General features: G+C 36.1%; 8 protein-coding genes across 8 annotated transcripts; 6 read left to right on the top strand and 2 right to left on the bottom strand.

The window, feature by feature from the left end:
- The first annotated feature begins 1,504 nt into the window (after positions 1–1,504).
- Positions 1,505–2,452, top strand: LOC100482459 (olfactory receptor 8J2). The gene has a single exon (XM_002926855.2). It carries the CDS (start codon positions 1,505–1,507, stop codon positions 2,450–2,452), a length of 948 nt encoding a protein of 315 aa, XP_002926901.2.
- Positions 2,453–11,475: 9,023 nt separating this feature from the next.
- On the top strand, positions 11,476–12,418 carry LOC100468276 (olfactory receptor 8K3). Its single transcript, XM_002926877.4, is given in 2 exon segments — positions 11,476–11,550; positions 11,552–12,418. Coding segments are annotated over 2 exon segments (942 nt in total).
- A 7,455-nt stretch (positions 12,419–19,873) lies between these two features.
- LOC100468525 (olfactory receptor 8K3-like) lies at positions 19,874–22,831 on the top strand. The gene is made up of 2 exons (XM_002926878.3): positions 19,874–20,831; positions 22,695–22,831. The coding sequence occupies exons 1-2, from the start codon at positions 19,874–19,876 to the stop codon at positions 22,829–22,831; spliced, it is 1,095 nt and encodes a 364-aa protein (XP_002926924.1).
- Positions 22,832–28,092: 5,261 nt separating this feature from the next.
- LOC100482711 (olfactory receptor 8K3) lies at positions 28,093–29,034 on the top strand. The gene has a single exon (XM_002926856.4). It carries the CDS (start codon positions 28,093–28,095, stop codon positions 29,032–29,034), a length of 942 nt encoding a protein of 313 aa, XP_002926902.2.
- A 9,914-nt stretch (positions 29,035–38,948) lies between these two features.
- On the top strand, positions 38,949–39,890 carry LOC100482962 (olfactory receptor 8K3-like). Its single transcript, XM_002926857.2, has one exon. The coding sequence runs from the start codon at positions 38,949–38,951 to the stop codon at positions 39,888–39,890; it is 942 nt and encodes a 313-aa protein (XP_002926903.2).
- A 9,207-nt stretch (positions 39,891–49,097) lies between these two features.
- LOC100468776 (olfactory receptor 5J2) lies at positions 49,098–50,045 on the bottom strand. The gene is given in 1 exon segment (XM_002926879.4): positions 49,098–50,045. A coding segment is annotated over 1 exon segment (939 nt). The 5' UTR covers positions 50,037–50,045.
- Positions 50,046–56,636: 6,591 nt separating this feature from the next.
- Positions 56,637–57,581, bottom strand: LOC100469028 (olfactory receptor 1052-like). Its single transcript, XM_002926880.2, has one exon. The coding sequence runs from the start codon at positions 57,570–57,572 to the stop codon at positions 56,637–56,639; it is 936 nt and encodes a 311-aa protein (XP_002926926.1). The 5' UTR covers positions 57,573–57,581.
- Positions 57,582–68,233: 10,652 nt separating this feature from the next.
- On the top strand, positions 68,234–69,175 carry LOC100469276 (olfactory receptor 8K5). Its single transcript, XM_002926881.3, has one exon. It carries the CDS (start codon positions 68,234–68,236, stop codon positions 69,173–69,175), a length of 942 nt encoding a protein of 313 aa, XP_002926927.1.
- The last annotated feature ends 2,914 nt before the right edge of the window (positions 69,176–72,089 follow it).

Genomic DNA, 72,089 nt, shown 5'->3' on the forward strand with positions numbered 1-72,089 from the left:
AAATATCTTATTGTTAACAGCCTCTGTACTAACCCGTGTTTGTGTAGTATCTCACCACACTCACACAAGACAAGAATTTAAATACTTGATAAAAATCCCATAGCTAGTAATTGGTGGCCTAACATCCAACCAACCAAGTGACCAAACAAACAAGCAAACAAAACACATAAAGCAAAACCATAAAACCATAGCATTAATCAATATTGTACACAGACTCTTTGCATGACTTAATCTCATTGAGTCCCAATGTCTCATCAGACATAGAAAAAATTCCGTATGTCTTCTTGGAAATTTCTACAGAATAATGAGATCATTATTTTAAAATGGCTAACATTGTTCTCGGCCTAGAGTATAGTACATAATGAATAATGTTAGTGCTCCTCTCCATTCATTTCTCTGTAAAGGAAAACAAAGCAATCAAATCTGAGCAAATTAAAACTCAAGTAAGATTTTTTTAAAACATCCAAACATGCTTTAAACAATTTAAAGGAAAGAAGTATACGACAGGAGAAAAAGACAAAACAACAACAACAAATGGCTGCCAGAACATAATAATAGAGACATGTCTGAGTAGGTAAAGATTAGAGTGATAGAAAGGACTCGTTTATTTGGCCAAAAAAATGTGATTATGTTAAAAAAACAGTTTCTGACTAACACAAAGCAGGAAGACTACTGAGATATAGTCTGTCAGTGGGCAGCTGAATCACCGTGGTGTGGTAGAAACTGATAAGAAAAAACCAGCATACTCAAAGTATTTCACACAGAAATAAAGAATTCCCAAGGTTGGTGACAAGGTATGGGCTGGAGAGAAAGCCAGTGGTGCCTAAGGAAAAAATAACTGAAAGTCACTGGAATTCACTCTGGCTCAACAACTTCTTATACATAACTATCTTTTATCATTGGAAATATACACAGAAACGTGTGCATATGCAAATATGTATTCATGCAATAGTATAATCAATGTATTAAGATATGCAAATAAATACCAAAACATATAATCTATTTTGTATATATAACTAATATAAGTTATATCTAACACAACTGAAAAATTAATAGCTTTATGCAACACTTCTTTTTTTTTCTTTAAAGATTTATTTATTTATTTATTAGACAGAGAGAGACAGCCAGCGAGAGAGGGAACACAAATAGGAGGAGTGGGAGAGGAAGAAGTAGGCTCCTAGCGGAGGAGCCTGATGTGGGCCTGATCCCATAACGCCGGGATCACACCCTGAGCCGAAGGCAGACGCTTATCAACTGCGCCACCCAGGCGCCCCTTGTGCAACACTTCTAACAACATGATATTGGTCTCTAGAAAGTATGTATTTTTGAATTTTGTTAAAAGACTATGAGAAATAAAATTAAAATCTGACACTTTTAGCTGTGAACAGAAATTATCTAATTTAAATGAAACAGTCTAAAACCTAGCATCTACCAGAAAAATCAACTTGACCATCTATTAATCTCCTCTCATTTTCCCCATTAGAGGATGAAAGCAACAAAATAAATGGCCTCAGGAAATCTCACCCGGGTGACTGAGTTCATTCTCATGGGAGTCTCAGATCGCCCAGACCTCCAGATTCCTCTCTTCTTTGTTTTCCTGCTGATCTATGGGCTGACCATGGCAGGGAACCTGGGCATCATCACCCTCACCAGTGTTGACTCTCAGCTTCAAACGCCCATGTACTTCTTCCTCCGGCACTTGGCTATCATCAATCTCGGCGACTCTACTGCCATTGCCCCCAAAATGCTGGTAAATTTCTTGGTTTCAAAGAAAGCCATATCCTACTATGGATGTGCAGCCCAGCTGGGTGGGTTCTTAGTATTCATTGTGGCTAAGACTTTCATGCTGTGTGTAATGGCCTATGACCGCTATGTGGCTATTTGCAGCCCCCTGCTCTACATGGCGGTGGTCTCTCCACGGGTCTGCATACTGCTGGTGTCCCTCACGTACCTCTACAGTCTGACCACAGCACTGACTGTCTCCTCCTGTGTGTTCTCCATGTCATACTGCTCTTCCAATGTAATCAACCATTTTTACTGTGATACTGTCCCTTTGTTGGCATTGTCCTGCTCTGATACTTACATTCCAGAAACAGCGGTGTTTATCTCTGCAGGGACCAATTTGTTCTTCTCAATGATCATTGTTCTAACATCCTACTTCCACATTGTCCTTGCCCTTTTGAGGATACGCTCCTCAGAGGGCCGACGAAAAGCCTTTTCCACCTGTGCCTCTCACATGACGGCTGTCACTGTGTTCTACGGGACCCTTCTCTTCATGTATTTGCAGCCAAGGACCAACCACTCATTGGATACTGATAAAATGGCCTCTGTCTTCTATACCCTGGTGATACCAATGCTGAATCCCCTCATTTACAGCCTGAGGAACAAGGATGTGAAGGATGCATTCAAGAGATTCCTAAGTAACCCTTGTCAGTCTTTCAAATTAATGTAAATTTAAAACTACAATAGTCTTCATAAAAGGGTTTTCATTTGCTCCTAAAAAACTAATCTCTGTTAAATGCAGAGATAATAAATAGTTAAAAATTCCATGGGTGTGCCTGGGTGGCTCAGTTGGTTAAGCATCTGCCTTTGGCTCAGATCAGGATCGTAGGTCCCGAGTGGGGTTCCCTGAGCCTGCTTCTTCCTGGGCACCTGGGCACCTGGGTGGCTCAGTTGGTTAGTTGACTGCCTTCAGCTCAGGTCATGATCCCAGAGTCCCAGGATCAAGTCCCACATCAGGCTTCCTGCTCAGCAGGGAATCTGCTTCTCCCTCCCCTCTCATGCTCTCTCTCAAATAAAAAATTAAAATCTTTTTTAAAAAATTCAATGGATTTCAATGGGAAAATCTTAACCCTTTCTATTCTCACCTCAAATACCCAACTTTTGCTAATACAAAGATGTATTAGTTGACCAAAGAAAGTACACTTATTTAGGTAGGGAACAATAATTTCAGAGTTACCACATTTTACAATGACATGCAACTTGTTACTGGGTTTTTATAATTTCTAATCAAAGAAGAGAATGAGCGCTGGAGAAATTATGTGAGAACCAATTCTTGGAAGGTGGTCAAGAGTCACGTCATCTTCCTTGCCATAGATCTGTTTTAAATAAGCAGAATAGCTGGCTGAAAACAGAAGAGTCACACTGTATAGTGAATATTCCTGGTCTCCACAGACAAAATTGGCCATAACCTGATAGCATTAGCCTTTAAGATTTTTAAGTTTCATTCTTTATAAATATATAAAAGTATATAATATAGAGAATTTATTTTCTGTCTGTCCATTTGTTTAACCTTTCAATGGCTGTATTTGTCTACAACAGCCTACATACATACAATTGGGGAAGTATATTCCCAGCAGAAAGCCTTTGTCTTTGAGTCTAGTTTGGTGAACAGAATTAGAGTAACAGGGCTAAACTCACACTTGTACATCTACCAATCTTATGTATTTTATTAAATGGATTAAAGTCAAGAATGAAAGCTGTAGTGTTTTCTACCTTTTAACTTGATTTACATATACGCGTTTTCTAAACATAATTACGTTGTCGCTTGTATTAGTTTCCTAGTGCTACTGTAACAAATCACCACTGAGTCAGTGGCTTGAAACAACAGAAGCTTATTATCCCACAGTTCTGGGGGTCAGAAGCTCAAAATGAGTCTCACTGGGCTACAATCGAGATGTCCGCAGGCTGAGTTCCTTCCTGGACGGCCATGGAAGAGTCTGTTTCTTTTCCTCTTCCAGCTTCTAGAGGCAGCCCTCATCCCTTGCTTGGCAACCCCTCCCAAACAGTGATCCCATTACTCTGACCTCTGCTTGCACTGCCACATCTCCTTCTGACTTGGACTCTCCTGCTTTCCTCTCCTTCGTGGGATTACATCAGTCCCACCCATATAGTCCAGGATAGCCTCCCCTTCTGGAAATCCTCAATTTAATCACATCATCAAATATCTTTGTGTGAAGGGCACCATGTTCATAGTTCTTGTCATCTTTGTCAGGGTGTGGAACCTATTTCTGCCTAAAATATCTATATCTATATGGTGCACTTTGTGAAACTGGGCAATCTAAAATCTTGCATGTCTCATTCACTAGTAATCAATGGGCTAGTCTCATAAACTTTCCACTATTTAACCTTTCTACATTACTTAGCTACAAAATTTGCCCTTTGCAAGCTATACACAAAGCCATCTTTGAATGAAGGATAAGCAGAAAGTACTTGGTTCTAAGGTTCCTAAGTGTATGCACGCATACACATGCGCTCACATAGCCCTTGTACACATTTATCAGAAATGATGAAGCAACACAATCAACCAACCAGACAGGCACATCAGCCCGGTACCGGTTTTCCACGAAGTAAGGTATGGAAAATAATTTATATGGCGGCTTTGATCTCCAATTGATCAAAGCTTACCCTGTCAGATGCTCAGTCACCTGTACTTCCAGCTTATCCCTAACTAACTGCTCTGGAGTCTCCATGACATTTGTGTCTGAACAGTAACAACAAAATCCCCCTCGTGGTGAGGGGAGAGAAAAGATGCAAGACACAGCCATAAAGCAAGGTCTGACAACAGCTGTGAAAGTTAGGACACACACAGCACCACAGGGCCCCTCCTTCTGCACCTGCCACAGATGCAGTAGTTTTGACCTGGGGATGCTCTAGGCAGAAAGCATTGCAAGTGTGTAAATCTTGTGTGGCACACGCTGAATCCTTTCAAAATCATAAAAATGAGAAAAACATCAAACTTTCCCAAATTCAGCATAGTAAATACTACTTCATAAATTAAAACCCAAAAATTTACTGAAGGACTATTTTCGCAGCAGCTCATTTTGTTCTGAAGCACCGTGATCCTATATCCCAGTATTTTACTTACATCCCAAGAAATATGTCTAGTATTAAATGCTTCCTACTATATTGATAATCTAAAAGACAACAGAAATTGGCATGATTCTGATTTTGTTTAATTAAAAGTTAAATTGAGGGGACCATCTGGGTGGCTTAGTGAGCTATGCATCAGAATCCTAATTTCAGCTCAGGTTATGATCTCAGGGTCTTGTGATCAAGCCCCCCATCAGACTCAGCACCTAGCATGGAGTCTGCTTGAGATTCTCTCCCTCTCCTTCCACTCCTCCCCTGGTTCACCCATGAAGTCTCTCTCAGACAAATACATAAATAAATCCTTTTAAAAAGGTAAACTGAGGAATTGTAAGGGTTCTAATGCAGATTTTCTTGTTCCTTAAGGTCTACAGAACTTTGGTTTGAGCTGCTAATGCCATCTTCCTGCAAGTTCATAAGCCTTCACCAGACTGTCTACTTGCCACGGGTCACATCTGTGTCTCTGCTTTCCAAATGGCTCTTTCCACAAGCCACCTCCATGGAAATGAAAAAAAAAAATACTTTCAAGGAAACCACTCAAAAAAGAACTACAAACTCTGAAACAGAAGGGAGTGTGGGAGGCTCTCAGGACCAGCGCACAGCAAGGATGGAGATTGGCTGCACACAGGGAGGGGCTGTGCCTCCATAGGGAGTCAGGCTAGGCCTCAGCCACTTCTCTACACCTGCCAGGAGGATGAGAAATCAGCTGGCCAGGTGCCCAGGAGGAAAGCAGGATTTGGAGGTCACCTCCCCCAATTTGCTATGAGGTGTGTGTCAGTGTTTTGTCACTTCGACAACTACTTCATCAACATTATAACGTTATGGACATTCAAATAGGAACATTATATCAAAATTAAATTGTATCTGTCTCTGCTACAATTTCTGAACTTCTTTGTTGACATGAATCATAGTGAGTACACTTTTCCATTTCAAATCTTGACAAATATTTGGATTTTTAAAAAAATAATGTATTAAATCAAGGAAAACAATATTAGCTCCATAAAGTATGTCTGATTTAATTATTTGCTGCAACCTTTACCATTTGTTCAAGAGATACATATTCATAAATTGGACGTCCACAGTATGAAATGCTGTGTACTGATGGTGGAACATATGCAGATAAAAAAAGTCTTGGAATAGATCCATCCTTATGTAAGTAAATTAAATGTCCTCTGTTTACCCCCAAACAGGGTCTCAGGTGATATTTCCGACATGTTCATTCATGGATAGTGGGGACCACACACACAAAATAGTTAATTGTGGTGATGCATGTTAGAAGTCACAGGTTGGGAACTAACTAAATGCTTGTTACTATGGCAGCAAATCTATAGTAAATGGGGGTAGAGACAGAGTGTAGCAATTTTATGAAACAGAGACCAGAAAGATACTGTTGTGTACATACAAAATGAATAAAATTCAAAGCCATATAGCTGAGTGAGAACCTTAAAGTATCAAAATAAGTTATATAACAACCTGTATGTGTTCTTTATTTTTTTATAATAATTTTTTATTATGCTATGTTAGTCACCATATGGTATATCCTTAGTTTTTGATGTAGTGTTCCACGATTCATTATTTGTATATAACACCCGGTGCACCATGCAATACGTGCCCTCCTTAATACCCATCACTGGCCTATCCCAGTCCCCCACCCCCCCTCCCCTCTGAAGCCCTCAGTTTGTTTCCCAGAGTCCATAGCTCACATGGTTCATTCCCCCTTCTGTTTACCCCTCCTTCATTCTCCCCTTCCTTCTCCTACCGATCTTGCTATTTCTTATGTTCCATAAATGAGTGAAACCATATGATAATTGTCTTTCTCTGCTTGACTTATTTCACACACATTATAATCACTTTATAAGGGTGCATTTCTTTTTTTTTTTAATTTATTTATTTAATTTAGAGTTTGAGAGACAGAGTGTGAGCAGAGGGAGGGACAGAGGGAGAGAATTTGGCGGACTGCCCACTCAGTGTAGAGCCCAATGCGGGGCTCAATCTCTCCACCCTGAGATCATCACCTGAACTGAAACTAAGAGTCGGGCACTTAACTGACTGAGCCACCCAGGCGCCTCATAAAGCTGAATTTCTTATTAAGAACATATATCAACTTTTGTGGAGGAGATACTTGTGTCAGGAAAGGAAACTGATGTAGGAGCGGGATCAGAACGAGAATACACGTGGGATGTGGAATTACATATCATTAACTCAGTTTAGTCCCTTAGGTTGAAAAACTAAATGTAAATAACTTTACACACATATTCATAAATTTTTATTCTTTCTGAGCTTTTAACACACTATAGGTGTTATATAAATAGCTTTGTCTTTATCCTCAGATATAAAACATGGAAGAAATCATTGTGGGAAATGCTGAAAGTTTATGTAATTGATAGATGATTAAAGCATGTATCTGAGAAATACTCTACTTAAATCCAGACATTTGAGTGAATACAATAAGAATAACAACTAAGGAAATCTGGTGAATTGTATATATAAAAAAACAGGAGTGCTTGGGTGGCTCCGTTAGTTAAGTGTCTGCCAAAGGTCATGATCTCAGGGTCCCTGCTTCTCCCTCTTCCTCTGCCCCTCCACTCAACTCCTTCTCTCTCTCATACAAATAAAGAAATTCTTTAAAAAAGATTTCCTCAATAGGGAAATCAAAATTACTCTGAATAATTAGCAAAGACCGGTGGCATCATTTCATGCTCTCAGATGCTTTGGGAATAACCAAGAATCGCATTCAAGCTCTCAGGGGAGTTTCTCAAAGGGAGGAGATGCTCATAAATTCTTCTGACAGTAGTCGGTCTAGTAATCACACGGACAGCAAGAAGATAGTCTTCATTTAAGGTGAATAGATGGCATTGATTATATTGGTTACTAGATTAGCTGCAGGGATGATTTTGGATCCCTGTCTTCCATTTAAATGACAGTTACGAGCATAGTCACCAAAGCCAGACTCAGTACATTACATCATGCATATTAATCATCTCTTTTCATAACTAAGTTTTCTGGAGCAATGGTATATGTTTACCACTGTGAGTATGTTCTTTGAAGGTGGTAAGGGACCTCATTTCTATTCTTGTTATTTCTACATTTATATTGAGATTGCAGACAATAAAAAATCGTGAAGGGGGAGTTAGCATTTTTGCAAGCTCTACTTACAATCCTTCTCTCTCCTTCCCTCCCTCTCTCTCCCCCCCCCACCTTTCAATAAGTGTGCAATGTTCTCAATATGACCAACCCGTTTATCTCATGTGAGGCTATTTACAAAATTTTATAGAATATTTAGTTGAGACTGAGTTTTTGCATTTGCACAAGAGGATATCCTTGGGTTCTGTGCCCATCCCCCAGGTCCTGGTGCAGCTCTGGAATTTCTGCTCCCATCTGAAAAGAGTCAGGTTTGAGGCTCAATTTCCTTGTTTCTTTCCAGGTAGTGCTTGGGTAGAATTGGTGGGAGGACGACCACACAAATATTCACCCAACTGAGTTTCAGAAGAACTCCAGGGATTTGTAACATCACAATAAAATAAAGGTTGGGATGAAGAGGTTTGCCAAACTGTAAAAACTGCTATGGAACAGTCCTTTCTTTGGACTTAAGACATTAGACTTTGTTATTTGTTGATTGTTGCTAATGAATGTTTGGTATTGCTTTGCTTTAAACATCTTGAATAGATTTTTGGGTAGAGCAAGTTTTGTTAAGTGATTTTATCTGCCAAATAATATTGAATTTTTGTTATATTTTTTTGGAAATTCTCAAAAAATAGAACAAAAATTCAATATTACTTTGGCAGATAAAACCTGTTTATTTAAGGGCATAAAATTCTGTTTATTTAAGGGCATCCAGAGGTTCTAGATTTTAAGCTTATAAAAGTTCAGAGGCACTTGGGTGGCTCAGTTGGTTAGACCTCCAACTTCGGCTCAGTTCATGACCTCCGGAGTCATGAGATTGAGAGCCACCTTGGGCTCTGCACTGGGCATGGAGGCTGCTTAAAATTCTCTCTCTCCCTTTGCCACACCCCTCACCCTCCTGCATGTACAGCCCCTCTCTCTCCCAAGAAAATAAAAATAATTTTAACTTTCTATGACATTAAGTCCTTGACCAGTCTAGGGTTGATTTTTATGTGGATCACCTAAGCATCCAATTTCATCATCCACTATGTACATAATTACTATCTCTAGATACATTGAATAGGCCATTTTTGCATGCCTGTCCTAGCATGCCATTTCTGTCATACACTATGTTCTATACATTCATGGGTCTTTTCTTGAGGTCCCTATTCCATTCCATTGGTGTACACCATATTGCCTCAATAACTCCAGCTTTCTAAGTTTCATTATCTGGTAGCATTATTCTTTTCAAAAGTGTCTATGTTATTCTTTATAATTTGCATTTTTGTTTATTTTTTATTTATTTTGGGGGGATAGGATAATTTTATTTTATAAATATACATTACTTTATTGCTTTAAATACTGTGATCAGGAAAGTCATTGAAACAAAAATTCTAAAAGCTTAAATGTTTTAAAGAGATGTACACATGAAGTCACTGCTTTAGAAATATACTGAAAGTAAATTTTATGTAGAAGCAAATTTAACAAATTTTTCTGAAAACAGGTATTTATGTGTGATTATTTATCTGAGTCTGTTTCTATGGTAGAAATTTATCAGTGAATCTCTGCGTGTGTGTGTGTGTGTGTGTGTGTGTGTGTGTGTTTCTATGTCTTTTTTTATAATATCTTTTATTATATTGTTAGTCACCATACAGTACATCCCTAGTTTTTGATGTAAAGTTCCATGATTCAATACTTGCGTATAACACCCAGTGCACCAAGTGTCTTAACTTTTCACCTTTTAAGAATAGGCACATTGTAATTTTTATTACATATTCTATCATTATGGCATTTCCCTTTTATTCTTAATTTTTTATAGCTTTTGTCCATTTTAAATGGTATTAATTCTTCATCTGTTAAAATGCTCCATTTTTTTTCTAATTCAGTTGGATAATGTGATAAATTCTAATTACAGAATTTCCAAAATTAAACCATCCAGCCAAACATGGGATCAATGCAGCTTGGGCAACTGTCCTGTAATTCTTACACACTTTTTAAATTGATATCAGTGACATATTAATATTTTTAGGGGATATATTAAGCCTGAATATATTGTGGGTTTCTTTTATTATTATATCTTTCTTTTTTAAATCATGATTTTGTCTCCTAGGATGAGTTACAGTGGGGTTCTCAATTTTTCACTCTGAAATAGTTAGTAAAAAATATGGACAATTTCTTTTTCCATGAAATTTTGGGACACCTGCCTTTAAAAACAATCTGAAGGAGAAAGGAGTTGGAAAAGTAAAGATCGACAAAGTGAAATCTTTAAATAAAATGTGTTAACAGAAAACATTTCATGTATACTTGATGGAAGATGAAATAAAGGTGTAAGAATAGTATTCAAGTTAAAATATGGTAAATGTACTCCATTTCTCTCAATACCATGTCGAGTTTGTCTTATCTGGATCAAATAAGTATTTGTCCTGTCCATGAACATTTAAAAAGATAAAATTTAAGTACTTTAAATCATGTTGCATCACTTTTCCCTTGTTCCCTATTACTCTGTCTTTCGTTCTTGCACTTCATGCAATATTATTTGCCAACCTTTAAGACATTTGAGATAGTATCCCCTACTTTGGAGTGATATTTCCTTTTTTGGATAAGTGTATTTATGGCAGTATGCTGGATGATTTTAGATAATACATTAACAAATACAGTCTAATTTTTACTTGTCTTAGAATGTGGCAGAAAGTATAACTACAACATTAAACACAGCATTTCAGAGAATTAGTACTAAGGTCAAAGCAAATGTGAGAATGTAGCGAATTCCTTTTTATATTGAATAACTTGTAGATGCAGGCCTTACTTGGTGTGCAACAAATCAAAAATCATAAACTGAAAAAATCCACATATAGGAGCTAAATATTCAGGTACAGTATTCTGGAGAAAATAAAATTTATTTATGTGCATTAGAGTAGGCATGTTGGGGATGTCTGCAAGATTGCGAAATTATTATCTATCAACATAAAAAAAATTAAACAATATTTAAAACTCATAAAAGCATTGTGAAATGATAACAAAATTTAATAAATCAAATGGGTAATGGAATGGGAATACCATTAGATATGGAGAGTTCTAATGAAAAATGCAAATCAAAGTCTATTCAATGAGTGAATCATGGTTTACATGGAGATTGGAAGTAAAGTTGCAAGGGCAAGAAGGAGAGGGTTATTACTTTTATTATAATTCCTTCTAAAGTATGATGTATTTAAGCAATTATATGTATTTTAAGGGAACAGCATTTTAAAAAATATCAAAATTCCAAGCCAGCATTTGGCACAAAAAATAAAATGGCTACCATATACCTAAAGTTGTAACACTTTTTAAATTTGGTTCGAGGTTCAGTGATGGAGATGAGACTTATTTTAAATTAACCCGTCTAAAACATTAGATTTATCTTATCCATAATGGCTTTGCCTCCTGAAATGTCAGCAGATGTTGTCTCCTGAAACCCAATGACTCTTGTGATGGTTGTTCCCACAGTAATTTTCCTTAATGGCCTGGATGAACAAACAAAATCTAACAGTGCTAACAGAGTTCATCCTAATGGGACTCGCAGACCGTCCTGAGCTGCAGGCCTCCCTTCTTCGGGCTCTTCCTCATCATCTACACAGTGTCAGTGGTGGGCAACCTGGGCATGATCATCCTCACCAAGGTGGACCCCAGGCTCCAAACACCCATGTACTTCTTCCTCAGACACCTGGCTTTCACTGATCTTGGTTATTCAACAGCCGTGGGACCCAAAATGCTGGTAAATTTAGTAACTAACCAAAATACAATCCCCTATAACTGGTGTGCTACACAGCTGGCTTTCTTCATCTTGTTCATCATCAGTGAGCTTTTCATTCTGTCGGCAATGGCCTATGACCGCTATGTGGCCATCTGTAACCCTCTGCTCTACACAATTGTTATGTCACAAAGGGTGTGCTGGGTGCTGGTAGCAGTCCCCTATCTCTACAGTGCCTTTCTTTCTCTGACAACCACCATAAAGATTTTTATGTCATCCTTCTGTGACCATAATGTCATTAGACATTTTTACTGTGACAGTCTTCCCTTGTTAACTTTGCTGTGCTCAAGTTCACGTGACATTGAGTTGATCATACTGATCTTTTCAGCATTCAATTTGGTTTCCTCCCTTGTGATAGTGCTTGTGTCCTACATCCTGATCTTAATGGCCATCCTCAGGATGAATTCTACAGAGGGCAGGCACAAGGCCTTCTCCACCTGTGGATCCCACCTGACAGTGGTCATTGTGTTATACGCAACACTATTCTTCATGTACGTGCAGCCCAAATCCAGTCATTCCTTGGATACTGATAAAATTGCCTCTGCATTTTACACTTTGATTATACCCATGCTGAATCCCATGATCTACAGCTTGAGGAACAAAGAGGTAAAAGGTGCCCTGCATAGAATATGGGAAAACCTACACAAACTGCCTATGTAGAATTCAATATAGACTATGTATACAATAAATTAGGTTATAGACTACTTTTTATTATATGACATAGGCCTTTGAGAGGAGTAATGTGTAAAAGTCATGGGCAACTAGAAATGTCTTTCCTGTTTTCAATTTATAGGTATTCCAGTAGTGATCATCTTCCTGGTAGCAATTTTTATTTGTCTTTAAGTGTAACTGTAAGGTACTGGAGTCCAGACTTCTTTTCTCACATTTCCAATACTTATGTTACAATTTAAGTGAAGTCTGCTTTAATACATCTGCCATTAAATAATTTTTAAAGTTTTCCTAGTATCTTTTATTGAATATATTTTGTGGACTAGACACCATTTTGAGACTAGTGCCCATCACGTTGGCACACTGACATAAGATGGCATATTGGGTTTTTTTGTGTGTGCTGGGCATATATACATCAATAAGTAATCAACAATATCTGTGTTAATGACACTTTAAGTGTATCCCCTTTGGTGGGTAGCATTTCAGATTTGTTACATTATGATATATGAACATGTATATGCATGGGAAAACAGAGAACAAAGTTTGATTATTTTCAAGTGTCATAAATATGTACACTAAAAATTCAAAAGACTTTGCACTGAAACATTAGAAATAATAAGTGAATTTTGCAAGATTAGTGGACATGGTATCAGCATATTAAAGATCAGTTATTTTGCTATCCACCAACAAAAATAGGTAACATTGAAATTTTAAACTATCAATTATACTAGATAATATCTATATAATACTTAGGGAAAAATCTAATGAACAATTTGAGTGATTTCATTGCTAGACACAACAACAAACATTACTGAGTTACTGAAGGAGAGATCAATGTTAATATACCGTATCACTGGTTGGAAGATACAAACATGATGAGGCCAGTTCTCCCTAAATTTTCCTGTAGACTTAATGCAGTAACAATCAAAATTCCAATAGTATTTTTTAATTTTTTGTTTGTTTTTTATCATTTTTAAATTTTTTTATTATGTTATGTTAGTCACCATACAGTACATCCTTAGTTTTTGATGTAGTGTTCCATGATTCATTGTTTGTGAGTATTTTTTAATTCTTAAGTTGATTTCAAAAGTTATGTGGAAATGCAAAGGATCTGCTATAGCAAGGGCAATATCTTAGAGGAAGAAAGATTTCAGAGGACTTCCAATAACAGATATCAATTCCTTCAATGAAGTGAGATTATTTTTTTAAAATACGTCATTAGGGCACATATTTACAGAGATCAAGAATATAAAAATGAAGTCCAAAATAGACCCACATGTGTAATTCCACTTGTTTTAAAACAAAAACCCTACTGCAATATAGTGGGGGAAATCAGTTTTCTCAGTAAATCAACTTCATTCAATTAGGTTCCTATATAACACATGAATCTTGGCCATTTATACACTACATGTAAATATTAATTGAGATGTGTTATGAATGAGAATGTGAAAGCTGAAACCAAAAGGTTTGTTAAAGTAAAGTGAAATATTTTCATGACTTGGGATCAACAAAGATTCCTTAAGCACAGTGCAAAATAATAATAATAATAATAATAATAAAGAAATAATACTCTCTACAATGAAAATTTGTATTAATGAAAAAACACCACAAGAACTCAAAAAAATCCAGAGGGACCACATTTGAAATACACACACCCTTCCAAAGTAATTTGTAAAACAAAATGGAAGAAAACAAAACAACAAATTGCCTAAATCCTAGAATGAAGATGATCAAGACAGTCAATTTATTGGGAGGGAAAAAATAAGGTGGGGGCAGGGGCAGAACACCTCAAGGAACACTTCACAAAAGAGGATATCAAAACAGCCAAAAGTACCTAAGTGTGTTCCAAAAATTGAACAATTTTTTAGATAAATGTAAGTGAAGACTATATACTGTGGTATCATTACATACTCACCAGAATAGCTAAAATTCAAAGTTTGTTTGAACAATAATTCAAAGTGTTGGTAAGAATGTGGAACACTTTTTTTCTTTTACTTGTATCAGGGGGAGTACATTGCTATAAAAACTTAGGAAAAATAAGGGAATAATTACTAAAGTTTAATATGTGTATATTCTATGATGCAGTGATTCCATTCCTGTGTAATTATGTCCACTGGAGAATAAGTAATAGCCTGTTTGTGGCAGATGTAATCATCATAGGTGTTAAAGGCTTATCAAGGGTAGAATGGTTGAATATATGATAACATATTCAAAATATATATTCTACACAGCCATTTTTATTTTTCGATGAATGTTATAATTTAATACATAGGCAAAATATATAACTTATTAGAAATAATAAGTGAATTTAGCAAATTTGCTGGATACAAAATAAATTTAGAAAAATCAACTTTATTTTCACATGCCACCCAAATGACTAGAAAATAAAATTGAAGGAAAGGTAACATTTATGAAACCACTAAAAAAAGAAATTTAATTTAGGAATAAATCTAATAAAAAATTCCTAAGGTCTCAGTAATGATACGTACAAAACTTTAATAAGACATTTATAAAAGATAAATCAATAAAAATGTATACCAAACATGTCCATGGAATGGAAGACTTACTATTGTAACAATGTGCAATATCTTTCAATATTCAATATTTCAATACAATCTCAACAGGAATCCTTTCTTCTTCTGCCCTCCCCCTCCCTCCTTCCTTCCTCCTTCCACCTTTACCCCTTCCTTTTAGAACTTCAGAAGCTGATTGTAAAATTTTGTTTGTTTGGTTGGTTTTCTCTTTTAGTGGGTATCTCCTTTGCCTGGTATTTTACTTTTCAACTTTAAATCATATTCATTTTATACCCATCAGGTAGGTAGCCATTCAGCATCCTTTTTTTTAAAAAAATTTAAATTCGATTTAATTAGCATATAGTGTATTATTAGTTTCAGGGGTAGAGTTTAGTGATTCATCAGTTGCGTGTAACACCCAGTGCTCATTCCAGCAATTGCCCTCCTTGATGCCCATCACCCAGTTCAACCCTTGCTTTATTTCCAATAGTTAAGAGTCTCTTACAGTTTGTCTCCCTCTCCTTCCCTTCTCCTATGTTCATCTGTTTTGTTTCTTAAATTCCCCATATGAGTGAAATCATGCAATATTTGTCTTTCTCTGACTGACTTATTTCACTTAGCATAATACCTTCTAGTTCCATCCACGTCATTGCCAATGGCAAGATTTCATTCTTTTTGATGGCTGAGTAATATATATATATTATCTTCTTTATCCACTCATCTGTCGATGGACATCTGGGCTCTTACCATATTTTAGCAATTGTGGACATTGCTGCTACAAACATTGGGGTGCAGGTGCCCCTTCAGATCACTATGTTTGTATCCTTTGGGTAAATGCCTGATAGTCCAATTGCTGGGTCATAGGGTAGCTCTATTTTTAACTTTTTGAGGAACCTCCATACTGTTTCCCAGAGTGGCTGCACCAGTTTGCATTCCCACCAACAGTGTAAGAGGGTTCCCCTTTTTCCATATCCTCCTCAACATCTGTTGTTTCTAGAGTTGTTAATTTTAACCATTTTGACTGGTGTGAGGTGGTGTCTCATTGTCATTTTGATTTCTGTTTCCCTAATGCCAGGTGATGCGGAACATTTTTTCTCCTGTCTGTGGCATTTGTATGTCTTCTTCAGAGAAATGTCTGTTCTTGTCTTCTGCCCATTTCTTGACTGGAGTTTTTGTTTTTTGGGTTGGGCAAAACACCATAAATAGGAGATGGGGATTAAGACAGCACTTGGGATGAGCCCTGGGTGTTGTATGGAAGTGTTGAATCATTATATTGTAGACCTAAAACTAATATTACACTGTATGTTAACTAACTGGAATTTTTAATTTTTAAAAGATTTTATTTGTTTATTTGAGAGAAAGAGAGAGTCGGGGGGAGGGAAGAAGAAGAGGGAGAATCTCGAGCAGACTCCCTGCTGACCATGGAGCCCAACCAAGAGCTAGATCTTAGGACCCTGAGATCATGACCTGAGTTGAAACCAAGAGTCAGATGCTTAAACAACTGAGCCACCCAGGTGCCCCTAAATAACTGGAATTTAAATAAAAAAAAAGAAAGAAAAGAAAGAAGAAGAAGAAGAGAAAGAAAGAAAGAAAGAAAGAAAGAAAGAAAGAAAGAAAGAAAGAAAAAGAAAGGCAAAATACCAAAAATATCAAAGGTAATCTTGAGGAAAGAGAATAAAGTTGCAGGAGTTGCAATTCCAGATATCATGAGCTATTATAAAGCTATGGTAATTAAGAAAACATTTTCTTGTGGACAGACAGACTAATCTATGGAAGAGAATAGTAACTCCAGAAACAGATCCACACATATACTGTTACCTAACTTAGGATAGAGACATCACTATTTTCCAAAAGAGAAAGAACAATCTTTTCAATAAGTGCTGTTAAGTTATTTGTATATTTATTTGAGAAAAACTGAATCTGGACACCTATGCAGACCTTATCAGAATCACTTCTACTTGATTTAAAGATCTAAATGTGAAATTCAAATAAACATTTTAGATGGAAACATAATGGGACGTCTTTGTGGTATTAGAATATGTATAAATTTTAAACATAACACAGAAAACAATAATTTTGTAAGATTAAAATAATTCATTGAACTATTTTAAGAATTCTGTTCATTAAATTAATAATGTGGAAAGGAAAGTTTCATAGTAGGAGAGAATATTTTTATCAGACCTATGTAATCAGACACACATAAATGAAAAAGGACTCATGCAAAATATAAAAATAACTCTTATGAATCAATAAATAGTTGACATGATATACAATACAAAGATGACAAAAGATATGAAAAAATACCTTTGAAAGCAAATTTATAAATACTTCTGAAACAAATGAAAAGGTTTTTTATTTCATTCAGTCCAAGGATAATGCAAACTAAACCACTTAGATATCCATACACATCATCTAGAAGGCTAGAAAGTGATGCAAAATACCAAATCCTGATGAGAATGTTGAGCAATTGTAAAAATGTGCACTACTACTAGGAATGCACATTGATGTAACCATTCTGGAAATGCATTTGGTAGTACTTATTAATGATGAAAATGCATATCCTATGGCTCAGCTATTTCAGGGTAAGAAATATACATAAATAGAAACATATTCAAGATTAAGTCAATCTTGCTGTAGACACAAAGTGTGGGAGTAGCAATTTTTAATTACCATTGTTAGGAGACTTCTGCGTTTCTTGGGATAATATTTTTATAATGTATAAATGATTCTCTTTTATAAATACATGATAAAATCCAATTTTTATTATTTCATAAGGATTCAGGATATGAAAAAGAAAACTTTATGTTTATCAAAACATGAGATGAAATAGAATGTTTGTAATATCACCAGTCATAAAACCTGAAAATTGAAAACAGTTCTGATATTTAACAATAAATTAATGAATAACTAATTTGTGCTATATTCATAAAATGCAGTTGTATACAGACATGAGAATGAGCAATCTACAACGACCATAACAGTATATTAACTGAAAGAACCCAAAAAAATAGTATGTATAAGATTTCTTTTACATAAAGTAATAAAAATGGTGAAAATAATTTATGCTGTTAAAAAAACAGAATAACAGTTATCCGTGTGTGTGTGTGTGTGCATGCGTGTGTGTCTATAAGGGGGGCAGTTCACTGTAGAAAGGAGAATGAAGGATCTTCTGGGGTCCTGATAATGTTTTATTCTATTTTTGTTATTGTCATTGCTGTTTAATCTGGATTCCAATTACACAAGGTGTTACATTTGTTAAATTTATTTATGATAAATACATTTATCAATATGTATATTATACCTCAATAATAAGTTTAAAATACCACAAATAAGGGGAAAATGGCTACACATATATTATTTCCCCTTGTGAGTTTTTAAAAGGATGCAATAAGCATCAAACATTCCTACATTATGTCTTCAGCCATGAAATCCTAAAAAGCCATTTTATCAACAGGAGACAATTACAGGTTGGGAGAAAAATGGAAATACCTATCCTACAGATAGTGTTTTGATTCTAGACCTCTGGGTTAGAGTAGGAAGACTTAATCAAGAGATACTGTGTGGAAAGTTATCTACAGAACTTTATTTGTAGGGGGATGTAAAGATGCCCCGTATAATTAGCAGATATACCAAGTTTCATTTTTAACCTCCAGGCTTAATTAACTTGTATTTTTTCTCCTGAGGGAGAGCCTAAAAGGCGAACAGATACACATAAATCCTTCTCACTGGGTTGTGTCAGGAACACATGGGAGCACAGAGAGATGCCTCCTCAGACGTGAGTGGACTGCACCTGTCTCTGTGACTAACTCAGACCAGTGACTCTTCAGGACCCCAGTAGGGTCTGATACCTCCTTCGATGATTTAGCCATCTCCTTAACGATCTGCTTTGATAACCGAGGTTTCTGGGTGAATACAAGGTTGTAAACATCTTTATTATAATTATTGGTGAAAGCTAGACATTTGCTATGAGGCAACAAGTTTGTACTCTGTAGACCTAAAAGTGGATTTGTCAGGTTATAATGGCAATTCTATGGTTAACTTACTGAGTCACCGTCAAATCGTTTCCATAATGGTTGTACCATTCCACTTTGCCAACATAGAGGTCCTAATCTGTCCACATCTTTGTCAGCATTTATAATTTTCCTTTTATAAATAAATAAATAACCATCCTAGTGGTGCCTGGGTGACTCAGTCCAGAGGCATCTGCCTTCAGCTCAGATCATGATACCAGGGTCCTGGGATGGAGCCGCACATTGGGCTCCCTGCTCAGAGGGGAGTCTGCTTCTCCCTCTGCCTTTCCCCCCTGGCTTGTGCTCTCTATGACTCTCTCAAATAAATAAATAAAATCTCTAAAAAAATAACCATTCTATGGGGTGTGAGGTGGTGTCTCGTAGTTTTGATTTGCATTTTTCTAATGACTAATGGTGTTGAACCTTTCTTCATGTGCTTATTGGCCATTTGTATATCTTCTGTGAGAAATGTCTGTTCAAGCCTTTAGCCTGTTTTCTAATTTGGGTTGTTTGTTTTTTTTGCTATTGAATTGAAGAATCCTTTATATATTCTAGAGCTTTACAGGATATATGATTTGCAATCTCCTCCAATGTGTGGGTCATCTTTTCATTCTTTGGTAGTGTTCTCTGATGCACAAAAGTTTGTCTGTTTTTGTTTTGTTTTGTTTTTAATTTTGATTATGTCCATTTATCTATTTTTACTTTTGCTGTTTGTGCTTTTGGTGTCATATCTAAGAGAGCTATAAAGAGTTCAGCTGGGAGAGAGAGAATTGAGCTGCCAGGTGTTGGAACAGCAAATATAAAGCAACAGGCCATAAATGCAAGATTTCAGCCTTTATTCACTTTCTACAATGGTCATCTCAGTCATATGTCAAGCAAGTTAATGATTATTTTTATATTTATTCCCAGTGTAGGTTTCCCAAATGGCCTGCACAGAGAAACACAACCTAACGAGATGGAAAGAGTTCATTCTACTGGGAATCACAGGACCCCCTGAGCTTCAGGCTCCATTGTTTGGACTCTTCCTCACTGTTTACTTGGTCTCCGTGGTGGGTAATCTGAGCTTGATCATCCTCACCAAGATAGACTCTGGGCTACAAACACCCATGTACTTCTTCCTCAGACACCTGGCTCTCACTGATCTGGGTTATTCAACAGCTGTGGGACCCAATAAGCTGGTAAACTTTGCTGTAGATCAGCCTACCATCTCTTACAACTGGTGTGCTACCCAACTCACTTTCTTCAGTATGTTTATTACTACTGAAATTTTCATTTTGTCAGCAATGGCCTATGACCACTATGTGGCCATCTGTAACCCTCTGCTCTACGCAGTCATCATGTCACATAGATTGTGTCAGTTGCTGGTGGCAATCCCCTATCTATACAGCATCCTTTTGTCTTTGCTGACCATTATAAAAATTTTCCTTTCATCATTTGGTGGCTATAATGCCATCAGACATTTCTACTGTGATAGTCTCCCATTGATAGCTTTGCTCTGCTCAGGCACACATGAAATTAAGTTGATAATTCTGATCTTTTCAGCTTTTAATTTGGTGCCATCTCTTCTGATAGTCCTTGTGTCTTACATGCTGATACTTGTTGCTGTGCTCAGGATGAACTCTACAGAGGGCAGGCACAAGGCTTTCTCCACCTGTGGATCCCACCTGACAGTGATAGTCATATTTTACGGTACTCTATTTTTTATGTACGTGCAGCCCAAATTGAGTCATTCATTTGATACTGATAAAATAGCCTCCTTATTTTACACTGTGGTTATACCCATGCTGAATCCCATGATTTACAGCTTGAGGAACAAAGAGGTGAAAAATGCCCTGTATAGGGCCTGCAGAATGCTTGCAAATGTTCTATTTAAAATTCACTGTAGGGGGCTCCTGGGTGGCACAGCTGTTAAGCATCTGCCTTTGGCTCAGGGCGTGATCCCGGCATTATGGGATCGAGCCCCACGTCAGGCTCCTCCTCTATGAGCCTGCTTCTTCCTCTCCCACTCCCCCTGCTTGTATTCCCTCTCTCACTGGCTGTCTCTATCTCTGTCAAATAAATAAATAAAATCTTTAAAAAAAATTAAAAAAATAAAATAAAAAATTAAAATTCACTGTTGGATACACAAACAGTAAACTATGTATTAGGCAATGTATATTAGAATTAACTTTGCTGTAGTCTTGCTTCCAAGGGACAGGCAAGAATCAATGTTTGATAAGCATAGAAATATAGAAAATTATTCATTATTTTCAAATTCAAATGAGGATAATCACCAACAGATTGTTTCTTCTTTCTCACACTTCAGATACTAACCTAATTTAGTTTCAATTCCAGGTCTAGTGCCATTCCTACATGTTCTCGCACTACCTTATTTGTCTGTCTCTTCCACTAAACACTTCTTTTTATAAAACCTGGAAGTCTGTATATCCTTTTCACAACCTTATCTATAACTGTCTAGCATAGTAAAAGTCCCACACAAAGAAGGTACCTGGTAGATATTATATGAATGGATTAATCAAGGAAATAAACATATATTATGAAGTTGAACAACCAGAATCCCTCTCTTTATGGGGCTTACAGAAAATAGCGTGAGAAGTGGTTTGCACATCATATCACACTGCATACTCCTTAAACTATATTGACTGAAATATTCTACAACCCACGTCTTAGAAGGTTTTTATATGAATTACAGGGCTCTGCTCAAAGGGAGCTATAGTGTAAAGCTTTGGACTTCACGTTGACAAGAATATCAAGTAACCCTTTAAAAAAAATGGAGAAGTGGTCTGTACAGTGGGATGGATTGAATTGAGCAATATGAAAATGAGATTGAACAAGTAACTAGGATGGGGATCACCTTTTAATTAAGGTTGTCAGGGAGCACTCTGCAAAGATGGCATTGAAACAGGCACTTGAGGAGCTCAGTGAATAAACTCTGGCAACCCAGCGGAAGTCTGTTCCACGGGGACAGAGCTGACATAGCAGCAGGTCTCAATGCCTCATGTGCTGAACAACACCAGAGTCAAAGGTGGTAGGAGTGTAAACATGATTAGGAAATAAAAGAGACATGATGAACTTGCAACATAGAATTTGATCTTGTAGGGCTATATAGACCATTGTAAAACTCGCCTTGTATTCTGAATGATAATAAAGCTTTTGGAGGATTTTGAGCTAAGGAGTGGTTTGATCTATCTTTGATTAAGGGACAGCTATAATTGCTGTGGAAATAATGGATGGCAGACTCAAAGAATAGAAATTGAAAATTCTTAGGGATTAATCATGATACATTTGAGAGAGAATAGAGATTTAATCCAGGACAAGAACAGTCAGAAGATAGAAGTGATTAAATTCTTAACATATTTTTAAGAAAATCTCAATATTTCTTCGCATTTATGTAGGGTATAAGAGGCATAAAAAGGGAAATAATTATTTAAGAAGAATGAAAAAACTAGTTCCAGGGCTCATCTTTAGGTATGCTGAATACTGTTTTCTGCTTTCAATTAATATGGCCTTAACTTCCCAATAAAACAAGAAGAAGAAAAAAAAAAGGCACCAAACCAAACAAAAGCAGAGACAAGATATATGAAACAAGTTGTCACAACATTGCAATCAAGCAACAAAGTCTAGTTTCCCTGATGGATGAGGAACAAATGAGGTGAATCCTATGATTGATTGTTTTACCTGACTGATGAGTTGAAAACACAAATCTGAGAGTCCAGTAAGACTGTGGTAGCTCAATTTTGCAAGACATAGTGCCAACACTAGGAGAGCCGTACAGAGAACGAACACTGGATCTCTGCAGAAAGTCTTCCTCAATTATTGCGCAGATTAGTGATCAGTGCATGCAAGAGGAAACCATCCAGGCGAGAGAAAGAATCGTCTAAGAAGATGAAAGGCAACAGTTTCCGGAACTCAAATAGAGGTAGAAATTGTCCCAATGTATTGCAGAGGGAGGAGAAAACCTCATAGTTTATAGGGGTTTAGGTAGAGTACTTAAGGAAGTCTTCCTTCAGTAAGTGGAATAATTAGCCCTAAATTGCTTGCTGCTCTGGTCCCACCTAAGAAATTATAAAAACAATATCTGAAAGAATTAAACCATTTCCAAATAACTATATCATAGAACAAAATTCAAGGAATATTTTTAAAATATAAATTAATCCAGTATCCATCAAGAAAAATTCACAATAAATGAAATGCATTCTATAGTTATCAGGCATACAAAGAAGCAGGAATACATGATCTATAATGAATAGAATAGACAATCAATGGAAACTGATCAAGAACTTGCACATATGTTTGAAATATCAAACAAGGGCAAAAAACTATTATAATTGTATATCGTATTTTCAAAAAGGTAACTAGAGACATGAAGGCATTAAAAAAAATGAATCTCAACTTCTAGAGATAAAAAGTATGATGTTCAAGGTAAAAGATAAATGGGATTGTATTTACAGCAGATTAGACATCACAGAAGTAAAGATTAGTGAGTCTATAGATACAGCAATAAAAAGTATCAAAATGAAACACAGGGAGTGAAAAGAACCAAAACACAGCCTCAAGCAGCCAAGTATGCATACAACTGATTCCCCCAAAGAAGAATATCATTAGAATTAATTGAAGAAAATACAGGTGAAAAATAATCAAACATGATAAAAATTAAAAGACGTCAGATTCAAGAAGATTAACAAACCCTAGATACAAGAAACACATAGACAACTACCTGAAGGCACCTCACCATCAAATTTCTCAAAGCCAGTGATAAATAAAACATTTAGCAGTCAAAAAGCAAAGAAACTTTATATACAGAGGAATAAAGATAACGGATTTATCATCAGAAGCACTGCAGGTGAGAAGACAATAGAGCATCATCATTAAAATATTGAAACAAAATAACTGTCAACTGAGAATTTTGTACCCAGAAAGTATAGTGATAAAAAATGGATTAGTGGTTGACAGGGATTAAGGACAAAGGAAGGAGGGAAGGGAAGAGGGGTTGGCTATGAAGGAATGGCATAAGTGACCCATATAGCTATGGAATAAGCCTGTCTGTTGATTGTTATGCTGATTACACATGTGTATGTCTGATTAAAACTGTATAGGTATGAAGGTATATAAGTGTGTGTGTATATATACACTGTGTGTATATATACCTATAAAACTGTATAGGTATGAAGGTATATAAGTGTGTGTGTGTATATACTGTATATATATATATATATATATATATATATATATATACAGTGCAAACACAAAAATGATCACACAAAAAAACTGGTGACCTGAATAGGCAGAGTATTATACCAACATTAATTTCATGATTTCCATTGTACAATCTGTATTGTATGATATTGATGCAAGTTGTTACCATGAGTGGAAACTGAGATGAAGGAACTCTGTACTCCTTTGCTCCATCTTCTTATAATTTTATAACTATTTCAAAATAAAAAGTTAAATTTCCATTTGACTGAGACATTATGGGGTAGGATGAGGTAGCATGGAAATACTACATGAAGAGATACATACATACATATGTTAAAACTTATCAAATTTTATACTTTATATATGTGCAGTGTATTATTTTCAATGATACCTACCTAAGTTGTTCCACTTCATTACTAACCATGCCAAAAGATCAAATGAAAACCAAGGGAAAAGTTGGTAATAGAAGCATATTTTAACTATTATCCAGTTAAGAGGGGTGCTGGGGTGGCTGTTGGTTCAGTGACCAGCTCTTGATTTTAGATCAGGTCATGATCTCAGGGTTGTGAGATCAAGCCTTTTGTCAGGCTCTGCATTCAACATGGAGTCTGCTTGAGATTCTCTCTCTTCCTCTCCTCTGCCCTGTCCCTTGTTCCCTCACTCCCCCTAAATTAATCAATTAATTAATTAAATCTTTTTTGAAAAGTATTATTCAGTTAACAGGAGAGAACATAATTCAGGCACCTGTCATAGATGTGAAGACCCAAGAACCTCATCTGTTTGCTGGTACAAGAGGATATTGGTACTGGTACAACCAATCTGGAATATTTAACAAAATTAAATGAATTCTTTTCTCTCTCCAAGTGATCATCGTGCTGTGTGGGTGTTTATGTGTGGTCATATGCATACATGTAGGTGGATCTATATGTATATAAACACACACACACACACACACATCCAGGTATGCGAAATGTATACCATGGATAATTTTGTTTGCAACATATTAACATGGCGAGTCAAGGCTTTTCATGGAACTCTGTGTTGGAGTAGTATTGCTGATAACTGAGGTTGGAGACAAGCACATACCAAGAATAGATCCATAAAATTCATTATATATTGTTGACTCTAATGGAGAAAGAAGCAAAAAGAAATCACAACATGAGAACATCACAAATAAGTGATGTGATGTAAAATGCAGCTACACAATTTATAGCAAAATAACATAGCAAAGATGTGCATATAAAATATTATATATTTGCAGAATATATTGACCTTGTACAATATACATCAAGTACAGTAGAGCAGGTGACAATGGAGAAAAAAATAATTGGAATGGATATTAGGCATGATGGAAAAACAAGAAATATTGAGCTCTAATACAGCCAAAATAAAAGAGAAGACCTAAACAGACGAGGAGAAGTTACTGTGAAAAAGAATGGGAAATAAGAGAAACTAATTTCATTCTCTATAGTCAAAAAAAAAAGGAAAGAAGAAAAGAAAAGAAAAAGAAAAGGAAAGAAAGAACACAGCACCTTATATACACAGTATCTTATTACTTTTAGTTCATTAAATGTTTATTTTTTTAAGATTTTATTTATTTATTTGAGAGGGGTGTGGGTGGGAGGAGCAGAGGGAGAGGAACAAGCAGACCCTGCACTGTGCGCCAGGCCATGGGGGACTCGATCTCAGGACCCTGAAATCATGACCTGATCTGAGACCAAGAGTTGGATGCTTAACTGACTGAACCACGCAGGGGCCCCTCATTTAATCATTTGAATAATGCAATAAGACAGTGTTTGAATATGACTCCATGTGTCATCTGAGGAGTCCATTGTGTCATCCATCTAAGGAGACCGTTGTAGAACTGGAGGAATCCTGGCAAGCTTGGTGTATAGATAACATAAATTAATCCATTTCCTATATGTTTGTTTTGGTAAAGGTACTTCAGAGGAATAAAACCTAAAGGAGGTTATATATATATATATATATATATATAAAATGCATATGTATGGATATATAATATTTTATATATGTAACATATTTTATACAATGTATTAATACATATATAATTATATATAATATATGATAATATAGGTTTGAGAGAGAGAGAGATTTTTTGAGAAATTAGCACATATGATTGTTGGGATTAGCAAGGCAAAATGTGTGGAGTAGCCTAGGATTACAAGAGTTGGCACTGCAATCTTGAGTACAAAAGGGGGAAACTAAGGTAGGTTTTCTATATTTCAGTCGAGAGCATAATTTGTTTGTCTTTGGGGGCCCTCATCTTTTGTTCCATAAGGCTTTCATCTGATTGAATGAGGCCCACCTACATTCCAGAAGGTACATGGCTATACTCAAAGTCTATTAATTTGAATTTTAATCACATGTAAAAAATATCTTTATAACAATATCTGAACTAATTTTTGACTAAACAACTGGGCACCATAGACTAGTCAACTGAATACATAAAATTAACCATCAAAGCAGGGGAAAGAAAGAGTTAATCAAAAGTAAGATGTATGAATGTAGTACACTAACAAAAAAAATTAATTCATTGGTGAATTTAAATTGTTCTAGACAATTAATAAACCCTCCTTGCATTCTATTAAGCTTTCAAATGCTTTAGGGATGATTAAGAAATTCCTTGGCATATCCTCAGGGAGAGATTCAGAGGGCGAAAAGAATCCATAAATTGATCCCACATCTTCATATTATGAAGTACACGGGAAGCCAAGATAGAGGTTTCATCACAGGTAAACAGAGTATTTCATGTGCTCCTGTATTATGCCTATATCCAAATAGTTTTGGTGACATTTGCAAGGTAACACTTTTATTCCATGTCAAAGCATAGCAAAATATCCAGATTTCTGATTCACTTTTGCATCCTACTATTGCTAATGCATGACAGAGCAAGAGTGCTCTCCATTCTCTTCACATTATTGTGCAAGTATTTTCACAAGGGCTAATAGGCATTTTTGAAATGTCAGGGACATATTGCTTATGTAAATGTATGTTTCATGTAAATACTTGATTATATAAACAATACAGGTCAAAACTGAGAGACCATAAACCCTAACTAAAGAGTCAGGAATAAAAAACAAAAAAAAAGAAATTATGGCAGAATTATGAAACTGTAACTATTCAGGTGTTTGTTTGATACCTAAATCCTCAGTCGTTTAGTGACTATATTTTTCTTATTTCCTTCTCAAAAATATTGTGAGAGTTATTTAAATCAACTTATTTATAAAGGTGGGTTTTTTTCTAATTCATAATGAGCAAAAGGAGAAATTCCACCGCACGTTGAGATGTGAAGAGCAATATTTGGAGGTTAGGAGACTTTTAAGTGCCCAGTTTTATGGTGATGGTACAAGGTACAGCATGTTCAATTTCCGGTGGAATCTGACAGGAAGCAAAGATACTTTTCTTAAAGGGTGTAACTTTAAAAAACAATGATCTGATCATTGAAACATATAGTAAACTATCAAAAAGCAATTTGTCGCTTTCCCTAGTTGTCTCAAACTGGAGAGAGAAAGCCCTTCTCTCTTGCCTTATCTCACACAAAATCAGCACTTGTCATTTTTTTCTTTCACCTTTCATCATTGCACCTCAACAACATTTACATAGTTTCTTCTTCTGTTCATTTAAAACAGTTTTTCCTAACAGTTCAGGATTTCTGACATAAGAACGTGTGTACTTGGGTATGGGGTAGTTTATCAGAAGCTGACAATCTTATCAGCAATGTTTATGTGAGGTAAATGTGGATTTTCTAGAAACGTGTTTATTATTTAATGTTACAATGCTGTATTTTTCTGTTGCTTTCTTATAGCTCACTCATAGACTCCTGACACCTCTATTTAACTTGTATTCAGGACAAAACACTACCAGATGATATAACATGAAAGCTATTTACTATGCTGATTATCAATAGGTTTTCCAATAACCCTGGATGGAAAAACACAATCTGACAGTGCTGAATGAGTTCATTCTCATGGGAATCACACATCGTCCTGAGCTGCAGGCTCCCTTCTTCGGGCTCTTCCTCATCATCTACACAGTCTCAGTGGTGGGCAACCTGGGCGTGATCATCCTCACCAAGGTGGACCCCAGGCTCCAAACACCCATGTACTTCTTCCTCAGACACCTGGCTTTCACTGATCTTGGTTATTCAACAGCTGTGGGACCCAAAATGCTGGTAAGTTTAGTAACTAACCAAAACACAATCCCCTATAACTGGTGCGCTACACAGCTGGCTTTCTTCCTCTTGTTCATCATCAGTGAGCTTTTCATTCTGTCGGCAATGGCCTATGACCGCTACGTGGCCATCTGTAACCCTCTGTTCTACCCTGTCATCATGTCACTAAGGGTGTGTCACGTGCTGGTGGCCATCTCCTACCTCTACAGCACATTTGTGTCTCTTACAGTCACCATGAAGATTTTTAGTTCATTCTTCTGTGGCTACAATGTCATCAGTCATTTCTTCTGTGACAGTCTCCCCTTGTTATCTTTGCTCTGCTCAAATACACATGAAATTGAATTGATTATTCTGATCTCAGCAGGCTTTAATTTGATTTTCTCCCTTTTGATAGTTCTTGTGTCTTACCTGCTGATCCTGGTAGCCATCATCAGGATGAACTCAGCTGAGGGGCGGCACAAGGCTTTTTCCACCTGTGGGGCCCACCTGACAATGGCCATAGTGTTCTATGGGACTTTGATATTCATATATGTGCAACCGGAGTCCAGTCATTTCTTTGACACTGATAAAGTGGCGTCCGTATTTTACACCCTCATTATCCCCATGCTGAATGCCTTGATCTATAGCTTGAGGAACAAAGATGTAAAATATGCAGTACAAACAATGTGGAAAAAACTATGCAATCTTTTTTCTTAATGTTTATATACGGTACAGTCTCCATAAATTAGGTAATGGGCTTCAAAATTGTTCTGTATGTCTCTATATGTCATAAAAGGAAACACAAATGAGTTCATCATACATGTAGAGGTTATCTTCTATGTGCCAGTCACAATTCTATATGCTGTGAATACATACTATACAAAACAGGAAAAACACTTGCTTTCATTGAGGGGGAGCAATAAATTATAAATATAATAATTAGGTACAATTTATAGTACAGTCGAATTGGTTAAGACACCATAGACCATAAGAGCAGGTAAGAGAGTGGGTCTGCTGTGTGGGGGTGAGAAAGAATAGAAGGTACAAAGGGGGGTCATATGATTCTTGTGTTATTCTCAATTAATAGAATAAATCTCCCAGCGTCTGTGTGATTGTGAATGTGCGTGTGTTTGTGTAAGTTCATTTTTCTCCTTTAGCTTTTATAGCCGTCTTTTTTTTTAGGGACCTTATTTATTTATTTATTTGAGAGAGAGAGAGAGCAAGAGCATGAGCAGTGGGGAGGGGTAGAGGGAGAAGCAGACTCCACACTGAGCTAGGTTCCCCATATGGGACTTGATCCCAGGACTTTGGGATCATGACCTAAGCTGAAGGTAGATGCTTAACTGCCTGAACCTCCCAGGCACCTGTCTTTATACTCTTTTTATGGCATGTGTTGAAATCAATCTTACTGTAGTTTCATGGAGGCTCAGTGTAGCACTATGATTGAAAGTCATCAGTCATGTGAATTTGCTCAAATGCTCCAGTACCATGTGAGGGATCTCAGGGTACTGCTGTCCTCATCAGTGAAGTTGTTTAAGAGCCCTAGAAAATCTATTAACTCAACGTACTTGGCAATTCAGGAACTCACAATAGCAGTGCAACATCTCATTTGCCTTAATTAGCCCATTTCTTTATACCAGTGCATATACAAATGAAGATAAATTTCCTTGGTTATAGTTAACGGTACTCCATTATATACTTTAAAGTTGTTAAGAGAGCAAATCTTAAACATCCTCAATGCAAAAATAAAAGATGATACTTACGTAACATGATGGATATGTTAGCTAATGCTAAATTGTAACCATATTGCAGTACAGAAGTGTATCAAATCAACACCTCTTACACCTTACACTTGTTATATGTCATTTCGTTGTGGACCAAAATACAATCATTTATATGTCATTTATATCACAATATAGCTGGAGAAAAAAAGATAAATTTCTTGAGGTCTCCCATAGAAGCTTCCAACTTTTGATTTTCAATTTTGTGTTTGATTGGGGTCTTGATTTCTAACTGCTTATTTTTGTCTAATGGGATTGTTACACTTTCTTATCTCTGAAAAATAAGAATACTTCTTGTTTAAAATTAGTTATCGAATTGGTTTTGTATCTTTGCATAAGAGGTCTGTTCTATGTTGAATTAGGTTTGTCGCCTTTTTCATGGGATGATTTTCTTCAGTATTGGTTCATATAAGTGTAAAATATTTTCATTAGGGTCCATTGTTTCACTGCATCGATTTGATAATCCCTCCTTAGGAAGCAAAAGGAGATAATCTCATAATTTGGTCATACTAAATTTCTAGTGGAATTTAGGTAGGATATGCAACAATTTACATAGTATATGTTATATTTTCTGGAAGACTTCCTCCTAACCCTTCTATATTTTGACCTTCTTGCTTATTTTTGGCATATTTTGTCACATTTACATTTCAGAAAGTTTAATATTTTCCCATAAAATGGAAAAATTCAAACAAATAAAGAATTGGTACATAACTGAAACTTCTATGTGAAATTATGAAGAATATTAGAATTTTATAGATATGCAGTGATGATTCAGAAAAATTAACAAAATTTAGAATACAAAAAGTACAAGAAATTTAGAGACACTAAGGTTGTATGCAAAAAACATCCATGTTTTAGGTCAGGATATTAAGAAGGACACATTTGTATACGGACAAGAAGAAACACTGTACAAAAAAATCCAAGATGAAAAGGATCTCAATATGGAAATATACATGAAAAATAACTCTCACTAATCTAAAATCATGCCTAGGAGTCTTAACTGGGGAACTCCAAGTACTTAGGGAAAATGAAGAAACAAGTTATATACATTTTCTTCTAGAAAATTGAAGTGCAAACTCAGCTTTCTTTGAGGAGCACTTTTCTCCGATATCAAAAGCAAAAGCGTCATAAGAAAACAACAGAGCAATATCAGTCATGATCACTTATGCAACAATTGTAATGAGTTCTAGAAAATGGAATCTAGCAGTATGTAAAAATAATAATGCCCCATATTAGGCTTACCCCAGAAATGTACAGATGATTTAACATTTAAAAATAAAATCACCATATTAAAAACTAAGAAGAGAAAAAAAGGGCACCTGAGGGGCTCAGTTGGTTAAGCATATGCCTTCTGTTCAGGTCATGATCCCGGGGTGCTGGAATCAAGACCCCCGTCAGGCTAGCCACTCAGTGTCCCCCTCTCCCTTTGCCCCTCCCCCCTCTTGTGTTTTCTCTCTCTCTCTCTCTCAAATAAATATATAAAATCTTAAAAAAAAAAGAAAAAGAAACAGGGAAAAAAATGCTGACCTCTCAATAAATGCAGCAAAACATTTTAAAGTTTCACTATCCATTAAATGTAAAAACTTTGACCATACTAGTGAATTTAGTGTTGTTTCAAAACGAGGATCAGTATACAAAATAATGTTTAATTCTCTACACTACCAAGGACAAATTAGAAATGGAATATTTATTTATTTATTTATTTATTTATTTATTTGAAAGAGACAGAGAAAGAGAGTGCAGGGGAGGGGCAGAGAGAGAGGAAGAGTGAGAATCTCAAGCAGAGCCCACACTAATTGTGGAGCCAAACACAGGGCCCAATCTCACAATGCTGAGATCACAACCTGAGCCAGAAATCAAGAGTCAGATGCTTTACCAACTGAACCAACCACGCACCCCTGAAAATGAGATTTTAAAAGGCCTGCTGCAAATGTATCAAAACTGAAAATACTTAAAGATAAATATGAAAAATACATGTATACAACATTAAGAAACATTGCTATTAGACACTAAAGAAGATGTAAATAAGTGAAAGGTATACCATGTTTAGTTTCTGGAATATTCAATATTGCCAAAATATCAAACTTCCTCAAATGTACCTAGATTCAATGTAACTCAAATAAAAATCCAAGCAGGCATTATGTTTTGGTAGGAATTGGAGAGCTGAAACTAAAATATAGAAAGAAATCCAAAGACCTAGAATAGCTGAATTAACTTTAAAAGAGAAACACAGTTGTGATAAAAACATTACGGCAACTATTAACTGATTTCAAGCCCTATTCCAAAGCCACAGTTGTTAAAAGGGTGTGGCACTGATATAAAAATTGACAAAAAGATCAATGACACAAAATTGATAGACCAGAAATGGACCCCCACAGGTATGAACAATAAATTTTCCACAGGGCAAAAGAGAAAGGTCATTTGTTGAAAAAACTAGACCTTTCAACAAATTATGATGGACTAACTAGATGGGTATATATAAAATATTGAATGTTGACAAATAACTCATATAAAGATTCACCAACAATGGATCTTAGATGTAAATGTAATATCTAAAAATCTAAAAATTTCAGGAGAAAACATAGTAGAATATATTTATGATTTCAGGTTCTGTAAAGATTTCTTAAATACGATACCCAGAGTAAAACCAATACAACAAAATTTTCTTACATTATAAGACATCAAAATGATATATTTTACTCTTCAAAAGATACTCTTAAGAAGGTGTAAAACCTGTTTATGTTCTGGAAGACAATAGTTTTAAGTAGTGTATTTCATAAAGGGCTTGTTCCATAATATACACAGATGTCTCAAAACTCAATGATAACAATAATAGACCTCCAGAATGGGCAAAACATTTGGAAAGTACATCACCAAATAACACATAAAGATGGCAAATATGCACATAAAAAGTCCCCCACCTGAAATATGCAGGCAGAAACAAGCAAATTGTGTACAGGATCTGAATGCAGAAAAGTACAAATAGTGATTAAAGAAATTGAAAAAGATCTGACAAATTAGTAGACAAATTGAGTTCATAGATTAAAAGACAATACACTAAAAATACCAATTCTTTATTATCTGAGCTATAGATTTAATGCAAACCGGGCAAGACTTTTATGCTGAAATGTATGTGGAAGTTCAGGGAACAAGCAGAGAGAAAACACATTTTAAAGTGTTGCATAACAAGGAAGAAAATCTACTCCATGTTGAGTTTCACTACATAGCCACAATAATGGAGACTATGTGACCTTGGTGGAGATACGAACACATAAACCAATGTCACATAAATAGACAGAAATAGACCTTTGGAAATAGTCCCACTAGTTTTTCCAAAAGATGCAAAGATAATTCAACAGAAGGAGAATAGCCTTCAAAAAAAAAAAAAAAGTGGTGTTGGGATGTCTGGGTGATTCATTTGGTTGAGCAGACATTTCTTGACCTCAGCTCAGGTCATGATCTCAGGACCTTGAGATCAAGCCTCCAGACAGGCTTAATGTACAGCATGGAATCTGCTTGAGATTCTCTCCCTCGCCCTGTCCCTCTGTCCCTCCCCATGTTTGCAATAAAAAGATAAATAAATAAATAAATAAATATCTTCTAAAAAAATAGTGGTATTGTAATCGGGAATACAGAGATGAAGTTTAACAAACACTGCTACCCTAAACCTTATACAAAGATTGAATGACAACTTAAGTGTAAAATGGCAAACTATAATACACTTAGATAAAAGCATAGGGGAAAGCCTATATTCAGCACCTTGGACTAGTGAAGAGTTTATAGACATGACATCAAAAGCATAATTTATTAAAGTAAATGCTGGTAAACTGGACTTGATCCAAATTAAAACAACCCACCAGTCACCCTGTTGGATACTTACCCGAAGGGAATGAAATGTTATCGTCATGCGATCACCTTTAAGTGAATGTTTATAGATGTTTTACTCATAATAGTTGAAAACTAGAAAGAACCCAAATGCCTTTCAGTGAGTGAATGGTTAAACAAATTCTGTCCTCAGTATCATGGCATACTACTCAGCAAAAATAAAGGAATAAAATGAGGTATATACACAAAACACAAGTGAATCTCAAAAGAGGTCTGTTGGATGAAAAAAATCCAATCTCAGAAGATTACAAATAGTGTATTATTTTTAAAACATTCTTTAAATGACGAAAATATAGTGATGGAAAAGAGAATAGTGATTACCAGGAGTTAGGAACAGTGGCAGAGACAGAGTCAGGGGGTGTCCCTATAAAAGGGCAGCCGGATTGAACTTTATGTCAAGGGAAGAGATCCATTTTGAAGGAGGGGGGGTGCACAGAATGGAATCACTGAAATTTTAGGTGTAATATGCAGTAAAAGGAAAAAAAACAAAGACAGAAAAGTGGTGAACAGACAGATGGAAACTCACAATGAAATGAGAAGTAACGGTAACTAATTTCTATCCCTAAAGGAAAAGTGAAAACAACTTGAGCAACAAATCAAGGCAGTAGCACCTCGTATTTTCATAATGTATTATTTTAATTCCCTATAAACTTTAACATAATGTGACAAGGCAGTGTTTAAACTTTTCTACACTGTGCCATTCATTTGAGGAGACCACCATGGAAATGCAGATTCTTGATGGCATGTCCTATAGATGTGATATTTTCATCAAGAGTCCCATGTGCTACAAAAGGAAAGTTAACCATGAGTAAAAAATAGGAAAAGAGGGGCGCCTGGGTGGCACAGCGGTTAAGCGTCTGCCTTCGGCTCAGGGCGTGATCCTGGCGTTATGGGATCGGATCGAGCCCCATATCAGGCTCCTCTGCTAGGAGCCTGCTTCTTCCTCTCCCACTCCCCCTGCTTGTGTTCCCTCTCTCACTGGCTGTCTCTCTCTGTGTGTCAATTAAATAAATAAAATCAAAAAAAAAAAAAAAGTAGGAAAAGAGGAAGGAAGGGAAGGAGGGGAGGGAAGGGAGGGGTGGGGAATAAAGGGAGGGAGAAGGGTGGAAGTCAGGAAGGAATTCAGGAACGTCAAAAAAAAAAAGAAATAGGAAAAAAAAAAGAAAAGAGAGAGAGAGTGAACACAAATTTTCTCTAATAATTAAAGGACAACCTCCAGACATTTTGTTATGTCTCTGAAATACGTTAGGGATAATCAACAAATTGCTTGGAATCTCCTCAGGGAGAGTCTCAAAAGGTAAAAAAAAAATCCATAAATTCTTCTCACTATGCCTCCATAAGAAACACAGGAGGGAGTCAAGACAGAGGCTTCACTGCAGGTAAAATGATAGAACATTGCATGGGCTGTCTTATGCACTAACATCAACAATGATCAAGTGACATAGCACGGTTCTGCTTTAGTTCAATAGCAAAGCTCTAGCAAAAAGTTGCCATTTATGATTCAGCTTTGGGGTTTGTTTTGTTTTGTTTGGGGTTTGTTTTGCCTTGCTTTGCTTTGCTTTCTATAACTCCATAATGCCTGAGCAGGAAGAGGACACTTGTCCTTTTCTATCCACATTATTTTTTTGACTATTTTCTCCTGGATCGACAGACGAACCATTCAAAAACATCTCTGAAGCAACATCATGCTATTGCTTATAAACCATTCATTTTATATAAATAATTTCATCTCCAATGCAGGCCAAAATTGAGAGCAAATGAAGCATAACTAGAGAGATTCATTTTTTAAAATTGGCAAAATTGAGAAGCTGCCTGTATTCAGTCTTGCAGTCTGATGTCCTTCCAAATTCTTCGTTATTTAGTTGCCCCAGGTTCTTTTTTGTGACCCTCTCAATATATTTTAAGATTTAATGATTTTTTTAAATAAAATATACATATGATGCTTTCCAGATTGCTTGATGACACAAAAGGGGATGTCAACTTCCCACTGGGATGTGAAAAGCATTATTTGGATATTAGCAGACTTTTAAGTACCCAGTTTTATGGTAATGGTACAATGTTCAGCATGTGCTTCGGTTTTAGGTAAGATCCAACAAGAAGCAGATACAGTTATCTCCAAGAGTGTAGCTTTAAAAACAATAAGTAACAATCCGTCTTCAACAAAGATGTCAAACTATGAAAAAGCAATTTGGTTCTTTTCCTAGAACTCGAAAGCTGAAAGGAAAATAAAAAGACATATTTATCTTTCTTTATGTTACAGAAAAAGTGGAACTTGTCAAGTCTGATTTTTCTCAGCCTTTCATATTTGCAAAACAAAATGAAACAAGAAAAAACAGGGTTTATACCACTTCTTACCGCATTTGTTGAAGAGATTTTTCTGAAATTACTAACTACTGATACACATTTCCATCTTTCTGATGTAAGAAAGTCGCACACATCAAGGCAGGATACGTGATCAGGAGTTCACAACATTAGAAGCAATATTTTAAGTGAATTAAATGCAAAGTTTATATAATCACTTCTATATTTAATGTTCTAAAATTGTGTGTTTCTATTTTCTTGTAGAGCAGCCAGAGACTGCTGTGACTATGTAATGCAACTATATTATAATGTCCCTATCATCTCCTAATGTAAGTTTTCATTATAACCAGTACATTGTTGTTTCTTTTTTTTAAGATTAATTAATTAATTAATTAATAAGTTTTGAGAGAAGCACATGAGTAGGGGAGGAGCACAGAGAGAAGGACAAGCAGACTCCACACTCAGCAGGGAGCCTAACTCTGGCCTTGATCCCACAACCCTAAGATCATGACAGTGGAAACCAAGAGTCAGATGCTTTAACTGACCCGGGTGCCCCTCTATTTATTTTTTTCTTAAGAAAGGACTGATGCTTGCAATATTTTAAACTTAAGAATTCTCTTATCTTAATCTGCCATCCAATTCTTACTGGTATATTCTTAATCAGTATATTATTAGGAATAGATAACATTTTTATTTGATTACAGTGTATATCTGTGTTTTGTATTATAGTTTGGAAAAGTTCCTGTGGTCCTAAGGTATAGGAGAATTTAATGTAATATCAAAGAATCCATGAATATCTCGTCTTTAGCGTATTTTATTTTGCCTCTATGGTATCCTATAACACAGTGACTTTCTTCAGTTTTTAAAGTACAGTATCTCTTTATCCAAGGGAAGTTTTTTATGAATCTTTATCACATGAAAACAATGCCAGTGACTGCTTATTCACCCAATTTTTTAAAAGATTTTATTTATTTACTAAATAGAGAGAGAGAGAGCAGGAGCAGGGGGAGGGGCAGAGAGGGGGTGGCCAGGAGCCAGGAAGCAGGGACTCAATCCCAGAACCCTGGAATCATGACCTGAGCCAAAGTCAGACACTTAACCAACTGAGCCACCCAAGTGCTCCTCATTCTCCCAATTTGCCCATGAAAATGACTTCTTCATTTTCTCCTAGGTTCTTGCATGATGAAATGTATTTGATTTGTCACATACAAGTGAGTACATGTCAATTATAATGAAAATGCCCCTAGGGGAAGATTAATGTTTTAAGAAAAGTTCTATCAAAATAAACTTATATTAGCATTTTGTTAAAATAGTTAGAAAATTAGAAGATAAGTAATGAAAAGAATAGCACCTCGATGGTTCCATTTAGTTACAGAGAAGGGATCAGGCAGGGCCTGCATTACGTCACATTCCATCTTACTTGACCTCTTCCTGTTCATCATCATAGCCTAGGCAAAGAAGATATCTCAGAGCCCAGAAGGATTTACATACAACTATGTAAAGAAATCTGCTTCGAGCTAAGTTATGGTCACCATTTAAAAAACAAAAACAAAGAACCACTATGTAGGCACACTGCATCATTTCCTCTTCATTCATCCCTCTCAACAGCCCTATGTAAGGAAGTATTGTTTTGTGTATGAGAATGGAGTTTTAAATAAGTTTTAATTATTGGCCCAAAGTAACTTTCATATATGCCATAGGTAGAGGTATAACACAGACTGTATCTACATAAATATATGTCATATATTTATGCAATAAAGACAATTCTCAACTACAATTTGTTATAGTTTTCTTACTTACTCACTTGTCCAGTATCTGTCAAGAATGTCAACTGTTCAGCCAGTGACACCTGTGGGGGTAAAGCATTTTATTGGTTTATGTGTTGCAGTAGTGGGTTCTGTATATTTTTAGAATTTGTGGTTTTAAATTTTTATTTGTAATCATTATGTAATCGTATAATATAATTTATTATATATTGACATATGTATAGAGTCATACTATTAAGTGCAATTTATAAAAGTTGCTGTGTAATTGCAATTATATAGATGACTAAAAGAAAGCTTTATTTTTAATAGAAAACTTTAAAATATAGCACCATATAGTTTATATGTTACATCCAAATTTTAATATAGTTTTGATGTTTTTAGTTTTTCCTATATATATATATATATATATGTCTATATCTGTCTCTATATTTATATATCTATACGTGTCTGTATCTACCTATGTTTCTATTTTTCCCTCCCTCTCTTCTTCTTTATTATTTAACTATCAATACCATCTTGTTTTCTCAAACTTGGCACTATTGATATTTTGGACTGGATATTGGGTCTAGTAGGATGGCTAGAAACATAACCGACCTTTAACCATCATTAGCCAATAGAACCCCACCTTCCAGTTGTGACAACCAAAATGTCTTCTAGACATTGATAAAATGTTACCTGGTTAGCAAAATCACCTTCAGTTGAGAACCATTGCCTATCTGTGTTTATCTGTATGAGTCTTTGTGGGAGATGGTTTTATTTTCAAACATCTGAAATTGGAAAGTTTGGATGTATTTTATTTGTGCTAGTTTTGCATGCTAAAAATCACTCAGGTGATAATCATGAAATCTACTGACCATGCTGATGTCTCCATCCAGAATAGGTTTCGTGATAAGCCTGCATGGAAACTCCAAATCTAACAGTGCTCAATGAGTTCATTCTCATGGGGATCACAGACCGTCCTGAGCTGCAGGCTCCCTTCTTTGGGCTCTTCCTCATCATCTATTTGATCTCAGTGGTGGGCAACCTGGGCATGATCATCCTCACCAAGGTGGACCCCAGGCTCCAAACACCCATGTACTTCTTCCTCAGACACCTCGCTTTCACTGATCTTGGTTATTCGACAACCGTGGGACCCAAAATGTTAGTAAATTTTGTTGTGGATCAAAATACAATTTCTTATTACTTTTGTGCTATACAACTAGCTTTCTTTCTTGTGTTCATTGTTAGTGAACTTTTTATTCTAACAGCAATGTCCTATGACCGCTACGTGGCCATCTGTAACCCTCTGCTCTACCCTGTCATCATGTCACAAAGGGTGTGTCACGTGCTGGTGGCCATCCCCTACCTCTACAGCACATTTGTGTCTCTCATAGTCACCATGAAGATTTTTAGTTTATCCTTCTGTGGTTACAATGTCATCAGTCATTTCTACTGTGACTGTGTCCCCTTGTTAACTTTGCTCTGCTCAAATACACATGAAACTGAAATGATTATTCTGATCTTGGCTGGTTTTGATTTGATTTCATCTCTTCTGATAGTTCTCGTGTCTTACCTGCTGATCCTGGTAGCCATCATCAGGATGAACTCAGCTGAGGGGCGGCACAAGGCCTTTTCCACCTGTGGGTCCCACCTGACAGTGGCCACAGTGTTCTACGGGACTTTGATATTTATGTATGTGCAACCCGAGTCCAGTCATTCCTCTGACACTGATAAAGTGGCGTCCGTATTTTACACCCTCATTATCCCCATGCTGAATCCCTTGATCTATAGCTTGAGGAACAAAGATGTAAAATATGCAAGACAGAGGATGTGGAAAAAAATATGTAGTATTTTTTCTTAAAATTCACTATCTAATATGATTGCTATAAACTAGGTTATGGACTTTATTTTGTAAAGGTTTTATTCATTTGTCAGAGAGAGAGAGACAGAGAGAGAGCATAAGCAGAGGGAGAGGCAGGCAGAGGGAGAAGCTAGCTCCCCACTGAGCAAGGAGCCCGATGGGGGACTTGATCCCAGGACCCTGGGACCATGACCTGAGCTGAAGGCAGACACTTAACTGACTGAGCCACCCAGGCATCCCGGTTGTGGACTTTAAATTGTGTTCTATGTGCCTCCAAAGAAAATAGCAAATACAAATGAGTTCAAGATATATTATCTATTTATAGATTGTCTTACAAATGCTAGACACTTCTAACTGTTGTAATTTGATTTGTGAACGATGTAGAAAGTTTTGTCTTCCTAAAATAAAATTGCCTTCCTTCAGAGCAAAAGGTAGATTGTAGACATTAATCAAGCAAATACTATAGTACAGTGGAAGGTGTTGGATGGATGTACACAGGCGCACACACAAAGCTGTCCAGGTTTTGGTGTTTTTCTCACCTATTAGAATAAAATTGCCATCCCTATGTATGCGTGTGTGTGCATATGTGTGCATGTGTGTATGTGTCTGCGTGTGTGTAAGTCCTTTCCTTCTGTTTTATCCATACTCTTCCCTAAGAATGTTTTAGAATTATAGTTAATACTGGTTGTTTCTGTGATACCTAATGATTTGAGGTACTCATATTAGTCTGTTCAAACACCCTTACTACAAGCATTGGGATCCCATTTTTTTCCTCATCAGTGTGTAAGTCTATTGGCGGAACATACTTTGTAATCCAGCAAGCTAATTGGCACATGGTTTGTCTCAAAAAGTCCAGGTTGTTGATATCAGGGAATGTTCAAATTAAGGTAATATTTTGAGGGCTCCTCAGTTTGTGCTTTTCCCTCAATGGTTGTTTCTTTTTATTTTATTTTTTAAAGATTTATTTATTTATGGGGAGGAGGGGCAGAAGGAGAGAATCTTCAAGCAGACTCCACGCTAAGTGTGGAGCCAGATGTGGGGCTCGATCTCATGACCCATGAGATCATGACCTGAGCTAAAACTAAGTACCCAATGCTTAACCCAGGAGCCCCTGTTCTTTCTTAATAACTGGCTCTTTGGTTTAGAATATTGTAACATTTCCTTACCTTTTTAATTTTTTTTTATTATTTTTTTAAAAGATTTTATTTGTTTATGTGACAGAGAGACAGCCAGCGAGAGAGGAACACAGCAGGGGAGTGGGATAGAAAGAAGCAGGCTCCCAGCAGAGGAGCCATATGTGGGACTCAATCCCGGAACGCTGGGATCACGCCCTGAGCCGAAAGCAGACGTTTAATGACTGCCCTACCCAGGCGCCCCCCTTACCTTTTTTAAAAAGAGTAATTATTCACATTTAAAAAGTATGCCCCACTTGTTTTTGTATCCTTGCATAAGAGGACTAATCTACAGTGCATTCATTGCATTGCCTCTCTTTCCTAGGATTGATGTTTCCCAATATTTATCAATATTGATTGTGACTATATTTTAATTGGCTGTCATCATTTAATTACATTGGTTGATTGTCCTACTTATGGGAAGCCGAGGAAAATAATCCTGTCATTGCACGATGCCACATTTCTAAGGTAAATGAGGACTGATACATGGCAAAGAGATATTGACCTTGACTTTTGTGCATAGTTACTATACATTATTCCACATTTTCCTGTGCACTTATTTTTATTTTTTATCTTCCTTTTGCTTATTTTTATTCTTCTTAATAGTTCTGGTATTTTACTGAAGTTATTAGTTTGTAATATTTGCTTTGTTCATCATCATGCAATAAAATTTTCTGTTTAATGACCATTTAATAAAAAGAATTCATTGGAATAAAATTTTAAAGTGCATGATATGAAGCAACCAAGAAGCCCTTCAGTAGATGTCTGGGTAAGTAAACTAGTCCACATGCAGACAATGGAATAGTATTCAGCACTAAAAAGAAAGGAGCTACCAAGCCATGAAAAGATACGATACTCGGGGCGCCTGGGTGGCACAGCGGTTAAGCGTCTGCCTTCGACTCAGGGCGTGATCCCAGCATTCTGGGATCGAGCCCCGCATCAGGCTCCTCCGCTATGAGCCTGCTTCTTCCTCTCCCACTCCCCCTGCTTGTGTTCCCTCTCTCGCTGGCTGTCTCTCTCTCTTCCTCTCCCACTCCCCCTGCTTGTGTTCCCTCTCTCGCTGGCTGTCTCTATCTCTGTTGAATAAATAAATAAAATCTTTAAAAAAAAAAAGAAAGAAAGAAAAGACACGGTACAACCTTAAGTGAATGGATGCTGTATGATTCCAACTATACAACACTCTGAAAAAGGCAAAACTATGGAGACAGTACAAAGATCAATGGCTGATAGGAGTTAGAGCAAAGGAAGGGATAAAGAGAGGAGCAAAGAAAATGTTTAGGGCAGTGAAAATAATTTGTATAAAGCAATAATGGTAGAGACAAGTCATTATATATTTGTCCAAAGCAATAGAAGGTGAAATCCCAAAGGGGAACTCTGATGTAAATGATGGAGTTTCAATGAAAATGATGTAACAGTGTAGGTTCATTGATTGTAACAAATGTACCACTCTCATGGGGGATGTGAATAATGGGATGGGAGGCTATGCATTTGTGGGGGCAAGGAATATATGGGAAAACTCTGTACCCTCTTAAGTTTGCAGTGAACCTAAAACTTCTCTAAAAAATAAAGTCTCAAGATAGAAAAAAATATTGCATGAACAGTGTCATGTGTGGATAAATATTATCAAACTGTTGATGTACTTGAAAAGACCCTTTGTGATTGTCATAAAGGCTACTGGGTAATAACATTTCATTTTTGGGTACTATATGATAGGCATCCTGCACGTCTGGATTAATTTTCCTCACAACAACTGTCTGAGATAGAGTCTATTAATTTTTTTTTATATATTATGAAATGTTGATTCAGAGAGGTTAAGGAAATTGTCAGAGTACATACCAATGCATTAGTGTTAGGTTCAAAGCCAGGTGGTCTAGTTCATACTCAAGACTTCTTGCCCTTAAGAAGTATCCTATATTGTCTCTTAATGTCATTTTTATGCTTCGCTGATGTCATCCCAGGATGACAGAGAGTAACATTTCACTTTGGCAGATGTCAGATTAGACGAGGAGGAACAGCAAAGAAATTCACAAAATAGCGAAAGCCATGTCTGCATAGAAGAAGAATTTTAGAGGCGCCTGGGTGGCTCAGTCAGTCAAGTGTCTGTCGTCAGCTCAGGTCATGATCTCAGGGTCCTGGGATTGAGCCCCACGCTGGGCTCCCTGCTCACTGGGGAGCCTGCTTCTCCCTCTGCTCCTCCCCACTGCTCCTGAGCTCTCTCACACTCTCTCCCTCTCTCAAATAAATAAGATCTTTTAAAAAAAGAAAGAAAAAGAATTCACAAAACATAAAATTAGTTAATTAAAAAGAAATAAATTGACTCAGTAATTAATCAGGCATTTCATATGAGTGATTTTGCTCAGATAGAAAGCCATCGCAAAGTGAATGCAGGACAAAGCCTGAGTCAATCTGTAATAAATCAGAGGGACAAGAATTAGCATTAAGTTGCCAGAAACATCCTAAAAAGAAACAAACAAGGCGGTTTCTATCTTAAGAAATGATTTCTGTTCTAAGATGTTCGGCTACCTTTGAGAAATGAAGGGTAAGGAGAAGAAGCAGAATTCCAAAAAACACCAAAATGTCTATTGCTAATGATTTATAGTAGGAATTCTACCAGGGGCAGTATGAGAGAGAGATATTCTTCTCCAAAGAAAAGAAAGGCCTGTAGGGAAATATTTATTCTCTATCATCTTCTGCTCCTTAGGCTTTGCAGAAATTTTATGAGCTTCAGCCATTTGGGAAATCAACTTAAGGACAAAAGAATGTATTGACTCTGACACTGTTGTGCTATGGAGCCAGGGAAAGCCACAGAGCTCAACGGTCCATCACTTTTTTAAATGAAACCCTCTATCTTGAGCCAGTGTGTGTGGAGTGACCCATTACACACATGGAAATAAACATTCTTAAATGATACAGTGGGGAAAGGCAGACCATCACATCCAGTTGTGAAGGTTGGCCACCATGTTATTTTAGAGCGTGCCATCCATATAGACTAAGATGTGAATAGTACCTCCCCAAAGAAGTACAATATTTTGAATGTTGCCCTGATTCGTGTAAGCATCCAAAGGCTTCCCACCACAGTGATTACACAGATAAAAAGAATAAGCTATAGCTCTATCAACCTCATGAAAACAAAAAAAGTTTATTGATCAAACTACATGGGCTGTCATTGAAAGAGCTCTTGAAAATACCAGAGAGAGATTACTAATTGAGAAGCTTGAGTATGAAAGTTAAATGTTATTATATTTAGAATAAAGAATAATATGTGATTCATTAAATATTTAATGACCCACAATAATCATAATATTCCCAGATGTCAAGCTGCATCTGCATATGATTTCTTAATTGGAGAAGGGCCATTGGGAAAGAAGGATATGGAAAATGACAACCACTGCCACATATATCTCAGAATTCCCTGGAGATAGAGGAACCACTGCGGAGCCGAATAGGAATGCAGTGAGATAGAGAAGCCACAGATGTCATATTACAGGAGGAACTCTATTCGAATTTCTAGTATGTATGAATGACACATTCTGGAACTATATGGGCATGGCTTCCCAATCCTTCCTGTGTCATATCTGAGCAGAATTTCATCTTATATTTACAGTCAATCTTACCTTTATTGTCTCCTTGATGATAAGGATTAAAATATTTTGTATGATATTCTTTAAATCCCAACAAACTTACATGACAGGATCCATGAAATAATAGTAAACTATATGGCCAGAGGGATCTGCCTATTTATATAATTCATAGCTCAATATCTTGTTTATAACTCAGAATAATAGAAATCGATCTACCATAGAGTAGACAAAGGAAAAATTCAGTTTTTATTCTGTCATAGAAAATGTTGGCATTTTTAAAAACTACCTATTCATAGAATTTTTCCACAGCCATCACAGTACACATTGATTCCATAGAAATTATAGATTTATTTTAAAAAAAATGATTTAGAAATAGAAGAATAGAAAGATATCTTTCAAGTTTTATTTTTTATGAAGTTATCAAACTTCACATATTTCATCTAGCCATAAAGAACTTAATACTTATTAAATAAATGTGGTTTCTATCTCTTGCAGTGTGGATTATATAGATTAACCTCCTGATTTCAGATCTAGTAATAGTCACATAAGTTGATTTTTTTTTCCTGTTGCTAATTTAATTTTTATAGCAGTTTAATTGAGATATAATTTAGAAGCCACACACTATACCCATTTTAAGTGTACAATTCAAGGATTATAGTATGTTCACAGAGTTATATGACCTACACCACAATCAATTTTAGGATATTTTCATTACCCCAGAAAGAGGCCTTGTACCTATTAGTAGTTAGTCCTCACTTCCTGTCAACACCTCCAAACCCCAGCCTCAAGCAACAACAATATCTTTCCTGTCTCTATGATGTCACCCATCGGGGCATTTCATATAAGCGTACTTACACAATATTGGTACCTTTGTGTCTGGGATCTTTTACAGATCTGAAGCTTGAACATTTTTATATAAGACATTGGAGTTTATATTATATTGCCTGTTTAATTGAGTTTCTCTGGCAAAGCTCTAGCAGGGCAAGGAGGGAACTGCCTTATGACTGCCAGATGGAAAAAGAAGTCCAGATTCTCCACTTGGTCTCTGTTAACACCTCTGGTTTTCAGCAGCTCTTTCGATGGCAATCTGTACAGGTTGATTCCTGAAGTTTCTTTTCATGGGGTTGATAGACATTCCTGTTCTTGTTCATTTTATTCGCCTAATCACTGCAGTCAGCAGCCTTGGGACATTTACACGTATCAGGACAATACTCAATATACTGTACAGACCTTAGAGATATTGCAGATCAAGTTCCACTGCAATAATAAAGCCAGTATCACCCTAAAGTCAGTGAAATGAATTCCCCAGTGCCTATAAAAGTTGTATTTATACCATACTATACTCTATTAAGGAGGCAATGGCATTATGTCTAAGAAACATGTACATAATTTTAAAAAATACTTCATTGGGGCGCCTGGGTGGCTCAGTCGTTTAGGTGTCTGCCTTCTGCTCAGGTCATGATCCCAGGGTCCTGGGATCCAGCCCTGCATCAGGCTCCCTGCTCAGCGGAGAGCCTCCTTCTCCCTTTCCCTCCACTGCTCCCCCTGCTTGTGCACTCTCTCTCTCTCTCTGTCAAATATATAAATAAAACCTTTAAAAAGTAAAAAAAAAAAATACTTTATTGATAAAAATGCTAACCCTCATCTGATGGAGCTCTGAGCTTCTAGAGTCATAATCCTTTTGCGGGCAGAGGGTATCATCTCCATGTTGCTGGCTGTTGACTGATGGGACAGTGGTTGCTGAAGGCTGGGGTGGCTGAGGCAATTCTTAAAATAAGGCAATGAAATTTGCTGCATTGATGGGTTTTTTCCTTTCACTAATGAATTTCTCTGTAGCGTGCGATTCTTCTTGGTAGCATTTTTCCCGTGGTAGAGCTACCTCAAAATTCGCGTCAATCCTCTCACACCCTACACTGCTTTATCAACTCAGTCTATGTACTTTGTTGTCCTTTCAACCTTGCTGCCCCTTCAACACTCTTCACAGCATCTCTACCAGGAGTAGTGTCCATCTCACAAGAACCACTTTCTTTTTCATCCAGAAGATGTTATTATATTGTGGCTGGTAATAATTTTATGGCACTTTCTTGTTTCTCTCCTGCTTGATTATTATAAGTATTTTAAATCAATTCATATCCATAGCATATACATTCCAAAATCTATTTGTATATACAATCATTTTGCAATTGTAAAAGTGTACAATTTTATCACAGGAATATCTGAAACTGTTTTTTCCTATTTATAGAGATTTTTGTTAAGCAGTTGAATATGCTTGGCCTATCAATCATAAACTAGCAACAATAAAATCACTTGAATAGGGGCGCCTGGGTGGCTCAGTTGTTAAGTGTCTGCCTTCGGATCAGGACATGATCCCAGCGTTCTGGGATCGAGCCCTGCGTCAGGCTCCTCCGCTGGGAGCCTGCTTCTTCCTCTCCCACTCCCCCTGCTTGTGTTCCCTCTGTCACTGGCTGTCTCTCTCTCTGTTAAATAAATAAATAAAATCTTTTTTAAAAAAAATCACTTGAATATTTCTTCCACTGACTCATGGGCTTTGAGGATCCCAGATGGCAACTACTGACCTTAACAGTATTAGAACTCAAAAATACAGAAAAATTGTACTTAATTCAATTTAATTTAATGTCAATGCAAATATTTCCATCAGATTTATTTTTGTTTGTTAATAATAAAAGTGGACATTATTAAATGAACGACATTCTGAATGCAAATATTTCCATCAGGTTTATTTTTGTTTGTAAATAGTAAAAGTGGACATTATTAAATCGAATCACTGAGAACTTTCAGAACTAAGCCAGTAAGTATGTGTTAGCTTACATCGTCTGATTTTTAAGTGTATTCAACAGAATTTTTGTAAATGATAAGTTTCCAGCATGTGCTCATGGCATTTTTTTTGTTGTTTTAAATCTTGAATGAAGAAGAAGACGATGCTTAAAAAGAGAGAAGGTTTTGAATTTTACTAGAAATTGCTCTTTACGTGACCCTACACATAGAACTAGAACTGAAACGTCTGAAGTGGAAATCTTGAAGCTCCTTTCCTAATCTCAAAAGTACTCAGAAGTCAACCACTCTCCCTCTTCAGAGATTAAGACCTAGAAAAGCAAGAAACATGGACCAAATAACAAGCTTTTTTGAAAACCTGATATGAAATGATGCTGTACCCCAATTCCAGTGTGTGTGTCTGTGTGTGTGGTTTTCCCACATTTTTTTCACCATTAAATCTTTATTTAATTTTCAGCCAGAACATCACACACTGGTGGTCAGAACTGAGAGCTTCTGGCATTGCTCAAGCAGGGCTTGGCAGCCTGAAAATTCTCCCTCTTCAGCCCAATTCTGCTGATATTAGTGGCAAAATATCCACCAGCAAGAAGTCCTACAATTCAACCCAACCCAAGACCAGGTTGTTACTTGGGCTTCTGGCCAACTGAGTCCAAACTAGAGGTTCTAATGACCCCATTCCTTGGGTTTGGTACGTTTGCTATGGCAGCTCTCGGAACTCAGATAAACAGTTTGCTCACTGGATTACTGGTGTATTACAAGGAACGCCAAAGGATACAAATCAACAGCCAGGTGAAGAGATACATAGCGTAAGGAATGTGATGTAATGCAGGCACTACCTGAAGAATGGAGCTTCTGTCCTCATTGCTTTTGAGGCCTGGGATAGTGGCATTTGGAAGTGTTCTGGTTTACCAATCTGGAAGCTTTCTAAACCCATTCCTTTTGGATATTTATGGAGGCTTCATTACACAGCAAGATGAATTAAATCACTGGCCCCCCTCCAATCCCCAGAAATCAGGGGGTAAAACTGAAATTTCCATCCGTGTATTTGTGGTCAGTTCCCCTAGCAACAGCCCCCATCCTGAGGTACTTTCCAAAAGTTACCTCATTAACATAATAAAAGACGTCTTTTTTGCTCTTATTATTTGCCAGATTCCAAGGGTTTTTGGAGCTCTTTGCCAGAAATTGGGTGAAGACCATATATATATATATATATTTCTTATTACCAATTACAATATCACAACCACTCTTTAGAACAAAATATAAGCTAACGAAGGCAAATTTCAGCTATACAATTATATCTATGTCTTGGATTTTTGAGAAAAAATCTTTTTAGTAAATTCCCTATTTTTATTCCCTCAATTGCAAGTGTTATTATACAATTATTTTCTCTAAATCACAAAAAAAATTAATGTAATACAGTACTTTGCATTGATTCCAAGATTCACATCCTAGAATATCAGAAGATTTATATGACAGTCTCTTGGTTTTGTGATGCAACTGTATGAATTAAATAGCTTGCCTTTTCTGGCTGCCTCCTTATATGACCAATAAGTGTGTAGAATGAAAAGATCTGTACAATCCTTAAAATCTTCAACATTGATGGAATTCACAGAAGTAAGAATTGACTGGTAGACTGTTGGAGGATTAGCAGGGAGTTGAAATTAACAGGGGAAATGTTTCATTTCTATGGCCCTTGCCACAGCATCCTTTACCTCTTTGTTTCTCAGACTGTAAATCAGTGGGTTTAGCATGGGAATCACTAGCGTGTAGAACACAGAAACCACCTTCTCCTGTTCTACAGAATACTGGGAACTTGGCTGGATGTAACTAAAGCTTAAGGTACCATAGAATATGGTCACCGCAGTCAGGTGGGAGGCACAGGTGGAGAAGGCTTTCTGTCTGCCTGCCGCTGAGCGGATCCTCAGGATAGCGAAAACAATGAACACATAGGAAATGATCACAATCAAGAAGGTGGCCATGGCAATGACTCCAGAGAAGGTTAAGAGCAACAGTTCATTCAAGGAAGTATCAGAACATGACAGCTTTAGGAGTGACGGAATATCACAGAAGAAATGACTGATAACATTCAACCTACAGGAGGACAGTCTGCCCAAGCTTACTGTGTGTATTAAAGAGTTAATTATTCCACATATCCAGGGCCCAGTGACCAGTCCTACACACTTCCTCTTAGACATGGCTACACCGTAAAGCAAAGGGTTGACAAGAGCCACATACCGATCCTATGCCATCACTGACAACAAAAAGCTTTCTGTGGTGACAAACACCCCAAAACACAAATGTTGTACCGTACAAGCAGAGAAAGTAATGGTTCCCCTCACAACAAGAAGGTTGATCAGCATTTTTGGAGAGATTGCAGATGAATAGCAGGCATCTACAAATGAAAGGCAGCTGAGGAAACAGAACATGAGTGTGTGGAGCTTGGGAGTGATTTGGATTAAGAAAATCATGCCCAGATTCCCCACCAAGGTAATGACGTAAATCATCAGGAACAACACAAAAAGCATAATTTTCAGGTCAGCACGGTCTGTCAGTCCCAAAAGAATAAACTCAATAACAGATGTATAATTCTCTTCAGCCATTTGTTTGTTTCTTCTCATTAAAGGTGCTGTGAAAAAAGATAGAGGAAAGACAGTTTAGTAGGGAAATATATATATATTTATTTGTATTATAATATGTAAATATATATAATTTTTATATAAAATATATATAATTTATACTATACAATGTAAATATATACACTATATATTATATTTACTACATAATATATGCTGTTATATTTACTATATAATATATGCTATATAATATATACTATAATATATACTATATAATATATACCATATTATATATACTATATAATATATACTATATTACATATACTATACTATATGCTATCTAATATAGTATAGTAAATATATATACTAGATAATATATAGAAAATATATTCATGATCTCTGACATGCTCTTTAAAGATTACCATCACAATATGGAAGAGTATGTACAACAAATGATATCTGAGTATTTCAAAACTGCATTTTCATAGATCTTATACCTGCTCTTTCTTCTGCTACTCTTAAGAGTATTAAATGAAATGATTTTGTTAACAAAGAAGGATCACTTACAAATATGAATTTTGTTATAAACTATAACTTAGGAAAAAGCATATTTAAAAGGAATTACAAATTAAATTAATTACCCAAATATAAAACTATATAACTTTAGCACCAAAAGGTGATGGCAATATTGTAAATTGAATTATAAAAAATGATATGGACTTGACTTACATGAACTTTAAGAATCAAAACATTGATATGATTCTACCATATTTGAAATTTTCAATTATCTGCAGAAAGAATGATGAATAGTAAAAAAGAAAAGTAAAAAAAGAAAGAAATTAAAAAGAAAGATATTCAAAGGATTGAATTTAACTTACCAAAGATGGAAAACTTTAGGATATTAGTTTATTTAGAATACTCAGATCTATCTCCATTGTTTCTTACTGTTTTCTTAGAAATCAAATCAATTAATATTTTTTCTGAGAGTCAGAATGATCAATATTTTAATGATAGATAACTGAAGATAATTCCAGGTTAAAAAATACATCAGGTAACACATTACAAAACAAACATAATGGAAAAAAGAAGCAATGGTTTTACATCTTTAATTCTTTCCTCATAGAGGACAAATTTGAAAGAAGGGGCAAGTATCTATGCATATAAATATGTATTTTCTTGTTGTTGTTCTAATTAGGCCAGAAGCCCTATAGTTCAGATACCAATTACTCTAAAGCAACAACAACAAAATTACACTTTTGATTGCATTCTGGTTTCTCAGGGACTCTCTCAAGGTATTCCAATGAGACTAGTTTCTCTAAGATGTGCAACATGAAAAATGTTAAAAAAGAGTGGAAAGGAATAGAGAACCAAGTGTGAGAAAATAGAAATATTGATTGTAAATAATTTGCATAAAATGGATAACATGTCATTAAGATATCATATGGACTGGGCCAATTCTTAGCAAAGAAAAATTGCACAAATAGAATCCTGCTTCATAATGGATATTATTTCTGACAAGTTAGGAAGCAGCACCCTATCACCCATATCCACACAATTCTGTTCAGAGTCTAATTCTTCATTCTACATAATGAATAGAATGAATATAAGGATTGGAAGAAGGCCATGTCTTATTCCTATAAGATATTATATTTAGCTTCAACAATATTTTCATTCATTTAACAATACTTCTTTTTTTAAAGATTTTTTTTTTATTTTTGAGGGGTTTTGGAGGGGTGTTTTCTAGTGCATTTATTTATTTATTTTTCTTAGAAAGAGTGTGTGTATGAGCAGGAGAGGAGCGGCAGAGGAAGAGGGAGAGAGAGACTCTCAAGCCAACTCCGCACTGAGCAGAGCTCCACGCAGGGCTCCATCTCACAACCCTGAGATCATGACCTGAGATCATGACTTGAGCTGAAATCAAGAGTCAGATGCTTAACTGAAACAACCACCCAGGCACCCCTATTTCACAAATATTTCTTGAGGACCAAGGAAAGCTAGACATTGTGTTAGGCACTAGAAAGATTGGCGTTATCGAAAACAAACAAACAAGCAAACGTGGTTGTACTTCCGCTTCTAGCAAATGGAAGACTAGATATAACTCTACCTTCCTCAAAAAATACTTTGAAAGAGAATACATTGAAATGATGAATAGAAAAGTAAAACATACCATGACATTTGTAGATAACAAATAAGTAAATGGGATTATTTTGGGCTCAAAAGGAAAAAACGAAAAAAAATCAAAAGTAAACATAGACACTGACACCATGACTCTCCTGTGGACATTTGCAAAACTTTATAACTTTACAAGTAATATTCAGTTTGTTCAAAAAGATGGTAAGCATTTGGGTCCATGAACAACACAGAACTTGACTAAAACCCAAATATAAATCCACTATCTTTGAAAGACTGGCATTTCATTCAAATTCTAACTAAATAAATCTGCTTATCAGAACAAATTATAAATAAACTTGCCTACCATCATCTGGCACCTTGTAGGAAAAACATCTCACCTGACAATCAGTAGCCACAGTCTTTTCTCATATGGGTGGACATTTGGATTTTGCTGTCTGTCTGTGAGGAAACTTCTAGCTGAGAAATTAAATACAGTGGTCTGAGTCGTACCACTCAGGACCACTAATGGAATCGGCCACCCAGGATTACCACAGCAAAGATCCTATTAAACATGAACTTACCATTCAACTGCAAAACATAATGGCAAAGAAAGTCTCCTAAATGAAGAGTCTAGAAAACAATAAATATATTTAAAATGTTTAAAAACAAAATAAAGTTGTCAAATTGTTAAAAGGGAAAAAGCAAAGGGGAAAAAACATCTTCCAAAAAGACCAGGGTTGTAGGTTGACTGACTGGCAATGTACTAAAGAAGTAATCAGGAAGAAAGAATAAATGAGTGATACCTATGAGAAAATCTAGCTAAACAAAAGTTGTGTCTTGGTGTGGGAAATATACACTGGCCCAGGGTTGTGAGACAGATTAGACCGTAACAAGAAACTAGTTTGAGGAAGAGATGTGAATTTATTCATTTTCTCCCCTCCAAAAATGTTCTGGCAGAACTTATTGGATTATCACCATTGACTCTGGTATCAGGCAAGGCCAACCCAGTTTGGCCAATGGGATCCATAACAAACTTTAGGTTGTGGACAAAAAGGATAACATATAAGACTCAGTAGAGGAGCACAGCATATTCCTTCTCTCTGATAGTCCTTTCTGCCCTCTCATTAACCTTGAAGACTCCAAGGTTTTTAAAAGTATAGTGGGAAAACTTAAAAGGAGGTCTTTTGGTGGGGGACGGTCAGTGTAATAAGATAGATGGCATTATGGAAGGGATGTTAAATGACAACTGGGGTTCTCTTGCCAGGAGGAAGAGCTTTCCCTTCATAGCACACCGAGTTAAGGACTTGATCCCCTTTCTCCAAGATAAAGATGGTGGTTCCAGGGAAAGAATTCTCCAGAGGAATTCAACAGAGGAAATAATTAGGCATCTCAAAAAGGGTAACTTTCTGGGGCACCTGGGTGGCTCAGTTGGTTAAGTGTTCAACTCTTGATTTCACCTCAGTTCATGATTTCAGGTTAGTGAGATCAAGCCCCACATCAGTGTCCATGCTTAGCGAGGAGTCTGCTTCTCTCCCTCTCCCTCTGCCCCCTCCCTGCTTGTGCTCTCCCTCTGAAATAAATAATTAATAATTCTTTAAAAAATAAAAATGAAAAGGGTAAATTTCTAATTCTACTTCCTCTAACAGAAAAAGAAAGAAAAAGAAAAACCCTGACATAATGAAAGAAACATATCAGGAAATTAACATGTGTATTATGCATCCTTAAAAAGATCAGAGGAGAATGTCGGTAACTTGTAGCAAGATTTACCCTCCTAACTGTATACTGGGCAAGTTTTCCAAAATGATACCCTTGTCACACTATAACTACATCCAGGATGAGCCACAGATTTCAAAACATAGCTGTGCTGAATGAAAGCCAAAGACCCTCAAAAGCCAACAAACGAAAAGAATAAAGCAAACAAAACATTTTGTGCTGAAACGGGGAGTTATTGCCATAGCAATAAAACCAGAATCAGCATGGGAATGAGGTTATGTCTGACTGAGTTGATTGGGAGACTCCAGAATAAACATAGGAGTACTTCTGGCACTCAGCAGGAGCAGATTTAATAATTCTTAAAAAATTAAACCTATTAATAAGCTGGTTACTCTGAAGACCATAGGATTCCCAGAATTTTAGGGGAAAAAAATGTACTTGCATGAATATTATTAACTAGGCATAGAAGCAAGCCTTCGTGTGCCTGAAGAAAAAAAAAAGTGGACTTCAGTCAAAAACAATTTCAGATATTTGAATGACATATACATATGGGAAAATATACATGAATAAATGCAAAAACTAAAATTTAGTGACATGACAAATTTGAAAGATAAAGAATAAGAAATGCATACTAAGAAATATTAAATGAAAAAAAAGCATACCTATATTAACATCAAAGAGGGCTCAAGAAAAATGTTAAAAGATGATTAAAATAAAATAACTAAAGGTTAAAAGTATTAGGATATGTTAAAATTTTAAATTTTAATGCATCTGAATTAATTACTGGGATCTGTAAATTTCCCTTTTCAGGAATATACTAAAAATAGTGACTGTACGAGATTTCTTTGTAAATATGAATGACAAATGAGGTTATCTAAAAAGAGCATAGGAAGGGCTGTCTGGGTGGCTCAGTCGCTTGAGCTGCTGACTCAGTTTCAGCTCAGGTCATGATTCCAGGGTCCTCGGATGAGCCCCACGTTAGGCTCTGCACTGGCTGTGGTGCCTGCTTAAGATTCTCTCCCTCCCTCCCCCTCTGTCCCTCCCCTACTCACATGCTCTCTCTCCCTCTCTCTATAAAATAAATAAATCTTTTTAAAAATACAGTATGGGAAAATTGATTTTCTTCCACTGATCTTTTTTTTATATTAATTCTTCTTTATAGGTTATAGGAATATATATGGAGATCTGTATGCATATATGCTTGCTTGTCCTAGAAATCAGAGTGTTACTTTAATAAAACACATTATCTTAGGGGCACCTAAGTGTCTCATTTGGTTAAGAGTCTGCCTTTAGCTCAGGTCATGATCCCAGGGTCCTGGGATAGAGCCCAGGATCAGTCTCCCTGCTCAGCAGGGAGCCTGCTTCTCTCTCTCTCTCTGCCCCCTCCTCCCACCCCACTTATGCTCTCTCTCGAAAAAAAAAACAAAAAACAAAACAAAACAAAAACATTATTCTATGATGTATTATTAGCTTTACAACGATGAAGATGATTATTCTATTTAAGACTACACCTACATGGAATGTGACTTATATCCCATGTGAATGAACAGCACATTTCTTTGAAATCAACTTACTTTCCTGCCCCATGTCTTACAAAACAAATATATAAAAACAACTACTTTTACAATAGCTTTGTTATTGTTATTTTCATAGGAAAGACAAAAATCACTTTTCCTTTTCTAAATCTTGTCACTCTTCTGGCATATTGGCGATGTCTTCGCTGTCAGGTATGAACTCACAAATGTAAAACTGTTTAGCTACTTTAAAAACTTTCTCACTAGTTTTAAACACCTCAGGTTGTCTCCTCTGATATTCATAGTAATAGAGCTCCACATACAGAACACTGTACATAATAGAAATACTTTTTTATTTTTTAAATGTATTATAATATTATTTACAGCACTTTCTGGTAAAAGATCAGCATTTCTAAAATGGTAGGAAGTGATGAAGTTACATAATCAAGCAATTCAGCATTGTAGAACTAAACCTCTAGGCAGGTATTAATATCCATCATGCCATTTTTCAGAATGCTGGACTTTTTTTTTTAATCAGGAAGGAACATGAAGTAAAATCTTGAAGGGAGATGTAGACGGGAAGAGTGCTGAATTTTTCCTATTTTAAAATGGAATCATTTTATACATGTGTCCATCTTTTTGGATGGACTTTTTTGGGAAGGGAGGGCAAGCTCATTATTGCAAGCTGAGGATTGTAACTACAATTGTCTCATTCCCCATCTTTGTTGCTGAGGTCACTGCTTTATAAGAAGAAGACGAATAGACAAGTAACTACTAGTTGGAAAATATCATTTGGAATAACACCTTCTTTTTTGTTAACATGGAGATTTGCCACTATTTAAAATTTAAAGCAAGTTTGAAAAATAAAGGAAAAATATATACAATTATCTTAATTTTCTGAGCAAATAATTTATATATCTTAGAAAAATCCCTAATTCTTCATATCTCCAAAAGTATATGCATATTTTTCTTTTAGCTTTCCAGATATTAGAAAATTTATAATTCTATAGATTGAAAAAATAAAGTTTATTGAACTTACTAAAATCAATGCAGATTATCAATAGTCTAGTATCTCACATGAGCTGAGATTTAAGTTATCTATTCTTAAATACAGTTATGAATGAAATCACTTCTACTTTGTACTCTTGTTTCCTCGCATGGAAATGCGCATGCAGAATAAAATGGTTTGTACTACACTTGGAAACTCTACACTTAGTTAAATTCATGGGAATGTTCGTAAGTGAAGAACGGACTGATAGACTGTTGGAGGATTAGCAGGGAGTTGAAATTAACAGGGGAAATGTTTCATTTCTATGGCCCTTGCCACAGCATCCTTTACCTCTTTGTTTCTCAGACTGTAAATCAGTGGGTTTAGCATGGGAATCACTAGCGTGTAGAACACAGAAACCACCTTCTCCTGTTCTACAGAATACTGGGAACTTGGCTGGATGTAACTAAAGCTTAAGGTACCATAGAATATGGTCACCGCAGTCAGGTGGGAGGCACAGGTGGAGAAGGCTTTCTGTCTGCCTGCCGCTGAGCGGATCCTCAGGATAGCGAAAACAATGAACACATAGGAAATGATCACAATCAAGAAGGTGGCCATGGCAATGACTCCAGAGAAGGTTAAGAGCAACAGTTCATTCAAGGAAGTATCAGAACATGACAGCTTTAACAGTGGGGGAACATCACAGAAGTGGCTGACAACATTGGACCCACAAAAGGACAGTCTGCCCAAGCTTATCGTGTGTGTCAATGAGTTAATCATTCCACCTACAAATGACCCAATGACCAGTCCTACACACTTCCTCTTAGACATGGCTACACTGTAAAGCAAAGGGTTGACAATGGCCACATACCGGTCGTATGCCATCACTGACAACAAGAAGCCTTCTGTGGTGATAAGCACCCCAAAACACAAATGCTGCACTATGCAGCCAGAGAATGAGATGGTTTCCTTCACCACCCAGAAGCTGATCAGCATTTTTGGTGCAATAACAGATGAATAGCAGGCATCTACAAATGAAAGGCAGCTGAGGAAACAGTACATGGGTGTGTGGAGCTTGGGAGTGATTTGGATTAAGAAAATCATGCCCAGATTCCCCACCAAGGTAATGGCATAAATCACCAAGAACAACACAAAAAATATAATTTTCAGGTCAGCACGGTCTGTCAGTCCCAAAAGAATAAATTCAGTAACAGCTGTAGAATTCTCTTCAGCCATTTGGTAATTCCTTATCTTGAAATCTGGGATGAAAAAACAAGGGATTAGAAGGAACAGGACAATCTGGTATTTATTAAAGACAAATCGAAGCATATATAGAGGTGTGTCCTTGAATAAATTATTATTTTGCTGAATCTAAGTCTCTTCATTTATTTATTTTTAAAGATTTTATTTATTTATTTATTTATTTATTTATTTATTTTAAGATTTTATTTATTTATTGGACAGAGAGAGACAGCCAGGGAGAGAGGGAACACAAGCAGGGGGAGTGGGAGAGGAAGAAGCAGGCTCCCAGTGGCGCAGGGAGCCCGAAGCGGGGCTGGATCCCGGGACTCTGGGATCACACCCTGAGCCGAAGGCAGATGCTTAATGACTGAGCCTCCCAGGCGCCCCTAAAGATTTTATTTATTTATTTGAGAGAAAGAGAGAGAGCAAGCATAGGGGGGAAGGGCAGTGGGAGAAAGAGGTAAAAGCAGACCCCCGCTGAGGAGGGAACCAGATTCTGGGGATCCCAGGACCCTGAGATCATGACCTGAGCCCAGGGTAGATGCTTAACCAATGAGCCACCCAGAGCCCGGAAGTCTTCTCATTTATAACAGTAGGGACTTGATTAGATTCTCAATTTTTTTTCAGTGTTCCTTATGATTCTATCCCATAAGGAAATATGTGCAAAAGCATTTATGCTCTCCAAAATGTCAGTCTGTTCTGAAGTGCTGCCTCTATAGGGCAGGTGATAGCAGCATGAGGGACACTAAGGGCAAGTGAAAGAAATTTGCAAAGTTAAATTCAAGCCTTGTTTTCAACTCTTCATTTTTAAATATAAAAGAAGTAAATTACAAGAATATCTAAAATCAGCTGTATGTTAACTATGTAGTTTTTGCACAAAAGCACTATGATATAACCAGAGAATTGGCAAAGACTATAAGGCAGGGGTTGACCTTCAAGATGATGCCATGATACTCCTTCAAGTGTGTGGATCTCTGGCCTCTTCTGATGCCTCCAGATGAGCAGCATGGAAAGACACCCTCAGTGGAATCAGTTTCTCTGAGATCCAGAGCACTGAACACTAAGTCTTGCCTAAATGGAACAGTTAGAAGATTTCAGAAGTTACCTGAGGCTTTGAATAAATAAATTATATATTTACTTTTGCTATTAACTTGTTATTATATAAATGTTTATACAGATAAAGTGTATACTATTTAATGTACTTAATTATTTGCTATGTACATGCATATATAAATATAGGTCTATGTTTATACAAGCTCTCACACACAATATATATAGAAGAGATAAAATTTAAAATGCATGTAGCCACAATAATTGCTCTGGAACACTTTTCTCATATCCTTCATACAGTGATAAATGTATATGACGATTTTGGTTTTCTAAATCCAATTTTCATTAGTTTTATTCAACTTGTATTCTATTTCTGTAAGAATTGATAGATCCATAATAGAATAGAACTCTCCCATATTCTACATTTAAAAGTTAAAAGTGTGTTTTTAGAAATGAAATGAAAACAATGATAAAATTTGGCTTATTTATGTTCTTTTGACTTATTTTAAGTAATATATTTTATTTGCCATGAAAAAGAAATGGTTAACACTAACCCAATGATTCAAATATGTTGCTATCACTTACTGACTTCAGCAAATTCATTTATCATCTCTCAGACCGAATATAATTCCACCTATATCACATAATTATTGAAGAAAAATAGGAGATACTGCAAGCAAAATGTTAAATGTTGCTTTGAGTGTATAAGTACTCAAATTATAGATAAGATAGTAAGATAGATATATAATAGAAAGATCATAGAGATAAATGATGGATAGATCGATGATAGATAGGTAATAAATGATAGATAAGTAGGTAGGTAAACAATATATTTATAGGCAATTGCTATGTGAGGTTTTTTTAAAAGGAAGATGTGGATGAGTATAAATCATGAAAAAAAAAACTTTAATCAGCCAATTTATCTTTCCCCAATTTTAAATCCCTGGTCCATTTTATTTAAATGGCATTTAAATGTAAATGCATATGGATGATTTAACATTTTCTTTGATAAATTACTAGCCCATAAATTTTCACAATTTCTCATATGCTGCTTAGAAGCTACCCAAACATTTGCCAAATGTATGAGTCCTTTCAGCAAATAATGTTAATCCCAGATTTTCAAAACTGAATATAACATCTGTCCATCACATCTGAACTATCTTATGCAGTAACTATTCAAGTGAATATTTACATAGAAACTGAAACTGAATCAAATTTCAATTCTGTGAACTAGTCCCCATTCAAGTTCTCAATACCCATATGTGACTAGTAATCATTATCCTGAATGGCACAAATTATAGACATTTCCATTGCTGCAGAAAGTTGTATTGGTTAGAATTTGCATAATTTTTAAAAAATGGCACTTCCAAAGGGAATTTAGAAATTTGATTACATTACTTTTTCAGCAATGCCCGTCCTCTGCAAAATTAAAGATGATATTGAAATAGAATTGAATGATAGAATGCAGAGTTAGATGAAATGACCTCTAACATTTTTAAGACTCATATGATTCTATCAGATTTAAAACAAATTTTCTAATTGATCTACTACATATGAGGAAATTCAAAGAAAAAAAAAAAATTACAAAATAAATTGAACTTACCAAAAAATATTTTAAACTTTCAACTTTAGAAACTTCATACCCTTTTGTCTGCTTTTCAGTCTTTAGTCAAAAATAATTTAAGTTAATGATTATATGGTATACAGAGTTATTATATTAATAGTATATATGTGAAGATAACCCTAGGTAAAATAATTGAAGGCAAATCTTATCTATTAATGAACGACAAGCAGAATAACAAACTGATAAATACAGTTTTAACATATTCAATTTTTTCCTCTAAGAGGACACATTTGGATAGAAGGGACAGCTATTTATAAATACACACTTTACATGTGCCTCTAAGGACCTCTAGTACCACTTCCACGTTATAGGGTAACTAATGAAACCTTAGGAAACATTGCTTCTCAAGGGACTTTACATTTTCCCGTGGTTCATATACCTCCCTAATGTGTGTTATTAACTAAAATGCTGCAAAGAACTTAAGGAAATATCAAGCAAAAGATGGGGAGATTTTTGAAATCAGTAAAATATAATAGGAACAACAATGAAGATAATCTGTTCAATAGAAAAGTCAATTACTGAAATGATAAATAGACGTTTCTAGGCTTGTTACAAACTTTGTCTTTATGCGGATGTTCAAGATAAGGAAACTGACAAATGTTACTATTTTAGAGCAACACAGACACACACGGTAAACAAGCAAATTCTGATGGTTGGGACACCTATCTCTATTGTCAGTTTAACATGCAGAATGGGTTGGAAGAAACCTTGCTAGAAATCCTGTTCAGAGTCAGTGTTTATGATGTAGGGAAGATGTTGGGTTTTGCAGCTGACAGCCAAGATGGAATTCTTGAGACATCTTTGGTGCGAAAAGTTGGTTTTATTAAGGCACAGGGACAGGACCCATGGGCAGAAAGAGCTGCACTGGGGTCATGAGGAACAGCCCATTATTTACTTTCAAGTTGGGAGCTGGTTAGGGATAGCATGAGCCTCCCAGGTATTTTGGAAACAAGGTTTTTAGGACCTTGAGGGGGCAAGCTATTGTTAGGAAAAGGCCATTTATTACTGTTTAGTAAAAACTCAGTCATGAGACCCTTCGGATATAGATCAGTGGGTCATATGCTTGGAGGATGATTGTTAACATGCACCTTGGGGGGGGGTTAGAGATAAAAGAAGTTTCCAAAGGAATTTTTATACATTAAAGTAGACTTTCAGGATCCTGGGGGGTTGGGATAATGCTAAGCTAAGATTGCTTTTTGCCCTTAGCAAAGTATTAACATTGAGGCAGCTGAGCTCCCAGAAGAAGTTTACTCAATATTTGTTTCAAGGGCTTGTCAATGGGCTGTAGGAAGTAAGGAAATTTATTTTTTTTTCTTTTGCCTTTGCTTTCCAAATCACTTACACTCATCAAACTAATATTCACTGATGGATGATAGACTCTAGTCATTATGTTGTGCACTGGAGATAAGGGGTTATCAAAAATAATGGAATATTCACTTCTAGAATGATTGAGGAATAAATATCTTCCCAAAGACGCTTACATCAGAATATGTAGAAATCTGATCTGAAAAAGAGTGGATAATGATCATGGGGCATAATGAGAAGTGATGTGGGAAACAAAGGCAGAAGAAAAATTATAAAATTTCCTTACTATCTAACAGCTCATTGACAAGTCCTTGAAACAGGCAGAGGGACATTCCTCTAGGAACTCAGCTGCCTAGATGTTTACAGGGGTAGAAAGACCTAAGCAAAGTGATTAAGATGGTAGCATGGAGTTTGAGACTTTGGATGACTTCTAAAGTGCACATATTACAGTGAGACCCCATAAGCCCAGATCAGGAGCAACTACCAGGAAAAAAGAGTCTACCAGGGATCTGTATGAGAAAAGGAGTGATTCGAACAGGGCGAGATACATTCAAATTCTGTCAAATCTTAGTGAGGAAACATTGAATATCTAAGGGCTTCCAATGGAGACACCAAAAGAGAGAACTTGCCCCAGAGGAAAGGATTCACTATACTCCATTCTAACAGAGCTCAACTTCAACTCTCAAAAGGATTAAGTCTATTTGCAAGTAAATAAAAGTAAACAAACTCCTTGCCAAAATAAAACTCAACACTGTTTAAAAAAGATTTAAAAATTCCCTACTCAACTACAGAATGTTTGCAATGTTTAGCATGCAAAGTTATATTTCTCTGCACGTGGAGGAAGCAGGAAAATGTATCCATAACCCCAGTAAAAACAAATCATCAGTACTAGACCTAGGAATAACAGAAATAATAGAATTAGCAGATAAGGGCTTTAAAACAGTTGCAAATGTTTGCAAGAATTTAAAGGCAAACACAAATATTAAAAAGAGAAACAGGAAATATGATAGAGAACCTAAATGAGTTATTAGGAGGTAATATCAGACATGAACATTTATTATTCACTTTTTTCTTATAATAATATTTTTATTATATTATGTTAATCACCATACAGTACATCCCTAGTTTTTGATGTAAAGTTCCATGATTCATTACTTGTGCATAACACCCAGTGCACCATGCAATACCTGCCCTCCTTAATACCCATCACTGGCCTATCCCAATCCCCCACCCCCCTCCCCTCTGAATGCCAATTCTCTTGATAAAATTTGGATTTTTTTTAAATGATTTTTTTTATTATATTATGTTAGTCACCATACAGTACATCCCCGGTTTCCGATGTAAAGTTCGATGCTTCATTAGTTGCGTTATAACACCCAGGGCACCATGCAATACGTGCCCTCCTTATTACCCATCACCAGTCTATCCCATTCCCCCACCCCCCTCCCCTCTGAAGTCTTCAGTTTGTTTCTCATAGTCCATAGTCTCTCATGTTTCATTCCCCCTTCTGATTACCCCCCCTTTCTTTATCCCTTTCTTCCCCTACCGATCATCCTAGTTCTTATGTTCCATAGATGAGAGAAATCATATGATAATTGTCTTTCTCTGCTTGACTTATTTCACTTAGCATTATCTCCTCCAGTGCCGTCCATGTTGCAGCAAATGTTGAGAATTCGTTCTTTCTGATAGCTGAGTAATATTCCATTGTATATATGGACCACAGCTTCTTAATCCAGTCATCTGTTGAAGGGCATCTCGGCTCCTTCCATGATTTGGCTATTGTGGACAATGCAGCTATGAACATTGGGGTGCATATGGCCCTTCTCTTTACTACGTCTGTATCTTTGGGGTAAACACCCAGTAGTGCAATGGCTGGGTCATAGGGTAGCTCAATTTTTAACTTTTTAAGGGACCTCCACACTGTTTTCCAGAGTGGCCGTACCAACTTGCATTCGCACCAACAATGTAGGAGGGATCCCCTTTCTCCACATCCTCTCCAACAATTGTTGTTTCTCGCCTTGTCTATTTTTGCCATTCTAACTGGCGTAAGGTGGTATCTCAGTGTGGTTTTGATTTTAATTTCCCTGATTATTCACTTTTTAACAGCAGACTAGACATTGCAGAAAAAGAATTAGTGAATTTGAAAACAAGACAATAGATTTTACTCTTAATGAGTTTGCACTAAGCATCCAAAGTTGGTGGGATCTCAGCTGAGGAAACACTACCATTGAGGTAAACATTATAGTAACTCAGTGCATTACAACATTATTACAGTTTTGCCATATAAAAGGACAAGGGATGTATATTAGTCATTTAAAGATGAGGCTTTAATTTCAAAATCTTCTAGTTGTCAACCATGTGACTTTGGGCAAATTATCTGAGCTTGGTGTCCTCTGAATATGGCAATAATAATATCTATCTTACTGACGTTAAATGGCATATTTTAACCCAGTGGCCACTGATATATTTGTATTTGAATAATAAATTCAAAGAAAAAAATCCTGTTTGATTATGATGTTATTTTCAAATTTATCCATGGTTTTTGGAACTGTTCCAATTTTACTGAGATAAAGCTGATGTCAAAGTATTTTCCATTGTTACTTTAATCATCAACAATGTGTAAATGAGTGCATTTGTATCATGTAAGTCTCCATGGAACTCTCCAGATCATTTATGTTATTTGTTCTTCTCCTCAAGTTGTCCCTTACATTTACATTTTTCACTAGGGAATATGTAGGGTGTCCTGGATAATTGGTAGGTAACACATAACAATTTTAAAAAATCTCTCAGTTGATTTGGGCATCATCATCTGGATGAATTACATGCTACTTCCTCAGGGAGCCTCACAAGGAGAAGAGAAGCATAAATTCTCCCTACCCAAAGAAAAAGCAAAAGTAATTTAGAAGAAGAAAACCCAGTTCACTAAAGGTGAGTGGTTAGGACTTGTTAATTTTGATTATCACCAGGGCCTTGGCAATTTTCCATGATTCCTGGCTTCCAACCATAGACACTCTTTCGGTCACTGACAGCTGATTCTTTCTAATACACCACAAAAATGTATTACATTTTTTGTTAACTGTAGTTTCCTGTGGTGGAATGGTCTTTTTAGGGCACTAAATCCTATGAATTGACTAGATGTCATAGATCCATTTGATTAGTGAGAATCAATAGTGGAATGTGGATATTACAAGTGAAGAGGAAGTTAGAAATATCTGAAGAAAATCATCACTGGTCTCACCAACTGTAAACTGTTAAGGTTAGCATTCCTAGATAAAATACAGAATGAAAGGTTATGTATGAATTTCAGATAAACAGAAAATAATTTTTAGTATATGTCTTATATAATGTTTAATAATATCCATTCCTATAAATATATCCAGTGAAATTATTTGAAGAAGAGTATTTTAAGATATATAGTTCCCATGCAGTATTTTATAAACTACAAATAGTTGTTATTTAAGGATGCACAGGCATAAGCGTGTAGATATTCTAGTTATTCATTTGTTTTCCCAACTGGGCTACTTACTACTTATTTTATTTGTGCAGAATGGGCTTTACAAACTGATTATGTAGACTGGCAAAAAATAGAATAACTTCTAAGAGTTATGGACAAAGCCCTGAATCTCAAATAACTCCTTACTAATATCACCATGCCTAAAGATTAAAAAGTCATCTCTTTGCATATTTTTATATCCTGTGTACTCTAATAGCCCTAAATGGAAGTATTTAAAATGTTTACATCATGGTGTTCAAAACTGATCAGATATCCTTTTCAACAAAGAATGGACAGGGTATTACTATCTCTTTAAGATCTTAATAGCAATTCTTTTTGATAAATACTCAGAAGTAGGGTTTCTTGGGCACCTGGGTGGCTCAGTCTGTTAAGCGTCTGCCTTCGGCTCAGGTCATGATCCCAGGGTCCTGGGATCGAGTCCCATGTCAGGCTCCCCGCTCAGTGGGAAGCCTGCTTCTCCCTCTCTGTCTGCCATTCCCCTTGCTTGTGCTTCTCTCTCTCTCTGTCTCAAATTAAAAAAATAAAATCTTAAAAAAAAAAAAAAAGAAGTAGGGTTTCTAGATCATATGGGGAATTGCTAATCAACAGATACAATGTTTCAGTTAACGCAAGATGAAGAAGATCTAGGGATGAGTTATACAACATTGTGTGTATAGTTTACAATACACTATTGCACATTTAAACATCTTTTCATGAGGTAGATCTCATGTTAAGTATTCTTACCACAATAAAAAAAAAATTAATATGAAAAAAAGAATGGGCAGGGTAAAATAATCCAGACGTCTTCAGAGGGAGGTAATAACTGACACTGGAAAAGGAGATAAATTCAATAAACTCACTAGAATAATTCTTAGCAACACATTAAAGACTTCAAAGTGTTAGGATTGGTACTGGAATTCTGAATTCCTTGGTTAGCCCAGTGCATTTTCCATTCTGTGGGAAAACCCATGATAGCAGGTCCTACAACACGTGGCGCTTATTTGTGAAAGAGGAAGGGCCTTGAATTTGGGTGAGACCCAGTGGAAGAACAGTAGACAATATCATCAAGCAAAATGGAATAGAAGTGGTTCACCAATCTCCAGTATGTCTTCATTCCTCCGTGCCCATTCCTGGGATGAAACTGGCTACATCAACACTAAAAATTAGCAGATTCTTAGAACTCTGCCAACTGCCACCAAGTAGCTTCAGACTCCAGCTGACCTTGAGGTTAGGTCCCCAGGAGTTCCATGGGATCAGCAGAAGTGTCAAACTTGACCCATTCAGACCGATAGCTGGGCAAGCTAAAGCTACATATCTTGTTACGTTATAGTAATTCCATTCTCCATTTAACTAACTAAATATGTTCAACTCCAATTACTTCTCCAGTTGAAAATCATGCTTATAGCATTCTACATGTTCACTGAGAAACTGAGTGTGAAAGGAAGGGAATCCTGGTGGATTAAGCAAAAGCAGGTTCACTGTCTTCAATCATTTTTCTTCACTGACTTTCCATGTAAATTTTATGAAATGAAAAAGGAGAGACTTATCACTGAAATATTTGCAAATCACAGTGTTATACTCTACATATACCCCATTCTACAATTCAAGGAATAAATTGATATAATAAATGCTCAAATAAATATGTTAAAATGCTTTATAGACCTTATATCCACAGTGGAAGAATTAATTCATGAATATAAATAACCATATTAGAGGAAATATAGCATGTAAAATTCAATATTAAAAATCCCTGAATACTGATATAAATTGTATATTTTAGCAGAAAGGGACCTACATCTTTTTTTTTTTTTTGAAACTTTTATTTATTGGGGCACCTGGGTGGCACAGTCAGTTAAGCATCTGCCTTCAGCTCAGGTCATGATCCCAGAGTCCAAGGAATCCAATCCCATGTTGGGGTCCCTGCTCCCTTCCCCTGCTCATGCTCTCTCTCTCTCAAATAAATAGATAATTTTTTTTAAAGATTTATTTATTTGGTGGAGGGGATAGGCAGAGGAAGAGGGAGAGAGAGTCCTAAGTAGACTCCTGCTGAGCAGGGAGCCTGATGCAAGACTAGAGCTCAGGACCCTGGGACCACGACCTGAACTGAAGCCAAGAGTCAGATCCTTAACCAACTTTGCCACCAGGCACCTCAGCAATGCATCCAAATATTGTGCATTTTGAAGCTTATATTAATTTGACAGTTTTCTTTAAAAAAAAAAAAAAGGAAATAAAAATTACACATGTAAATTGAGGTGTAAATGTCAATGTTTATTTAAAGTAAAAAAATGATCTTAAAATTCACTTGTAAACAAACTAATAGTCAAAGCATCATAAAATCTATAAATACGTTTTTGTTAATGAAATTCTACATATATCTCAGCCTATGGGTGGTAGGAGTGTTCTTAAAAGCCGTTCTTACCACCAAAATGGATAGCACTATTCAGTGATAAGCATCATTGATTCTGATACATATAGATATACTCACTAACCATCAAATAAAGTATTATTTACTCAATCTCCCTTTACTGGACCCCACATGCCTGCAGACATGCCAGTGCATCTTGATATTAGCTGAAGCATGATGGAGCAGAAGCTGGAATGGAGAGAGAAAGTGGCCTTAATTATCAAGGCTAAAAGGCTAAAATATTTTACATTTTCAACTTTTACAAAGATTTGTCACTTTGTTAGATCATTGCTAAGTCCCCACCCAGGGCCTCGAAAATGCTTATGAGGGAATTTAAATCTCAAGCTTCATTAGCTCCATATTACTCTGCTTCTTTCTTTAAGAATATCAAAATTTCACTGGAATTCTCATACAAAATTGGAAGTATACTAAAGAAAAATTGTGATATCATTGTGAAGATGAAATAAAGCCTAATAAATCTATATCAATACTTATGTGACTTTATCAAAATCACGGATATGTTCCAAATATTGTTGACTCTATTCAGAGTTTAATCAGCCGTATCAGTGCATGTCTTTCATAGGGATCCCTCCTGTTGAGAAGCAGAAGGTTCTATCATTTCTTTTAGTTTCAAAATCAGATGGGGGAATTGTTTTTCTATCCCCATCACAAAGAAAAATCTACACTCTGTCTATAAATATTATAATATGTTTAAATGATACTACATGAAAGCTGATAGCAGCCTCTCTGTTTCTTCCTAGAAGAGCTAACTGGACTAAATGGGCCAACAGAATCTAACGTCCCTGACTGGGTTCATTCTGATGGGAGTCACAAGGCAGCCTGAGCTTCAGGTTCCCCTGTTTGGGGTCTTCCTTGTCATCTACACAATCACAGTGGTGGGCAACCTGGGGATGATCACCTTGATCCAGGTGGACTCCCGCCTCCACACACCTATGTATTTTTTTATCCAACACCTGGCTTTCATTGACCTTGGTAATTCTACTGTCATTTGTCCCAAGATGCTGGTAAATTTTGTTGTGGATCAAAATACCATTTCTTATTGTGCATGTGCCACACAGTTAGCTTTCTTCCTTATGTTCATTATCAGTGAATTTTTCATCTTGTCAGCTATGGCCTACGACCGCTATTTGGCCATCTGTAACCCTCTGCTCTACAATGTTATTATGTCCCAGAGACTTTGCCATGTGCTGGTGGGCATTCCATACCTCTATAGCACCTTTCAGGCTCTAATGTTCACTATTAAGATTTTTACATTGACCTTCTGTGGTTCTAATGTTATCAGTCATTTCTATTGTGATGATGTTCCCTTGTTACTTATGCTCTGCTCAAATGCACAAGAAATAGAATTGTTGATCATACTATTTTCAGCATTTAATTTGATCTCTTCGCTGCTGGTAGTCCTAGTGTCCTATATACTAATTCTTATATCTATATTTCAAATGCATTCTGCAGAGGGCAGGAAAAAAGCTTTCTCCACATGCGGTTCTCATCTGACAGTGGTGGTTGTGTTTTATGGGTCTCTACTATTTATGTACATGCAGCCCAAATCTGCCCATTCCTTTGATACGGATAAAATGGCTTCCGTGTTTTACACGTTAGTGATCCCCATGCTTAACCCCTTGATCTACAGCTTAAGGAACAAAGAGGTAAAGAATGCCTTCCACAGGGTCTTTAAGAATCAATGCAAAACTTGTATCTAATATTCAATATGGAATATTGTTCTAATAAACTATGATAAAGGCAAATGTCACTTAATAATCTAATAGATATAATTATATTCTTTTTGGCTCCAGAACAGAAACTAATTGTAAGGTACAAACAAATTCTTTCTCTTATATTCAGTCAATTTATTTATATATATTCAGTTGATATTTTGTATCTTAATAAAATGCACCCACCCAAAACGTTCCTTGCTTTTGATTCAAAGTTTCTTTTAGTTATCCCATAGAACCTCACATTTGTCCCACTGAAGACACTTATTAAACGTTGCGTCAGTAAACCAAGTATGTGTTTGTTTCTGTCAGGTTTTTTTTTGGTGGGGGTAGGTAGGTATCTTCTCAATCTTGTTTTCACTGTATTTTCTGAACCCACAACACAGTGTAAACAAAGTAAGTCTCCTGCAGATAATGTAGAGCTGGATCATAATTTTTTAATCCATTCTTTCAATCCCTATCTTCAGAGAATTTAATTTATTTACATTTAAAGTTATTAGATTACAAGGTCTTCTTTGTTTGTGGCTCAACACTAACTTGGGCATGCCAACAGTGAAGGTCCACAGGTGATTAAAAGAATGAGCATGGAAATATAAGCTGAACAATTCCAGAGATCACACAGGGCAGGAAGACAGGAGAATTTCAGAAAGCTGGAGTGTAGAGTCCATGTTCAATACCTGGGCATCCAAAGAAATCTCAGAGGTAAAAGTTCTCTTCATACAGTTTGAAAACAAGTCTCAAAAAAAGCCAAATAACCCTTGTTCATAACATTATTAACATCGTTTAACATGGTTTACAACTTAACATTATCTGAGGAAGACACAAAAATTATAGTACTCATTAATATGAAATTCCCAATATTTAGCATCCAATTACAAATACTGTCCATATGTGAAGGCAGAAACGTGTGAACCCACCAGGCGATGATTAAAATAGGTCTTGAAATGACAGAGATTATAGAATTATCAAGCAAGGATTTTAAAGTATATTAAACATATGTCCAATATACAGAATGATTTAATAAAAACCCTCACCTTTTGAGGACGTGAATGAAAAATTTAAAAATAACCTAATGGAATTTCTATAAATTAAGGTACAATAACAGATGCAAACAAATATATATATGGGATGAGAGTAACAGCAGCTGAAAAAGAAATGACAACTACACTTACACATGTCACAATAGAAGCTACCCCCAATGAAGCCAGAGAGAAAACAGAAATTGGAGAAACACTAAGTGTAAAACAGTAACAAGCTGCATGCTATACATTTAAATGTAGGTTCAAGTGGGAAAAAAAGAGTACAGAGAGCAGAAAAGCCACTGCAAGAAATGTTGGCCAGAATTTTTTTCAAATTCATTAAAAAACCACTATTTGATAATTTACATATATGTACATGTATATATATATGTGTGTGTATATGTGTGTGTGTGTGTGTGTGTGTGCGTGTGATATAAGAAGCTAAAATTATTCTAAGCAGGGTAAATAGAAAGGAAATTATACCAACATTACATTCAAATTTCTACAAACCAATGATAAAGAGAAATCCTTAAAAACAGAGATTAAAGATACTTTATGAACAGATGAAGAAAAGATTTACCACAGATACATTGGCAAAAACAAGACAAGTCATAAAGCATTATCTTATATAAAGCCATAATTATATACCCAGTAGAAATATCTTGGATAATGGATGCTGTATTGTCAAATATTAAATAATATTTCTCTAGGAAGTCATTCTTTCATTTACTCATGCATTGTGTGTGTGTGTAATATACCTAATACATGCATGATAGTATATAGCTGAGGTGCTGACAAAAGCATATTTATGATTTCCAGTGTTATCGATAGTATCTAATTTATTTATTCAGTTAGATACAGGCACAAAATACTTTCTGATTTTTCTCAATGGTAAATTCCAGAGACCCACGGTACTCTCCCTCAAGTGATTACATGCATTTTTTTTTATCCTAGAGTTAGATTAAAATTTCAACAAAATGAGTCTCAAGGGAGTAGGAAAATGTTTAAATACATTCTGCAGCAAGCAGTGAAGATTAAAACAGAAGTCAAGGTAGATTCTCCGGTAAGGTGAGTACAAAACACTGGTGTTTGAAAATGGCAGGACATATAGCTTAAATTGGATCATCACCAAAGTCTCGAAAGGCATTCTGCTCTGCAAAACTGTTTCTTCCTTTGCAGTATACTTTTCTGTGATCAGTACGATTCATGTGTTGGAGAGACCTGCTCTATACTCTCTGGTACTCTGAGCTGTGCTTTTTAGACCACCTTCATTTTCATATAACTTACTGCTTCTGTCATCTTTTTTAACAAGAATCTTTGTATATCCTTATTGTGTAACCTGATGTTCCTCTTATCCCACTTATCATTTCCTATCGAATGACTCAGGGTGACCTTAAGAGAAAGACTGTTACTGTATTTATGAGAATAAATTCTGAAGACAGAATAACTTTTTGAATTTTGACTCCACCACTTCCCTGAATGACCTTGGTTAAGTCATTTTCTTGACTTTCAAATGGATATGGTCATACTCTCTACTCTCTAGAAGTATTGTGTGCATCATACGAGTTAATATATGTAAAGTGCTCAGAAAAGTGTCCAGCACATAATGAGTTCTCTATCAGTGTTTGATATCCATACATATTCTTCTTCCCACCGGGGCTCTTTAGATGAATCTCCATGAAGAATTCATAAATAATTAGAATGGTCAAATCCTTTTTATGAAAGAAGAATGTATTATTGGAAGATCATTAGAAAAAGTGATTCAACAGGCAGAAAAGCTTTTTTGTTTGTTTATTTTATGTCTTGCTACTTTAAACAGATATGACTATTGTCAATAAGGAAAGGCTAATGATTTAGGTGTAGATATTTATTTTCTTTGCTTC

Source organism: Ailuropoda melanoleuca, chromosome 16 (assembly GCF_002007445.2).
Source record: "Ailuropoda melanoleuca isolate Jingjing chromosome 16, ASM200744v2, whole genome shotgun sequence".
Classification (NCBI taxonomy): Eukaryota; Metazoa; Chordata; class Mammalia; order Carnivora; family Ursidae; genus Ailuropoda; species Ailuropoda melanoleuca.

Excerpts from the sequence above, each read along its gene's own strand:
- LOC100482459 (XM_002926855.2), top strand. The coding sequence starts at position 1,505 with ATGGCCTCAGGAAATCTCACCCGGGTGACTGAGTTCATTCTCATGGGA.
- LOC100469276 (XM_002926881.3), top strand. The coding sequence starts at position 68,234 with ATGGGCCAACAGAATCTAACGTCCCTGACTGGGTTCATTCTGATGGGA.
- LOC100468525 (XM_002926878.3), top strand. The coding sequence starts at position 19,874 with ATGGCCTGCACAGAGAAACACAACCTAACGAGATGGAAAGAGTTCATT. Across the intron at positions 20,832-22,694 it reads TGTTCTATTTAAAATTCACT|ACATAGTGCCAACACTAGGA; the intron begins GTAGGGGGCTCC and ends CAATTTTGCAAG.
- LOC100469028 (XM_002926880.2), bottom strand. The coding sequence starts at position 57,572 with ATGGCTGAAGAGAATTCTACAGCTGTTACTGAATTTATTCTTTTGGGA.
- LOC100482711 (XM_002926856.4), top strand. The coding sequence starts at position 28,093 with ATGGAAAAACACAATCTGACAGTGCTGAATGAGTTCATTCTCATGGGA.
- LOC100482962 (XM_002926857.2), top strand. The coding sequence starts at position 38,949 with ATGGAAACTCCAAATCTAACAGTGCTCAATGAGTTCATTCTCATGGGG.